Source organism: Coenobita brevimanus, chromosome 111, assembly GCF_032717465.1.
Source record: "Coenobita brevimanus isolate Jiangsu-jjx chromosome 111, ASM3271746v2, whole genome shotgun sequence".
NCBI lineage: Eukaryota > Metazoa > Arthropoda > Malacostraca > Decapoda > Coenobitidae > Coenobita > Coenobita brevimanus.
In genome coordinates this window covers 22,172,765-22,244,853 of record NC_137064.1, presented here as the reverse complement: position 1 = coordinate 22,244,853, position 72,089 = coordinate 22,172,765, and the positions used below count along the sequence as shown (strand labels likewise).

Genomic DNA, 72,089 nt, shown 5'->3' with positions numbered 1-72,089 from the left:
CACCTAGCGTTGTGAATTATTTCTTGGCTTACAGGAAACCATTAAGCTTGTCACTCCTGGTAAAGTCACCTGAAGTTGAAAGAGGAGTAATTAAAAGAGGCAGGATGGCAAGGAGTACAAAAGAGGACGACAGAAACAGAATAAGAGTGACAGAGGTGAGGAAGAAGTAGATAGTCCTTCATCATGTGGCTGATGATTGCCACCATCTACCACCAAGCTGTAGCAGTAGCAATGTTTATGTGTAGAAATGCATGAAAAGTGTCTACAAATACATAAATTGAAAGGCACAAAGATAAACAGCTAGGTAGGGAGATAGACATAATTTGGAGCGCGCGCGCGCGTGCGTGCGTGTGTGTGTGTGTGTGTGTGTGTGTGTGTGTGTGTGTGTAGGTTCTAGCACACTCAACTCCACCGTACATCTGGCAGCCGCAGTGTATTTCACTCAACACAATGGAACGCGTCAGCAACATTTAATCTTAATCTCTGCCTGTTGAAGTTTTAAGAGTTTTCTTCCCACCTCCTCTGTCTCCCTATTGTGTGCAGGCCCTGGCCTCATCACTTATATTTTATTTTTTTCAGAACTTAACATTTCATGTCATGACGCAATCTTTATCGCCCGCCTAGTAAGGCGAGAATGTAATCGCCTGTATGTGTGTGTGTGTGTGTGTGTGTGTGTGTGTGTGTTCCTAAAATATCTTAAAATCAAGTGGGCAAATTGTATCCAAAGTCTGTAGGCAGCATCGGAAGATATATGACTTGTCTGTTAATAATTTTGGCGAAGCTGTGATGACATGGTTCCAATTGCTATAGGATTTTGCAAGAAAAAAAATATCTCCTAACTTTTTCTTTAAGCCTGCATTATTCACCATTTTCAATATCTCAACGAAAAGAATGCCTGCAGAAATGGTAACTATTAGAAATTCTTCAAAGGTCTGTTATACTTTACCAATATAATACCTTTACTTCAGGCTTCTGAATGCTAGTATGATATTTAATTTGGTATTAGTAAACAGCAAAATCCTAAGATTTTTTTTTTTTTCATCGATTTTGGCGAAACTGCGATGATATTCCTCTGACTGCCAGAGGAAAATTGATCTAGTTTTTTATTGATGGCGGGCGATACGCATTCGTGGGCAAATGCTTTGGCTTTTACTATCTTTGTAAACACTTTACTTTCAGAATAGTATGTAATTAGATAATTGCATTAGGACTGTGATCAGAAAGCAAATTGTATGCATTATATGTCCCCCAGTTTATTCATTTAAATTATGATAATTATCCCACTTCCCATTCCTCTATAGAAATTAATATTTTTTTTATTTGGAATTATTTATCTCTGTGGTGATTATATATATATATATATATATATATATATATATATATATATATATATATATATATATATATATATATATATATATATATATATATATATATATATATGAGCCGTTTGAGTATCCACTGCAGGACCGGCCTATCCCGACCGAAGTCAGGACGTTACAGCCAATGTATCTCTACCAAGTGGCTTAGGCTGTCTAGTAGAGATTGTATGTAGGGTGAGAAGTGCTTGTGAGTGTAACTGTAGTGTTGGAGTGGCTTTGGATGAATGTGTAGTCTGTGAACCAAGTGTAATCGGCCCGCGCAAGCCGACTGGGTGCAAGCATAGTTTATAGTATGCGACACTGGTTCAACCGCAGCACCCCTTGTGTCCGCCAATGCAGTACGTGGCCGGATGAACACTCCCAAAGTTTATTACCCTGGCGGGGCGCGAACCCTGGTTCACCCGTGTACGAAACATACACTCTACCATTGTACCATAGAGGCTCCTATTTACTGTATTACCATAGAGGCTCCTATTTACTGTATATATATATATATATATATATATATATATATATATATATATATATATATATATATATATATATATATATAAAGTTCGTAGCATGAGAAATGAACATATCCTGAAAAATGCTTGCTGCCTGTAAAACGAAAGACAAAATAATTAGCAAAATAGAAAAGGTGAGGAGATTGAATATGGGAGCCGAAAGTGGAAAGGAAAATATAATACCGATAGAATGGAGAAGGAAAAGTGTGTGAGTAAAATTGAAATGGAAAATATTATGAAAAGGTTATCAGAATGAACGTCTAAAGAAACGTAAAAAGGGGGAAAATATAAAGTATAAGTATAATGTTTGTCGAGAAAGTCAAAGCAATTAGAACTGAAAGGAGATGAAATCGAACTGAAGAATGGAAGGCAAAACGGCTGATAAATGAATATTTTTAAGAACAAATAGTACACAGTGAAAGTAAATGAAATTGCACTGGAGCAGAGTGGATGAAGTAAGGAATAACAAATTTAAATAACCCCAAAAGAACAACAAAGTAACAACTATAAAGGATAGGTCATACCAACTGTCAGTAATATAAAATCCGACAAAACAGCAGAAGATAGAAATGACTAATGAAAAGTTAGGGAAAACAATATCATGAAAAAGTAAAACATATAAAAATAATAATGTGACAGAGAGAGGGGCGAGGGTGGGATCGGTAGCATCGTAAAAAAACAATGCATTGGGAATAAAAAAGATATAAGAATGTGAAGAAAGATTTTATACATGTGAGGAGAGAGAGAGAGAGAGAGAGAGAGAGAGAGAGAGAGAGAGAGAGAGAGAGAGAGAGAGAGGACAGCACCTAGGTACAGTGAGTCAGATTATCGAAATAAATTAAAAGGTAAGTGGAGTTTATAGATGAATCGTGGTTCATTCATAATTACAATATACCATTTATCACAGCACCCTTTTCTGATATTGTGTGCCTGTCGCTTTTAGATAATGAACTATATTATACAGTATTACCTTCATTTGCCTATCCATTGACCAGTCTAATCTGTCTGTTGCCTGACATCATATCCAAACATCTCCCTTGGATCGCAACAAAAACGGCCGTATTCTTGGTGGAACAGTAGACTTCACATTCCCCCTTTCTTTGCTGTTTATTTAGCTTACTACATAGTCATAATCTTCCTTATGTTATTTCGGTGGTTTATATATCGACATGGTTTGTGTTAGTCATATTGGATAGGATATACAAGTACATGCGTAGCTGGCAAACTAAGTCGCTAAAGAAGATGTGTTACGACATTTCCAAAATGACCTACAATACGGCAAAATCCTCACACCACCCCAACTCGACTCTACGCCCACCATTCCATAGTAGGCTACTTGTGCCTAATTTAACTCCTTCATTCTAAAAGCGTTGTTAACTCTTTCAGTTCGATGACAATCTTTAACATTGTGTTTTTGCTATCACAAGACGATTTTGTTAAACGTTGGACAGACATGTAGCAGAGAATGGGTTAATGAAGGTTATTCTTACTGCTCCAGTTCGAAAAGTATCTCCAGTGCACAATGGAATCGTATGGTATAGGCAATAACTGAACATCAACAACATCACTGGAGTGAAGGGGTTGACATTTCATTCTTGCTGCCACCAGAAAATACGTGCTGGGTATCATTGTGGTGATGCGAAATACCGTGTGAGGTAAAAGCCAATGTGTGGTACTGTGTGTGATGGTGCGAGGCCTACCAGGTGACCCAACTTTGTATTTTTTTCTTCAGGTACACTTAAGCCCGTGTTCCATATTCAAGTTCATCTTCGAGAACGGCCCCAATCACCACGATCTTACCCTCGGGGTATTATCTTGGTGAAATGCCACGATCATACCTCAAACAGTAGACCTAAACGGCCATTTCACGACAGTCACGTTAGTGCTAAGACACACAAAGACAATGATACGGGATCCCACGACACTCTACGGAAGCTTCACGTTATCCTGACGACACGCTACGGTCATCCCACAGTTAAAAAATAAAGGTCACTTTGACTCCACGTCACGCCGAAGTCAGCGCTACGACACGCTACGACAAGCCACGACAAGATACGACATGCTACGGAACCAGTCATATCGGAACGAGTTAAGCGAGAAATGACTTGGCACCATCGTACCTTCGCTCAGGAACAGATGAGACAATTCGGCTAATCAAACCATAAAATAATCAGAAAAGCCGTGTTTTGACATTAAACTAACCTATACCTAACCAGCTTAGGCCTTACCTAACCTTAACTTAGCATAATACCTTTGGGGGGATGAGGAAGGTGCAACGTTGCCGAGTATTTTCTCGAGGCACTCGATCTGATGTTGCCAACATGACTGGATCCTAGAATTAATAGTGTACACACACACACACACACACACACACACACACACACACACACACACACACACACGCACGCGCGCGCGCCCGGGGGGGGGGCGACGGGGGGCACATGCACCGATTGCAGGAACCATCAACACAACAGTCGGTTAAGTGGTACCTGTCCGCTGTTCAAGGGAAGGACTACATGTACAGGGTGGTCGGGAAATTGCCTTCTGTTTTGTTTGTTGCCAGGACTGCTTACTCTGTTGGTGTGAGAAGCTCTGGTAGATATTTTGGATGCTTCGTAAAATGGTCTACTGTCTGAAAGGATGCGAGTTCAGTCCCAGACTGGTCCAGCGAACAGCTTGATGACTTCAGTTTTCACTGAACTTACACAAGACCCATCTGGATGTTACAGAAATACACTTGCAAACATTACATGACTACAAAATAAGATAGCTTTTGCATGAATTTACCTGTGACAATGGGTATTACCGCCGAACTGGTAACATGTGAATGTATGTGCATGTAGGAGGATCGCTAGGCCTCATGGAACTGGCTGCCAAATCTATGCTTACAGTAGGACACAATAACATAAAAACTATAGAACACTGATATTATTCACACTTGTAAGTGCCCACGAATTTTAATACCAGTAAAGCGCATTTTGTGCGCGCGTGGTGAGCACCCGAGCATTTGTACATAAGCCTATCATCACAGTTTCATCTTGATGTAAACTTTCAACATTCCTAGTGAGGTAGTTGATCAATAGAAGAATGATTGAGCTAAAATATTTACTTTGTCATGTTTTTATTTTCTTGCACACACACACAAACACACACACAGAGGGATTCAATTTAGGCGGACGTGTGACACCGGCGCTCCGTACCAAATCATCACGGCCAGTGGCATTACCTAAATAGTATCTTTGTATGAGTCAAGCTCAGTACCAGGTTATACTAAATGATTGTTCATTATTAAAAGGAAAAAAATAATAAGTTTAAACAAGACTTGTACAGACAGGAAATAGATCCAAGACGAAAGAATACGCTGAGTCATCTCTGAGGTTTGTTTAGACTTCAACAACAGGGAGATTGTAAGTACATGTTTTGCACTTTAAGTATTGCAAAATGGATACATACTTCAGTAAAACAAATTTGGAAAAGAAAAGGGATAAAGGTAAAAAGCAAAATGATGATTTCTACCAAGAACTGGTTGAAGTAGAGACCCACAATAGACTGGTTGAACGTGTAAACAAACTAGAAATGGCTTTCAAAAATGAAATTGATGAAATAAAGAAGCAGATGCACTTGCAAAAGGAAGAAATAGAAAAACTAGGAAGGGAGGCCAATAAGAATGACATAACCATCAGTGAACTAACAGTGGAATTGAGTACACTTAGGAAGAAAATGAGTGAAATGGCAAGTACAGCAGTCAATCATGACAGTGTTATGGAAGAGTTCAAAAATGACAGAGACAATTAGGGAAGTTAGCAGTCTTATTGACCAGAGCAGTGATATTGAGGAGAAGATAACACAAGTGAATGAAGCTGTGCAAAGCTACAAAAATGATGTAGAAACCACGTATGCTGAAATGGTGAAAGTAAAGAAAGACTTAGAAACAAGGGTGGAGGAAAAAAGCATTAAAAAGGAGGTGAAAAGAATAATCCAAAACAATCCAAAGTTAGTCAGAGATTCAGTAGAGATAAACAAATCAATAGTAATCACTGGTATAGAAGAGGAAGAAGTTAAAAACAAGATCACAAGAGACAAAAAGGAGATGGCAAATGTAATGAGCTTACTGAAAGAAGTATCAGAGGAAATCTGTTGTAAAGACATAGAGGAACACAAAAGGTTAGGGAAATACGAGAAAAGCAAGACAAGACCTCTAAAGGTGACTTTCCAGAGTGTAAACACTGTGGAAGAGATACTAAAAAATGCAAAGAATCTTAAGGAAAAAGAGGAGTTTAAAAATGTATGGATAAAAAGATGCCTAACACAAGAGGAACTGGAATTACTGAAAGAGAAAAGGGAGGAAGCAAAAACAAAAAATGAGGGAAGATCAGAAGGGGAGAAGAAGAATTTTTTTTTTTTACAAAGTAATAGGATTGCAGATACGAAAGTGGTACACAAACAGGATGGAAGAAAAAGGAGGAAGGTAGTAGAACCATGTCATGACAAGTATATAAACAAGATGATAAAGTTGATGTACTCAAATGTGGATGGAATGGTATCTAAATTACGAGAGATGAATGATTATGTCAGAGAAGATGAACCACAAATAATATGCCTAACTGAAACAAAATTAATACCAAGGATATCAAATGACATACTAAACTTATAGGAATACAATATATGGAGAAGAGACAGATATTCTAAAAAAGGAGGAGGAATTATAATATTAACTAAGAAAAATCTAAAAGTCAAGGAAATAAAACTAGATATACCATCACAAGTAAAACTGATTGCAGTAGAGATCGACACATCTGAAGGTAAAGTAATTGTAGCCAATTTGTACATGCCACCCAGATCAAACACATGGGAAAGAGACGAATATGAGGACCTGGCAGAGAGTTCAATTCAGAGTGTAAGATCATTGCTACATAAAATGGAAGAGATATCGGAAAGAATTATACTAACTGGGGACTTCAATACAAATATAAATTGGAATACTCTAGATATAAATAGCCAAGGAAGCTGTTGGGACCAAAAGCTCCTGGATCTCGTACAAGAGTTTTTCTTAACGCAACATGTGAGGGAAACCACCAGAAAAAGAGGACTTGATGTACCTTCAGTGCTAGATCTAATATTTACAAGGCAAGAAAATGATATTGACAGTTTAATATATCACCCTCCACTCGGCAAAAGCGATCATGCAGTACTAAATTATAACTTCAGGATAGCATATGACATAGTAAACAGCAATGACAGTTAGAAAAAGAGCCTAAACTATAAAAAGGGAAATTATCAAGACCTAAAGAAGTATTTCTTAGAAGTTGATTGGGAAAATGAGCTTAGAGGACAAGATTTAAATGCTGTATATAAAAAAATTTGTGAATTTTATGAAATAGGAGTCCAGAAGTACATCCCAGCACAAAGAAGCAGATAAGAAAATACAGAAATGGTTCAATACAGAATGTAAAAAATCAAAAGAAAGAAGAGATTTGTTGTGGAATAGATACAGAAGACACAATAGTGAAAGGGCGTATAATAATTACAAACAGGCAAGAAACGACTATACAAGAATAAGAAGGGAAGCCCAAAAACAGTTTGAGGAGGATATAATAAATAAAAGTAGTGATCAACCAAAGCTGTTTTACAGCTATATCAGAAGCAAAACTAAAGTAAAAGATATAATACAATGCATTACGGACGAGGGAATCACTTATACACAAGAGAAAGATATTTGTGAAGCACTAAATAAGAATTTCCAATTAGTTTTTACAGAAGAAAAAAATTTTGAGAGGGACTATGTGGAACACGCATGTCCACACATACTACCAGATATACAAATAGCAGAAAAAGTAATACAGGAGGAGTTAAGAAGATTAGACAGAGGAAAAGCAAGTGGTCCTGATGAAATTTCATGTTGGGTATTACGAGAATGTGCAAAGGAGTTAAGTAAACCATTATTTTTAATTTTCAAGAAATCCTTGAGTCAAGGTAAACTACCTGATATTTGGAAAAAAGCAAATATTGTCCCCTTATTCAAGAAAGGAAATAGACAAAATCCACTCAACTACCGACCAGTATCACTGACCAGTGTTGTAAGCAAGGTATTAGAAAAACTTATAAGAAAAGCTTGGGTAAATCATCTAGAAGAACACAGTATGATAACAGAAAGACAGTTTGGTTTCAGAAAAGGAAAATTATGTGTTACTAATCTGTTGAGCTACTATGACAGAGTAACAAACACAATACAGGAAAGGGAAGGATGGATGGACAGTATCTATTTAGATTTCAAGAAAGCTTTTGACACAGTACCACACCAAAGACTTTTATGGAAACTGTACCATCAAGGTGGAATTCGAGGCAAACTGTTTTATTGGATGCAAGACTTTCTCATAAAAAGAGAAATGAGGACAGTACTAAGAGGAAACTACTCATCATGGAAAGAAGTGACTAGTGGAGTACCACAGGGTTCAGTTCTGGCACCAATCATGTTTTTAGTGTATATAAATGATATAAACAGTAACACTGGAAATGAGAGCTATCTGAATATTTTTGCAGATGATGCAAAAATACAAAGGAGAATTACTTGCACAGACTCTTGTAAAGAGCTACAAGAAGAATTAAATAAACTTCATGAATGGAGTAGTACATGGCAAATGGAATTCAATGTGGACAAGTGTCATGTAATCAAGTTTGGTAAAAGTGGAAAAAGACCTGATTGGGATTATAAGTTAGGAAATAAAACCCTATACACATCAGAAAGAGAGAAAGACCTAGGTGTGATTATCAATAACAGACTATCTCCGGCTGACCACATCAGCGAGAAGGTACGGAACATGTATACACTGCTTGCAAATATGAGAATAGCATTCACATACATAAATGAAGACATGCTAAGAAGGATAATAACATCATTCATTAGACCAACCCTGGAATATGCATCAGTAGTCTGGAGTCCTCATCTCAAAAAGCACATAGACAAGATTGAAAAAGTTCGAAGGGCCGCTACAAGATGGATACCAAGCTTAAGGGACCTAAGCTACGAAGAAAGACTAAATAAACTGAATCTACCAACACTACAGGAGAGAAGGAAAAGAGGTGACATGATAATGATATATAAATGCATATCAGGAAAGGAGAAAATAGACATAAATGATTACTTAACATATGGAGAAGCATCAGCAAGAGGACACTGCAAAAAATTGCATAAGAAGAGAGGTGATAAAGACGTAAGGAAATTCAGTTTCCCAAACAGAGCAATTGATCAATGGAATGCACTACCGAATGAAATAGTGTGTGCCAAAACAATTCACAAATTTAAGGATATGTACGATAAATATGGTTTAAGACACGGGACAGTACGAGCTTGACTCATTCCTGTAAAGATACAATTAGGTAAGAACATTTAGGTAAGAACACACACACACACACACACACACACACTCAGGAACATTTTTTTTTTTTAATGCGAGGAAGAAGGAACCAAAGGCCATGAGCCGGCAGTAACAGTTCCCTCCAAGAGAAAAGCAAAATACAATAGAGAGCCAAATTCAAGATCCGATCATTTTGAGATGCCTGGTCACACTGCGTTTGAAAGACTGGAGATCATAGGAAGCAGGAAATACAGACAGAGGGAGACAGTTCCAGAGCTGACCTGTTGCATAAATGAAAGACTGGGAGTAACGGTTAACTCTTGCATTAGAGAGTTGGACAGAAAAGGGATGAGAGTTTGCTGCCAGACGGGTGCTACGGAATGCAAGCAGACAGTTCAGAGGAGCAGTGACCATTAAAGTAGCGATAGAAAAGAGATAAAGATGCAACAGAGCGGCGAAGAGACAGAGGTTGAAGGGAGTCAGTAAGGGGAGGAGAGTTAATGAGACGAAAAGCCTTTGACTCCACCCTATTGAGAAGAGCTGTATGTGGGGAACCTCCCCACACATGAGAGTTGTACTCCACACAAGGGCGGATAAAACCCCTGTATAGAGTCAACAATTGTCCAGGGGTAAAGAAAGAGCGGAGTCGGCTTAGCACACCCAATCTCTTGGAAGCAGATTTTACAAGAGATGTAATATGATTTTTCCAAGATAAGTCCCGAGTAAATGAAACCCCAAGCATGTTCAAGGATGATGCAGGATTAAGCTGAATATTATTAAACATTAGTGGGTATACCTGTGGAGGATTTTGTCGGGTTGATAGGTGTAAGAACTGAGTCTTAGATGCATTAAAGACAACCATATTATTTTTACCCCAGTCAGAGATACGAGCCAAGTCAGACATTAGGTGTGCCATAGCCTCATCCCTTGTTTTTTGAAGTAACTGTTGAGATGGGCGTTGCGGGAAGCGAATGGAAAGGTGAAGGGTGGAGTCATCACCGTATGAGTGGATAGGGTTAGATGTTCAGCTTAGATCATTGATGAATAAAAGGAAGAGAGCTGGTGATAGGACAGAGCCCTGAGGAACACCACTGTTGATAGATCTAGGAGAAGAACGATGGTCGTCTACAACAGCGGCTATAGAACGACCAGAAAGGAAACTAGCCATGAAGGCACAGATAGAAGGATAGAAACCGTAGGAGGGCAGTTTGGAAATTAAAGATTTATGCCAGACTCGATCGAAAGCCTTTGAGATGTCAAGTGCAATGGCAAAGCTTTCGCCAAAGTCCCGACAGGAGAATGACCAGGAGTCTGAAAGGTAGGTGAGAAGATCGCCAGTGGAGCGTCCCTGACGGAACCCATACTGACGATCGGAAAGAAGGTTGTGATAGGAAAGATGCCTTAAAATTTTTCTATTAAGAATTGACTCGAAAACTTTTGAAATACAGGACGTTAAAGCAATTGGACGATAGTTGGATGGTTGGGAGTGGTCACCCTTCTTTGGAACTGGCTGAATGAGAGCAAACTTCCAGCAAGAAGGAAAGGTACAAGTTGACAGACAAAGGCGAAAGAGTTTGCCTAGGCAGGGTGTAAGCACAGAAGCACAGTTCTTGAGAACAACAGGAGGGACCCCATCAGGCCCATATGCCTTGTTAGTACTGAGGCCAGTGATGGCAGAAAATACATCAACTGAAGAAATTTTAATGTCAGCCATGAGGAAGTCAGAGGGGGGAAGTGATGGAGGAACTGCACCGGAATCGTCTAAGGTGGAATTGGAGGAGAAAGTCTGTGCGAAGAGATCTGTTTTATCAGTAGAAGAAATAGCTACAGAACCATCAGAGTAGAAAAGAGGAGGGAAGGATGATGAGGTAAAGTTGTTAGAAAGATTTTTGGCAAGGTGCCAGAATGAGCGGGAAGAATTCGAGTTGGAGAGTTGAGAGCATTTAGTATGGATGAAATTATTTTTAGTAGAGCGAAGAACAGACTTAGCACGATTCCGGGCAGAAACGTAAAGACGATGTGATTCAGGGGTGGGTTGGCTCCGGTACCTTTTGTAGGCCTTCTCCTTGTTGCGGACAGCATTAGAACAAGCATGATTAAACCAAGGCTTTCTTGTGTTAGTCAAAGGATATGAGAAAGGAATGTATGCTTCCATGCCCGAGAGAATAACCTCTGTAATGCGCAAGGCACACTCAGATGGCTCACGGCCATGGAAGCAATAATCATTCCAGGGAAAATCAAAGAAGTACTGCCTGAGAGCCTCCCAGTCCGTGGCTCCAAAATGCCACAGACGACGCTTCCCTGGAGGGTCCACAGGCCATACCGGAGTGATAGGACAGGTTAAGGTAATAAGGTTGTGATCGGAGGAGCCCAACGGAGAGAAAAGATTAACAGAGTAAGCAGAAGGATTAGTTGTGAGGAAGAGGTCAAGTATGTTGGAGCTCTCTCCAAGGCGGTCAGGGATACGGGTAGGGTGCTGTACAAGCTGCTCTAGGTCATTAAGGATAGAAAAGATGTAGGCTTGTTCACCAGGTGGATCCGTGAAAGGAGAGGAGAGCCAAAGGTGGTGGTGAACATTGAAATCTCCAAGAATGGAGATTTCAGAGAAAGGAGAAATGGACAGAATGTGTTCCATCGTAGAAGTAAGATAGTCGAAGAATTTTTGATAGTAGAATTAGGGGATAAGTAAACAGCACAGATATATTTAGTCAGAGAATGACAGGAAAGCCGAAGCCAGAGTGTGGAGAATTCAGAAGAATCAAGTTCAGGAACACGAGAGCAAGATAAGTCGTTGCGTATGTATACACAACAGCCACCTTTGGCTTTGAAATGAGTATAGAGAAAGTAGGAGGATACAGAAAAGGGTTTGCTGTCAGTTGCCTCAGACAGCTGAGTCTCCGTTAGAAAAAGAAGGTGAGGTTTAGAGGAGGAGAGGTGGTGCTCAACAGAGCGAAAGTTAGATGAAAGGCAGCGAATGTTGCAGAAATGAAGAAGAGAGTCAGACAGTGGTTCCAGGCACCTCGAGTCGTCACCGGGAGAGGGGCAGATGGCGGGGGCATTTATGGTCCCCCTCCCCTGGGGACTCCGAGGCTTGGTGAATCGACGCCATTATGGTGAATTTTGAATAGGAAGTGTAGTGTATACTGTGCATGTAGTTTGGTGAAGATAGTTAGAGAAATTTGTACTGGAGAGCATGCTGGTCTACTCTCTGTGTAATTGAGACACTGAAAAAGTTCAGCAAAGGGGGATGGTCAGGAACTAGTCCTGAGGGCTGATGAAACGGGAGCTCCAGCACTCCCTGTCATCAGCTTTCCATCCACCTCGGGAGTACTGCCCTGCTCGACTGGTGCACACGCGCATCAAATCAACACATAAATTATGAAAAAATAACTCATACTTCGCATGTGTCACTCTCATAGTGCTTAGTCTGGAGCATGGCAACTGAAGCCCTCGGCACATTCCCTTGGAAAGCTGGGATTCCAAGGGGTTTCTTTGGTCTCATGAGTAGATACTGTATATAGCTAAAAACAAAATTTATTGAATGTAGCCTATCTCCTACCTGCTGAAAGAAGCTCTTCTCTATCTCACACAGCAAAGTTATTAGCTTCTGAAATCATCGTGGTTGGGCCGTGTCATGTCAGGCTGGGCCGTGTTGGGCACACTGAGCTCTAATGTATGGAGAGGCTTTCCCATGGGTAGCACCGCGTAGTTTGTGTTCCTGCCGCCAGGGACTCGGGGCAGCGCTGATGTTGTTTATGCACTGCACTTAACGCCCGCGCCTTTTGAAATCAGCCAATGAATTCGGAAAATATAGTGCCACGGTCCACGGCGCAGATAAAATATAAAGCCATGGCCCACTGCTCAGCTTGTGTAAGCAACAGCGAAACAAACAGCAGGCTAAGAACAGTTTTCCAATTGTAGTACCATGGTCGAGGTGACGAGTGTGGGTGTTTCAATATGGCGGCCAAAGTCACACGCTCGCTGCGGATATAGCCTCTTCATACTAACAGAGCTCAGCGGTCGGGCAGCTTATTTCTCAGCTGGACTTAAACATCACTTCGCTACGCTTGCTCTCTTCGCTCGCTGCACTCGCTCGCTCGTAACTTAAGGAACAAGTACGAAGTTACTAGTTGCAGGAGCTTAAGCGCCTTTCAGTTAATAACCTTTGTGTGATGTGGCGTGGTTTGGTGTTGGTGATTTTTGTAAGGTGTGGTGTGTATGGTGCGCCATCACTATCGTCTATTTGATTGACCTGTACAGCTGAGATGTATGCGGTAAGTAGGGTGTGTTTGATACGCGGCTGCTGATTGGCCGCCGATGATGTCACTAAAGTAAATGCATTCGTGTATTGTAGTGCAACATGCGGACGTAGTGTATACCGCGGATGGATATTGTAGCGCAACATGCGGACGCAGGTGTACACCGTACGTTGATGTAGTGCAACATTCGGACGTAGATGTTCACCGTGGGTGGATAATTTATTTCAAACGTCACTCATCGTTTTATGAAACTTTATAATCAACTTTAATTTTCTTTGATAACAGTATACTTTTAAAGCTACTTTTGACCTCTTTAGCTTCGGAAATTATTCCATATTTAATCTGGCAGCTTGTACTGAAGGCAGTTAAAAATATATAAATATATATGTGTTAAAATAAGAAGAGGTGTAGATTTAAATAATCGGCGGCCAATCATCAAACACACGCTACTCGGCCCATGCCTCTCAGCTGCACAGGTCAATCAAATAGTAGAGTTAAGGGAGTGAAACATTTCACCACAGAAAATCGATAGTGAGAGGCGGACGGACAGGCATCTCGAAATGAACGGATCTAGAATTTGGCTCCCTTTTGTATTGTTTTTGCTTTTTTTTTTTTTTTGAAGGAATGGTTTGCAGGCTTCTGGCCTTTGGTTCCTTGTTCCTTGCATAAAGAAAAGCTGTTCCTAGAGATGCTTCCGCATCATAAAAATGTGAAGCATTACAAAACAGAGTATATCATAAAAAGATAAAATGTAGAACGTGGCCCTTGAGCCAGAGCAAAATTATGGAAATAAACTGAAGTGCATTAAACACATATCGTATTGTCAGTATATATACCGGTGCAAAAACTTGCCCATGAACACTGGCGCACCCTCCTTTACTCGGGGCCAAAGCAGTAGTGTTGGGTTTCTATGTACAGAACACAGGCAGCTGGTGAATATGAAGGAGAGTGTGGGGGTGTGGGAGGGTGAACGTGTATATTTGGATGTATGAGGAGGAGAGTGTACGTGTGGGTGTTGGAAGAGGAGAGTGTGTGGGGGGTGGGAGGGAGAGAGCGTACAGTATGTATGGCTGTTGGAGGGGAAGTGTGTCTAAGCGTGAGGAGGGGGAAAGTGTATGTGTGGGTGTGGGGAGAGGGGAATGTACTGCGGGGTTCTTGGGAGAGGGAGAGTGTATGTGTGGGTGTGGGAAGGGGAGAGTGCATGTGTGAATGTGTGAGGGGGAGAGTAGCTGTGTGCGTGCTGGAAGGGGAGTATGTACAGTATATGTGGTTGTAAGAGAGGGGAGGAGTATGGAAGTACTGAGAGTCCATGGGAGTGTTGTGTGTGTGTGTGTGTGTGTGTGTGTGTGTGTGTGTGTGTGTGTGTGTGTGTGTGTGTGTGTGTGTGTGTGTGTGCAAGAAAATATGTGAGATGTAGGGAGAAAATCATGTGCGAAATTTTTTTCTATTTGGAATGTGAGATGTGTGTGCTAGTGTGTAGGTGAAGGTGTGTGTGTGTGTGTGTGTGTGTGTGTGTGTGTGTGTGTGTGTGTGTGTGTGTGGAAGTTTAACCGGATGTGTGCGTGCAAGATGAAATTGTGGAAAGACATAATTGTGGGAGTGGGGGGAGCATCCAGCAAATATCACGTTCTCTACTATTTACATGAACCTGGTGCTTGTATCGATAGAAAAACGGCAATGCATATGTACAGAAGAATCCGTATACGACGTTGGTCATACTGAAAATAATGCCGTAGATATTCCTCAGTCTCATTTCTGTTCCAGTTAACTACACGAAAGTAACTGACCATGGAGACTTTATAAATTATTATCAAATTTCCGACGAAAGAGATCATGAAAATTTTACACTTTTTACTGCCAGACTGTTTTGTTTAGAGTGGGTTTTTGCCGCCTAAGCGTTGAAACCCTTCTTTCCTAAAACCTGAATGATTATGGTAGGTGGGGGCGCTCACCATCCACTCGCTCAATGTAGTGCTGCTCTCGGGTGTCTGCCCTGTCCCCTCCTCCATCCTTCTTTCCTTCCATCTTCTATCTTTCTTTACTTCATTCTTTCCTCGTCCTTCTGCCTACGGGTGACTTTACACTCCCTCTTCTGCCTTTCTTTCCTTCATTCTTTCCTCTTCCTTCTGCCTGTGGGTGACTCTACACTGAGTGACAAGCCAAATGGTTTCCTGTACACCAGGAAACCATTTACTACGCTGGGTGGTAACCATATAACCAAATTTTGGCACCTGGTGGTTTAGTGGGTAATTATTGTGCTCCAATCGGATTGAGCCGGTGAAGGTTTATATCCAAGGGGTGGCTGGGGTTTATTGCTCACGTAATGCCACTCAGGGATGAGTGAGGTTGGTCACTCTCATATTAAATGTCAGGACCAACTGCCTAGCCCCGGGCTCCTACGCTCCTCATGGGGCAAGGTAGGATTGGATGATGGATGGATGGATGGATGAATGAATTACTCTGTGACCTATGCCATTGGGTGCAGTTCATAATTTCTCCAGGCTTTGCATTTTCTTTCCCTATTTATAAATCCACATCAATGAAAATTCTGTTTCGATGAGTTAATAATAATGACGACGACGATGAGGGTGACGACGATGACAACAAAGTTGTTGATTCCAGTATAACTGATTAACCAAGGCAATAGTGTATGTTGTATTGCAACAACCAGCTGTTTCGCGCAATTACTGTAGACAACCGTCCTCATTTACGCAGAGACCATAGAAACATAACAGTAATACTCAGTTTTTTTTTTTCTTGTTTATTGATTAGCAGTGATTTCATAATACAACTCCATCCATTTTACTGTGGTATTATTTAGAGTATGCCCTGGTGGGTGATGTTCCCACCAGCTCGTTTTGGAGTGGTTTAAAGTGGCTTTGGAGTTTCGCAACACATCTTTCCTTATTAGTTCTTTGGTACCTTACACATTACTCTATTATCTGTGTCAATAATACAAGCTCTGTCAGCACTAAAACTATATAAATATATTGCAAGAAAATGTTAAGGTGTAAAAAAGTGAAATTAGTATCGATGGAAAAACAAAAAAGTGTTACTAAGCCTGCTATACAATGGTGTTGTTGACACACCACTCTCCTGGCTGACTTAACAAACTGATCGATCTTCCTCTCTTTACTGTGATTCTAGGAGAGTTCACTGTGGAATTTTTACAAACACTTATTCACTTCTCTGTAAAGTACTGTGAACATCTGTGTCTAATGATCAATATATATCTATATATATATCTATATATCTATATATATATATATATATTTATATATATATATATATATATATATATATATATATATATTTGTGTGTGTGTGTGTGTGTGTGTGTGTGTGTGTGTGTGTGTGTGTGAGAATTAGAAGTAAAAGCTGAATGCCAGCAAAATCTGTCCTTGCAAAGGAAGGTTTGCAAAATAAAGCCAAAACAAGTTCCGTCCATTTTGCGATTCTCAGACTTACTGCGTTTAACCGACTGGAGGCCATAGGCAGTGGCGAAGACAGACAGTGGGAAACAATTCCAGAGCTGAACAGTTGTGGAACTGTGATAGAAGGGAGTCTAGGAGCCTGAGAAGTATTAGTCTGCTCAGTGTGTGAGGAAAAGAATATAACTAAAATGTGGTCAACAGGGTGAGAGAGTTTGGAGGGAGGCAGCAAAGTACAATGAAAATACAACAATGGAAGATGGTTTATAAATGAGAATTCATCCTTGAGAAAATGGTTCACCGTTACATAATGAGGAATATTATACTGAATGCATGATTGCTGATCAGAAAGGCATACTGTAGGACACAATGGTAAGAGCAGAGAGACATATTTTCAGTGAGATATGAATTTGAAAAGAGGATGTGTGCTGTCTCGTTTGCTGTTCGGTGTGCATGTGGACGAAGCAATTAGGGAACTGTGGAAGGTGATGGTAAGGAGAAACAGAAATTTAGGGAAGCAATTATTTCCTAATGCTATGCTGCCTTGGAATCAGTGAAAGTTGGAAACACAGAACGTATGGATACAAATAAGAAATGTAGAAATGAAAAAAAATGATAGAATAATAAATGGAAAACCAAAAGTGAGATGGAATGAGAAAGGCAATGATGGTGGGAGATGGTGGAGATGCAGTATCAATGGTGGGTCATTTACGTGATAAGTTCCGATCTTTCCTCAGTTCCAAATGAGGCCTGGAAATTGTCATGAGAAATTTAATTTTCCGTATTATATATGTATGTGCATATATGTATATAACTGTAACTATAACTATGTATATATATATATATATATATATATATATATATATATATATATATATATATATATATATATATTTATATTTATATATATATTTATATATAGATATATAGTGAGAGAGAGAGAGAGAGAGAGTGTGTAATATATATATATATATATATATATATATATATATTTATATATATATATATATATATATATATATATATAGTAAGAGAGAGAGAGAGAGAGAGAGAGAGAGAGAGAGAGAGAGAGTGTAATATATATTTTTATATTTATATATATATATATATATATATATATATATATATATAGTGAGAGAGAGAGAGAGAGAGAGAGAGAGAGAGTGTAATATATATATATAATATATATATATATATATATATATGCATGTATATATATATATATATATATATATATATATATATATATATATATATATATATATATATATATATATATATATATATATATATATATATATATATATATCAGTTATGCTATGGTCTTATATACTATATAATCGATTACGATTACAGTACTATTTCAAAGGTCTGTCATTGATTTCGATTACAAAGTACATTATCGGAGGGAAGCTGTGCATTATTATCTTACCAAGCAAAGTTTTATTGGGTGAAATGTGACTACGAATGTTATGGATAATAAGAAGTAAAAGTTAGTAGGCCTATGCTACAAACCTGTGAAAGCAGCAAATGACATGGAAGAACATATACCTCACTCATTATCTACCTCCACGCCTGGCGGTCTCTTCATACCAGCTTCTGACAACAGCTCTTTTCATTCTAAAATATATTGACAAGGTGGTAATTTGTTTTCATAAATCGGTAAATTCTCTTTAACTAGAAAGAAAAGAGAACTTCCCTTGATATCTTGAAAATAATGCCCAAAACTAGAAGACTATAGCTACATTTAATATAATGGTGTGGTAGAAAGAAAGGGCAATTTCTTAAAACCTACAGTATCTCATTGGCAAGCTGCCAAGTCCAGCAGCACTACTGAACGTGATCAGTTCTCAGTCGCATTCTCATGTCGCTTGGTAACATCTGACCAGTGCAACACTTGGATTAACTCGTTCACTTTCCTTAGGTGTTCTTGTAGTCCTGCCCCTGCTCTAGAGACCCGTATACATCTTCTCAGGAAGAGATTTTGACTAGTGTTTTGAGTAAGGGATACCGCCAGCTTCAAAACAGTGTTAGGTGGAATTGCTAGAATCATGCATAAGTGAGAAAATGGTGGTTTTCAAATTGGCCGCCACCGGGGCCTTTCAGGACTACAAAGGCTTATAATTTCTTAATAGAAAAGTTGTATGTGGAAGACTCATATGGGGTTTTTAGGTACAACCGACACAATGGTGCTTATAGGAAATAAATATGACCTTGCATAGTACCCAAAATCCAAGATGACCGCCATTTGGACCCTCCCGAAACAAGAAATTCATGTATCTTTTGAAAGAAACATCGTGGCTACCTAATTTTTATGTTAATTTTGAAGTTTTCAGGCACTGCCGACAGGATAGTACCTTTACTGGTTCGATAACACCACATTTGATAACCAAAATTTAGAATGGCCACAAATAAGGAATGAAAACATAAGAGTTGAAAAGTATTTATTCAAGAACATTTCCTATTCATACCGGTATCACATTATGTAAAGCTCATTTCGTGGACATATGACTTAATCATGACTGAACGATGGCATTTTCACTTATTTTGACAAGCCGACTCTTGCTTATGACAAAAACTTACACAACTGACACCCGACTTGCTGCACAAACATAGCACTGAGCCACACTTTCCCGTGCACTTACAAAAGACTATCATTCTTTGTGGGAATGGATTCAGGTATTTTTCAGGCAGTAGGGTACCATTGTCTTTCACCCATCCTTATTTGGTAGGGTCTGTGGCAGGGTGGGTAACATCAAAAAGGCATAGAACTTTACTGACAGAGTAAAATGCTCTCCTGATGTGGCCATGAATTGCACTTGAAGTTGGTGGCAGGGCTTCCAGTGACTTTGGTGTCGGAGCTCGCAGCTGGACTTCCACTCGGAGCTGGTCGAACTTTCGCGATTCGGTTTTGCTCTTCACTCAGCCCACACCTGAACGAGATACTCCTCGGTTTTCATCAAGATCTCGTCAGTGAGAGTGTCAGACTCTGCAAAACCAGCCAAGTAATGCTCTGGATCACATGATAGACGTGTGTTTGGTACCTATCTTACTCAGTGCGTTATCTCCAGTCAGTATATGCGCCTTCATGATGACTTTAGACATTCCTTCTCCCAGCTTATCTGCAAGAGTGTGTAGTGGTATACTATGCCATCGCTCACCCGTGCCGAACTCTACCCACAATTCTTGGAAGCCTCTCTTATGAATATGTTGAACATAATGAACTAGACGAGCTACTGTGTCTATGTCAATGGAGACTACTAGCAGCCGGCTACTTCCTCGATCCACTTCAAATGCACAGTGCATCACTATGCGATCATCGGCTTCTACATCACATGTCAATGCCTCAATAGGTTCTGTAGTTTCAGAAGCTGGTTGAGCGACGGCCTTCCAGAGTGTAGAAACTCTGCTGGCACAACACCAACATCTGTAATGCATCCATCAAGTACAACATCCAACTTCACCAGCCCAGGAGTCGAGGCATGATCACGAACGACACGCTGTAGCAAAGTTTTGTTGACCAATGAGTTTCAGAACTTCTTCATTTGTTGGGGTACTGGGACACCTGCATTAAGCTCAGCGAGGTCAATGGATTCAATTCCACCAGTGCGATGTAGCCTTTCTTCTCCCTTAACAGATGACTGAGTAGCTGTTAAACATGATATGGAGGCTGGACCTGGAACAGACAGAGAGGCCTGATGATAACACACAATGGATTGCACTTCTTAATGTTCCAAATGAAACCAAATTTGGAAAGGATCGTATTTTTGACATGAAGTCCAGTTAACGTATGCATCTCCAGCAGGAGAGCAGGACTTATTGCCTGTTAAGCTCTTCTCCAGTTCTGCAATGAGTGAACTTTTGTCGGGCTTCGTAGGAGGATCTTCAAATAAAGATGAAACAGGCAGGATATCATGAGCACAGATAGATTCACGTTCCATGCCTCGCTCTTTCACAATTTCGATGTCGCACTGAGCCGCTGCTATCATTCTCTGTGTAACAGCAGCTGTTGCACTTTCATCAGTGGATGGTCTGCTGTCAAATTGAGGCAATTTCCTCTTCAATATAGTGGTGGAGAGTTTTTTTTTTTTTTTTTTTTGTCTTTCTAACAAACCTCTCTCTCCGGAAGTCTCTTATCAGTTGATCGCCATTCACCTGCATTTGGAGCAGCCGGACTGCCACCTCATCCAATGCCAGTTGCTTGGTGATTAGATTGTGAAGTTCGATGGCAGGAGCCTTGATGATGTGCAGATTATCCCTGTCTCACACAAAGTCCAAGAACTTTGAGACATTTTCACTCAGCTGATGAGCTTTGCTTCCAGTAAGTTCATGATGAGCCCTCGACAATTCACTACGTTTCATCGACGTGTCATTTACAATACCCCTAAAGTTATTTGAGATGAGGAGAATTTCGTGGAAAATGAGTTGCCACTCGACCATTGCCCTCAGACTTCTTGTTTGGCCAACAATGCCACCAGCACTTTTTGATGCCCTGTGAATGGATTGTTCTAGTTTCATATCCGGTGTAATGGCACTGAAGTAATCATCAACTTGATCATTCACGACAAACTGACCATGCATGAATCGCTGAAAAACATCCGGATGAGTTGCTTCTAAGGCTTTCGTGGATTCAAGGTAGAACATGCCACAGCGAAAGTAATTGATGCAGTCACTCTCTTGGAAGACTGGCAGAGAAGCTTCCACGGCAGCTGTGTGTAGAGGGAAATTCTCTTCTCGATCTGAGGCAACAGCATGGTTGATGGTAGCAGCCATCCGTTGAAACACTTGCAAGTACTGTAACTCCTATAACAGGAATAGGTATTATGTTATTCGACCACTGCATCAGGTCCAAGCAATCTCAACATTATGTGAACTTCATCACTCATCAAAGCTGTTACTTCACGGACATGCTTCCTGCCTATTACACCCCCATAGAGTTTTTCGGAGGTCTTGCCTTTTTGTTGGCAAATGATGCACCTGTCTGATTGAAAGGCTGGAGCTGGCAGGGAAATACATAAGTTAATTCCTGTATCTTCGTCCATACTGTAGGCTTAACCACAGAATTCCCAAGAAGTACGATTCCGTTGCCTTAGAAGACAGAGATGTGGACGTTAGTGACTATACCATTTACAAGTCAGTTTGGAGAAAATGAACGTCAGTTCGGAGAAACAGAATCTAAATTTGAAACAAATGATAGTCAATTTGGAGAAATTGAACGTCGATTTGAAACTACAGAATCTCAGTTTGGAGAAAGTAAATCTTGATTTGGAAACCTGGAAACTGAATTTGGCGCATCAGGTTTCCAAATCGAGATTCACTTTTTCCAAATTGAGATCATTCTGTTAATCCAAATCGACGTCACTTTTTCCAAACTGATTTTCACTTGTTCCAAATTGAAGGTCAGTTGTTCCAAATTCAGATACTGTTGCTGTAAATTGATGTTCATTTTCTCCAAATTGACTTGTAAATGGTAAAGAATAGAGTACCTAGTATAATTATGGAACAAATATAAGGACTTTCAAGGTCTTCTTAACATCACGCTGCCAAGCAGATATTTACAAAAACAGAAATAGTAATATCCAGAGAGGACTGCTTTATTCCAGTTATATCGAAAATTACTGTAGACAACTTTCTTGTTTGCAACGGATTTTGGAGGCGCTTCATCTTGAATTTCGGGTATTAAGCGTGGTGATATCCATCAATAAAGTACTATCGTTTCGGCAGAGCCTGGAAACCTCATAATTAATAAAAAAATTATCCTGTCACGATGTTTCTTTCATAAGATACATGAATTTCTTGTTTGGGGAGGGTCTGAATGGTGGCCATCTTTGAGTTTGGGTACTATGCAAGTTCATATTTATTTCCTATAAGCACCATCATGTCGGCCGTACCTGAAAACCCCATAAAAGTCTTCCAGGTACAACATTTCTACTAGAAATTGTAAGCCTTTATAATCCTGAAAGGCCCCGGTGGTGGCCATTTTGAAAACCACTATTTTCTCACTTATGCTATGATTCAAGCAATTCCATCTAACACTGTTTTGAAGCTGGCGGTATCCCTTATTCAAATAACCAGTCCATTTCTCTTCCTAAGAAGATGTATATGGATCTCTAGAGCAGGGACTGGATTATTGATAGTGTACCGATACCTATAATCTATACAGCAGTGTCACACTAAAGCCCATGTCACACATATGCGACTCAAGGCCTGACCGTGGCAGGACTCAAGGTCATGTCCTAGTTGGCTCCCACGCCTCCCGATTGGCCCCGAATCTAATCTGCTCATGACTGCCTCACGACTGGTCGTGACGTCCTCAAGAACGCGACCAGATCACAAGGCGACCACAAGGCGACTGCAAGGCGACTACGAGGCGACAGAGCAACAAATCTTCAGGTTTGAAATTTTAACGGATTTTTGTCAGCCACGACCGCCCAAAAATGCAACACGACTACATAACGCGTTCGGGGAATGCATGATGACCCCCCCCAAACCTCCCCGACCCCCCGCCGACCCCCCCACGATGGCAAGCACGGGCCTCTCACGCTTTATACGCCGCTCGTTCGCCAGCACGCAGTTGCCATGTGTGACCGGTGTTGCCAGATTGCCGACCGCACCCGGTTTCCCGCCAAGACTCTTGGCGCACTCTTTGCGTGGTCTGGGATCGGTCCTAGCCCAGTCGTTGTGTGGTCTGGTTGTGGTCTGCTTGCAGTTGTCACGTGGTCGTGAGCCATGATTCCGAATCGCCGACTGGACTGTCAAAATGCGTTGCATGGTCAGCTCGGGGTCTGGTTGCGGTCTGATCGTGGTCTGGTTGTGGTCAGCGACTCGTTACGCAGTCATAACGTTTTTCTTGTCGGTGACTGCACGCTGACACACAATGAACGTATCATGATGGATCCAATTTTTTTTTTTTTTTTATGTCTCTGACTCTGGGCAAAGGCTTCAGATCCTATATCTCGGGGACAGTAGCCTATCCCAAGGCCCAGTAGTCCTCCTACATGTCACCACTTCGGCGCTGACACCCACCATCCATATTGAATACATGCTAGGGCTGTCTCATACAGGACTGGTGTATTGGTATTAGCGGGGGTATTTTTACGACATGTCGGCAGGTCTTTTGGTAGATCAGGAAAGTCTGCTTTTATGAAATTCAAGTCCTTAAGCTGTTCCCTGCCCCAGCCGGGATTTGAACCTGGGTCCATCAGGACTGCAGGCCGCCTCTCAACTGATTCAGCTACTGGAGCTTCAGGACTGACCTACGACACACCCAACTACGCTGTAACTGTGACCCGACTTTTGGCAAGTCTTGAGGCGGCCACGATTTTTTAAAGCGCGCGTTAAAAATTCGTGAGGCTCGAGGAGTCGTCCCAGTGGCTCACGACCGCCTTCCAGAGTCCGGGCTTCGTCGGGGAATCAAGGGACGACCGATGACAAAAGCCATTATGACCTTGAGTTGCGCCGTGGTCGGGCCTTGAGTCACGTATGTGTGACAGCGGCTTAAAATGTTAGTATAATTCTAGTCCCTCACCCAACCCATGTTTTTCCCCAAATTTGCTATTTTCTCTTCAAAGCATAACCCTGAGCTTTACAACTAGCAAGTAATAAGAATGGAATCATGATTACGATTACATTTTAAGGGGAATCGATTACGACTACGTTTACAGAACAATATTAATCATGATAAACAACCAATTATTATACTTCCTAATTACAATTACATCATCTCTGACACACACACACACACACACACACACACACACACACACACACACACACACACACACACACACACACAATTTATAAACTGTATACCTATATCCATCAGTCTATCTATCTATCTATACGTATATATATACAATATATATATATCTATATCTATATATATATCTATATCTATCTATCTATCTATCTATCTATATCTACATATATCTATATCTATATCTATCTATCTATCTATATATATGGAGCCCCTGTGGTACAGTGGTAAAGTGTGCGTTGTCGTACATTGAAGAACGAGGGTTCACGCTCCGCCAGGGTAATAAACTTTGGGAGCGTTCTTCTGGCCACGTACTGCATTGGCGAACATCAGGGGTGCTGTGGTTGAACCAGTGTCGCATACTATATAGTATGCTTGCACCCAGTCGGCTTGCGCGGCCCGATTACACTTGGTTCACAGATTACACACACATCCAAAGCCACTCCAACACTACAGTACACATACAAGCACTTCTCACCCTACTGTACATACAATCTCTACAAGACAGCCTAAGCCACTTGGTAGAGATACATTGGCTTCGGTTGGGATAGGCCGGTCCTGCAGTGGACACTCAAACGGGCGATGAGATTATATATATATATATATATATATATATATATATATATATATATATATATATATATATATATATATATATATATATATATATATATATATATTACGCGTCCGACTTTGGGCAAAGGCTTCAAGACCCCCCAAGTCCCAGTAGTCCTCCTACATCTCCACTTGTCACCACTTCGGCTCTAACACCCACCGTCCATATTGAATACATGCTAGGGCTGTCTCATACAGGACTGGTATACTGGCATTAATGGGGGTACTTTCATGACATGTCGGCGGGTCATCTGGTAGATCAGAAAAATCTACTTTTTATGAAATTCAAATCCTTAAACTGTTCCCTGCCCCAGCCGGGATTCGAACCTGGGTCCATTAGGACTGCAGGCCGACTCTCAACCTATCCTGGCACCGCCTGCCCAAACACACACACACACACACACACACACACACACACACACACACACACACACACACACACACACACACATAGTTTGTGCTTACTAATAACAGTTGACTTAGCATGAGTAGAAAATGACTCACGCTTCCCTGCCGTTTGAAGTGGAAGGGTAGGGTTATGCATCATAATCTGTATAGCAATTAGCACGTTAGTGAAAGATAATGACACGACACAAGGTAGTGACAGAAGCACACAGTGTGTGTGTGTGTGTGTGTGTGTGTGTGTGTGTGATATCAATGTCTCATGTTATTTTGAGCAATGTTTTGTGTTAAGAATGCTTCACGTCCATAGCATGGGCTAGTGCGCTTAGGCCTACGTTTATGGTAACGTTAACCATAAACAGCCAATACATATGTTACCAATGTAGATTGTTTGTAGTCTGATGTGTATAAAGGTACGGGTATATAGATATATTCAACTAACACATCCTCTCAGCAGAGAAATTATTTCATTTTGCGTTGCACCCAGTCCCAGCATACACATGCGCCTCGCAACTCCCTCCCTTCCTCCCGTTCTCAAGGAATGTTTCGAATCCAGCTCGCAGTTAAAAGCTCAGGGTTGACATTACAAGGAATTCAAGGACTGGTGGCGCTAACGAACAACCGTAGAAGTGGAACCAACAGTACAGTCTGAGACAAAAATTCTCCTGCTGTTACACTGCACTTTACACTAAGGAATGTCTGCTACGTTCATCGTTGATGTATCGTATAAAAAAGCATGAGATATAGTAAGAGGTATATACCAAGATCCTCCCAGCATGAGGATATTAGCCAAGAGAGGACACTGACAGGTTGATGAAGGAAATATTAGGCGAAATAGTATACCAGCCGTAAACACATACATACATATGTAATGAACTGTACACCATACATAGTATGTAAAATCGTACATCTTAATAAAAAAAAAACGCAAAAAACGCATCTAAACATACATATCAGCCTACCATATATGTCCGTAAGTAATGCCGAAATCAAAAGGATAAATACATACCCTGGAATCATCATCCATATAACCAAGTAGTTTATTGTCTCTCTCTCTCATATATATATATATATATATATATATATATATATAGATATATATATATATATATATATATGAGAGAGAGAGAGAGAGAGAGAGAGAGTTGCATAAATACTTACCATAAAATTGTATATAGGAAGGTATTGGGCACTTGCAGTCGATGGTGGTCTGCTGGGCGAGGTTCTTCACTTTTTGTATAAATTATGTAAATACATTATACCATCTTGCTTAAGTTATTCTAATTAGGGCCGACAGCTGACGTATATGGAAATGTTCCTGACTCGTCTGGTTCCCTTTCATGTATTGATGTCCCCTGTATTAGGTTGTGCCTCGACTGACAGTCACCAGGTGATGAATGCTGTACGTAATGTAGAAAGGCATTACATATCTGCAGTCGATGGTGTTCTTTTGGTCGAGGCTTTTTTACCATTAGTGTAGGTCTTGTTATTTGTCTCTTAGGACTTAGTATAGGTTAGCGATTTGGCTGTTAGGTGGTTAGTTTTAGGGTCTTTAGATTAGGCATTTTTGTTTATAAGTAATATAAGGTTAAAAATATAAAAAATTACCAAAAAAATTATAAAAATAAAAATACAAAAAAATAATAAAATAAAAATTATATATATATATATATATATATATATATATATATATATATATATATATATATATATATATATATATATATACAATATGTACGTGTGCATGAAAGTGTGTACAGTATGTTCATATGCATGGATGTGTGTATGTATGTATGTATGTATGTATGTATGTATGTATATATATATATATATATATATATATATATATATATATATATGTTCTTATATATATATGTATATATATGTCAATGTATATATATATATATATAATTTTGCCTTAATGACCAGGGGCTCCGGCCTCCATGGTCGATAGGCAACAACAACAAAAAAAAAGTATTCATATAAACTTGCATACATAAATTCAGCTACACACACACACACACACACACACACACACACACACACACACACACACACACACACATGATCCCATTTTTCCTATTACTGGAATATTCTATTCAAGTTTTAAAAGTAATTTACTGTAATTGTTTTGATCGCTACAGCGGCTGATCACTGTTGTGCAAAAGCTTCTCCATACTTGACTGGTTGCTTAGTAGGTGGGTGAGAGCTTCATTAAAATATTTCCGTTGGTCGTCCACTGGTCTGGCTACTTCTCTCTGTTCCATGACGGGGCGCTTTGAAGTTTGGTCAACAGTATGAATGCCTTCACCCAGAGTCCCACTGTTCCTCATTATGTAACAGTAAATATTGTCCAGGCTCAAATCACAACAAACACTTTGACCAGGCCACGGTTTGTGCCAAGTTCTTATTGCACTCTTACTGGCGACTGAATGATGATTTAACACTAAACTTAACAATTAGTGAAGATATAACCAGGAGTTATTAAGACAAACCTGCACAAGAAGCAAAGAGACTAATGATTCAGGGACCCACGTCATACACTTTTTTAACCACTTCACTTCAGTGACCTTTTTCATTTCATTCTTGCTACTTTCGGGCGACTTCGATCAGCACTGGTGTGACTTTTTCTATCTGGATGTTGATGATGATGATGATGATGATGATGATGATGATGATGATGATGATGATTAATATTATTTTGATAATGAATGGAGGAAGGAAAAACAAAGGAAACAAAATAAGTTCTTGTGTCTAAAGGCATCCTCCATTCATAAAATACTTATAACAATTGGATTTAAATTCGAGTGGATTAATTGTATGTGGGAAGCAACTCCCAGGAAGTGAATTCCAGAGAGTAGTAGTTCTGGGGATAAATGAATTTTGAAAAGCAGAGGTTCTGCATTGCGGGGGAGAGAGTGTGAGTTCATGGGCACTCCCAGCTACCCGAGTATTTCGGGAGAATATGTGAAGGTGAGGCACAATTGAAGCCAGTTCGTCAGAGCACTTACGGTAAAAATATCGATAAAATAATGCTAAAGAAGCAACATCTCTATGTACTGATAATGGAGGAAGGTCCCGCATAATGGCAGGATTATTGATTAATCTAATGGCTTTATTTTGAATTTTGTCCAACTGCCTCAATGCAACCGCTCCACATCCACTCCACGGTGGTGAACAGTATTCGATCTGAGAACGCACATGACTTTTGTATATTGTGGCCATCTGCTCGTCAGTGAAGAACTCACGAACTCCGTACATAAGTCCCAGTTTTATGGAAGCATTTATAGCAAGGGATTTAACATAAGCTGTCCAGCTTAGGTTGGGGTTTAGAGTAACACCTAGGATATCAACTATAGTAGATATGGGAATATTGACATCATTTAAAATTATGTGAGAGTCTGAGGCATTCTTTCTGTTGGAGAAATTAATGTATTTAGTTTTCTGAGCATTAAATGAGACTAGATTTTTTTGTCTCCATTGACTGATTCTAGAAAGGTCCTGGTTCAAAGAAATTGCTGTGTTTATTTGGGAATTTATAATATCAAATTGTGTAAGGGAGGTGCTAAATGTGAAAGAACTATGAAGGGTCGAGTCATCAGCATAGGAGTGTATTGGGTTGTGCATGACATATAAGAGGTCGTTAATATGAATGAGAAAGAGGGTTGGAGCCAAAACTGATCCCTGAGGTATGCCAGCGTTTATGGAATGAAACTGAGAATAAATTCCATCTACCATGACCCGTATTTTTCTATTATGAAGGTAAGAAGAAATTAGAGGAACCAATGATGCAAGGCCATAGTGTGACATCTTAGACAGGTTTTATGAAAGGTTAGGATTACGGCAGCCGTAATACACATACACTCACGGACTTAGATTACGGCACTTACAGAGCTTTTATACATACAGTGAATGCAAGAGTTGTTAGGTTAAGTTAGGTTAGGTTAATACCGCTACAATTTAGCCTAAACTGCGAAAATTTAGTGGGTTTGGTGGTTCGGTTAGGTTAGAAATAAGTTAGGTTAGGTGAGGTTAGGTTAACACCGCTACAGTTCAGCTTATACCGCTAGAATTTACCTGCTGTAATCCTAACCACAGCCTTTATTAAACTGTTAAATAGGGGAGATTTTTCTAAGTTGATTGTAATGGTCCAGAGGTAACAAAAAACAATAAAGTACGTCACCGGATTCAAGGGGTTCAGCTGCATATAACAGTTTGTTCATGATTACTTCTTCGTCTGTACGTCCTGCTACCGAACACTTCATAACCAGAGTAAATTGACTGTTAAGTTTTAAAATGTTATGCTGCTACAGACATGTTACCTGACTGGGAGCATTGGATAATTTTTCTTCTTACCCAGAACGACCCAAAGTCTTTGAACACCAAATGTTTCATGTATGCACATTTTCACACATTGTGCAGTTGTGGATCACTTCACAACGATAAACGACGTGACAGTAAGTGATGGCTTCGAAACGCAATGATGCCAATTTCGGAGGCAAACATATGGTCCGGAATAATCTGTAATAATTTCATAATTTTTCGATAGAAAAGTGGAACGACCTTACTAAAACAGTGTACATTAATAGTGCAGAACAACTAAACTTACACCTCATGCACAGTATAATGCAGCCATGGAAAAAGTTTTCGACACCTTTACTTTCTGAGGCAATGGGAGGTGTTACATGAACATTGTTCTGTGTGATATCAGTATGAAACGACAAAGATTATGAAACAGAACGATAACGCTCTTTTGTTTGGGACGGAATGATAAACATGTGATGCTGGACACAATGTTGGCAGATGCTTGTCGACGAACCTTTTCTCATGGCTGTACACAAGCCTGAGCATCCATTTCACTATAGCTCCTACAAAAACACTCCTCCTCACACCACCTGAACGCGACTCAAACAAGCAGCAGACATACAACGAAGAAGGAGGGATTAAGAATAATGCATATACAGTAGACTACACCAAGGTCATTAAGACGGACCATGTATCTTTGCTGTCACAATCTTTCCCTTGAGTATGACACAAAAACTGAATCTACATCCAGATCCCCAGTTGTATTGTGGGTTGAACAGGATGCAGGGAAAAGACTCTACCTAAAAGTCTGACAGGCCCGGAATCGAACTCGGCTTGCTTCAGTTGCGGACTGGAAATGCTAACTTCCTCACCAAAAATCTCTCTAAGTTGATTCAAATTCGCTGACTTTTGACTAAATCCCTCTCGTAACACGTGTTCTGTTTTGCGGAAGTAACAAGAACCATGATTCGCCAGTGTACCAGTCCTTCTTGCAGTAACATGTCATGTTTACCAGTGAGATGATCATAAGTTTGCATGTGCATTCGGTCCTGAGTAACCTGATCTGTTGGTATCAAGAAAAACATATACAAAACGTTATTGGCAACAAAGTACCGTTATTGTGCAGCGTCACTTTAACCTTATTGTTATCAGCACGACTGTGATGGCGTTTACTCGTATGAACGAGGAGTAACAGTGGCCATATTCACTAAAAGGCTTGCGAACCATTTCCTCCCGTTACTCAGATTTTGATTTACAGGATGAACAGGGGACACAGGGAGTTTTGAACTCTCTTGTAATTCAAATAATTCTCCCTTTGTAACTAATGTGTTTTGCACAAAGAAAAACCACTTCGAAATTATTCTAATTTTTTACCCATTACCTCCCCCAAAATATCTGAGTTACAAAGCCGAACCCATCATAAAAATATTATCCATTCCTTTATTGACCCATCGGGAACGTGGGGACCCGAGGTTAATCTACTTGGTCCTGACGTATTTGGTGAGCGACAAATCGCCCTTCCTTAAGGGATATTAAGTGAGCATAAAGCTCTAATCATCCCTCGATTGTAAAGCCGTATGCGACACATCCAGTCTGAGCACTTAACTTACAAGACCACCAGGCGTCCATCTGATCGTAAATATGCCTGAGAATCCAGGTCAAGCACCACACGCCATTGGTTCTGAACACTAAATGCGCAACATCATAATAGCTGTGATAATCTGGCTCATAATCGCTGTGATAATCTGGCTGACTATGTGACACAGGGGAGCTGTACTGACTATTTTTGTCGATCAACATCACTCTAGTATAAACTCTTGATTTACTGATCACATTTTTTCGTCACCCCTGGCAACTGCATTCCTCTTCATGACGTTTGTACAATATTAATGGCTGTATCAATAAAACTGAGTGATATGATGTAAGCCTGATTTTTGATAATCCGTTAATTATGATCTATGCTATAGTCTGACAAATCTAAACGTAGGGTTTTGGTGGAGTCACCCCCTCCCTGCACTGTTGCCACGTTTCCGAGCTGACCTCTCCATCAGCGATGACCTTGACACTGTTTCCCTCTTGTGATCTCCGTTTTTCTAATACCCCCTATACCCCTGCCACCAACACCCCCTATACCCCTACCCCGAACAGCACCCCCATCAACAACACCCGCTATACCTCCACCACCAACACCTCCTATAAATATAGACCCCCACCATCAACACCTGTATAATAATTAGCCGTTGATAATTGCTATACTTTTATTGAGAGCATACATTCTACCCTATTGCTCAAACTCCCTAATCTTACAATCCCATCTGTCTTAATCCTTCCCACTGCCTTCGTTCCTAAATCCCTTAATTGATCTATTTTTAACCTAAGTGTCCCCACACCTTTTAAACCATTCACCTCTCTGTCACTATTCTCCACCATATGTATCAACTTGTATTATATTGTGTATAGAACTTTCATACTGTATGCTGTACTACTGTATAATGTATAAGAATACCCACTGTTTAGTGGAAATAAAGTTTTATTATTATTATTATTATTATTATTTCTCTCTCTCTCTCTCTCTCTCTCTCTCTCTCTCTCTCTCTCTCTCTCGCTAGATTTTGTTATGTGTCATCCATGGTTTTTTACTTCCATTTTTATGTATGGATTATAATTTTGACTTTATTTCCGCACCACCCTTGAGGTAAAAGTCACGGCGCGTTTTTTTTTATAGAGGTTTCCCCAATAGGCCTAAATCCTGTAGGGGGTTGGTGACCTCCCATAGCGTACACACAAACACGTGTCGCGTGAGTGCTGCCACCCCAGAGCTGTTTGATATATTTATTTTAATTATGAAAGGATCGCCTCTTCCCACTTTTATCCCTTCAAATTTTCTTGCAATTATACTTGCTAAATTAGTTAGCAATGTTAGAAGTGTTGGGGAAGTAAATAATAATTAGAATATTTTTAGAGCAACACTGCCAAATTTTTTGCCACGTTTCTCTATTATCGTATAATATAGTATGCAGAATAGTTTTATTCTTCCTTGATACATGTCAGCACTTTCATTACAGTTATATTAGTATGAGTTATGTTTATGTATCATTCCTACTACACAAACCACAGGCGTTATACATCGTAGGGTTAGGACACATGGCAATAGTGTAGGGAGGGGGTGACTCCACCCAAACCCTATGTTTAGATTTGTCAGACTATAGCCCATAATATTTCAAGGTCATTCATGGGACACCTGTAATTGTTTGATGTGATGAGCCTGCATCCCATATTACTGAATGTAGCCAGCCACGATAGAGAAAAGTTGTATACGTTTTATAATCACCACATGGTATACAAATTGGGACTTACCAATATTTTTTTTTTTTTTTTTTTTTTTTTTTTTAAAGATCCATCCCTCAGCCTTCCGGTTCATGACATCTCCTTCACTGCAGCTCTGCATACATTCCCAGTCAAGGCCAGAATATTTCATTTTTCATATGAATTTCTGAGTAATGTACTGCTATAGGATTTACTGATATTTTAAATGTCTGTCTAATATAAATTATTTATTTAAACATAAACTTTTGCGGCAATGGGGCAACTTGCAGTCACAAAGATGAACTTCTGAAGTGCAACAGAAATGACATTATCGTTATAGATAATACTCTCGGAAACACAGATGAGACAATGGCACTTACCTTATAAATTACTTTATGAGGGAGGTCTTTACTAAACTTTATGAAATTATTTGGAGGCAGCAAATAAAAACAAATAATTGTTCGAATATCATCGCACACTTGATGTTGAGTATCAGATGCTGGACGGCCGTACTGTGACAGGTAAAGATGGCGATGATTTGAGGTAATCCATCTGATAGTGTCTTAGGCTATCTGAATTTTATAAACAGCTTGACTACGGTACTGTAAAGCACAATCAGGAAAGGGAGGGGAATTTTACCACAGAGACGGAATTTTGGTAGTCACAAGACTAAAACTGTTTTAATAAACCTCGTCCGTGTTATGAAAATAATTAGATACTACTTGATACATTCCAAAATTCACGATTTGGTCCAGTGAAACACATTCATACAGTCCAGAAATTAATAATAATAAAAGTAGGAAACAGAACAAAACAACATCCAGAATTCATAATGTTTTACTGCAAAAATAAACTCGTATATAAAATTCGTAGAAATGACTAGTAACACATATAGCAACGGGGGAGGGAGGCATATGACACCATAGTAATGGAGGAGGGGGAAGGGTTACAAGGAGCAGAAAGTGAGTGACCGGAGGATATGCGACGAAAGAGAGAGAGAGGAGAGCATGGATACGGTATAAAATGAGGATGACGAGGATGAAGGACTAAGAGAGGGGAAAGGGAATATGAAGAAGGGGAGACGAAGGTGAGGAAGAGAGGGGATACAGAGTGATGGAGGGGAGGACAAAAGGGGGAGAGGGGAGAGGAGGCTGGACGAGATGGGAAGAAGGGACGAGGGAAGAAAGTAGAGCAGTACAGGATGAGGGAGAATATGAAGGTGGGAGGGCGGGAGTACTGGAGAATGCGCAAGGGAAGGACAGGACGCCGGGAGGAGGAAATACTGGGTCAGTGCAAGGTAAGGTAAGGGGAGTACTGAACAATGAAGGGAGTATTTTGGGGTGATAGTGAATAACGTGCAATTCAAGGGGGAAAAAGGGGGAGGCAGGAGGGTACAGTGAAGGGGAAAAGATCGTGAGGCATGATAAGGGAGGAGAAAGGGAAAGGGGAATGTTGGGTGAAGGAAGGGAACGGGGGTATTGGATGTGAAGGAGAGGAGATTAGTGGGCAAAGTGGGGGAGAAAGGGTAGGGGGTAATGTTGGTAGGAGAGGTGTTAAAACAGGGTGAAAGAGATAGTGAATCTCGTATTCTGGGTGACTGTGATTTGTAACAACCCTTTCTACAACTATTTATTAGTCACATTACACCACATCTCTCAGTTTATAACAGATACCAGCTCGATGTTAAAATGATGTAACTAACATGCAACCAAATATTAACGTGTAAAGTGCTATGTTAATCACTGGTAAAGGGATGCTACTAAGTCTTCTACCCCTAAGAGAATATGGCTGAGTCCTATCCTCAGTAACTGCACAATCACTATAGTAGGACTCGCGCGCGCTCGCGGCCGTGGCGCGGCTCGCACCTGTGTACAGTGTTGCCACGTTTTCTATACCGTTATCTCTCTCTCTCTCTCTCTCTCTCTCTCTCTCTCTCCTGGCGGGAAATGTGAGCCACCTTGAGTACTTTTGATTCTTTTATAAGTTATTTATAATTGTGCTTTCATTTGTTAATTTGGTTTTGTCATATTTAGTAGTAGATGGAGTGTCAAAGTTACTGTCTGCTGAGAGGTTTGTTACGTTACTGATTCATACACCCCGACGTAGTGGTCCAGGGGGGAGGGGAAGTGTGAAGGGGGATTTGACCTGAGACACCCAGGAGGGATTAAGAAGGGAGGAGAGGGGAAGGGGGGGCTGGATTCACCTACCACGTGGTCAGTATTAGAAGAGAGAGAGAGAGAGAGAGAGAGAGAGAGAGAGAGAGAGAGAGAGAGAGAGAAATTACGTGTATAGATATATGTGCATCAATAGGAACAATGTATATCAGTGTGTGCAGTATGTACAAAGGAACAAATGAATACAAAGGCAGTGACAGACCTCTCTCTCTCTCTCCCCCCTCCCCCCCTCTCTCTCTCTCTCTCTCTCTCTCCTGGCGGGAAATGTGAGCCACCCTGAGTACTTTTGATTCTTTTATAAGTTATTTATAATTGTGCTTTCATTTGTTAATTTGGTTTTGTTATATTAAGTGATGCCGACAATGCATTCAATGCATGCCTCTCTCTCTCTCTCTCCCTCTCCCTCTCTCTCTCTCTCTCTCTCTCTCTCTCTCTCTCTTGGGACATTGAATCTCCTCATTCTCCCTTGGGACATTTATTTTAGGCCAGATGGATGTGTAAGTATTGCCACTCACAAGAATTACATGAATTATTTCTTTTACTTTGGATATTGGCATATTTCTTCTTTTTTCAGGCTCATTATCTTATATCCATAACTGTGATATTATTACCCACCCAAAAACTACGCTAAAAACCAATAAAAGTGACTACAATATCTTTTAGCAACACTGTACAATATGTGTGCCATGTTTCTGTGTTACTGTATAAATATTTTATGCATAATAAGATTACTGTTGATTCATCCATCAAAATACACAAGTGTAAGTTTTATTCATCTGAATTTATCGAATTTGTGATGCCTTGTACATAAATAGCTTCCGTTTCACATCGCAAGTTGGGGAAACGTGGCACCATTGCCCACAGGTGCTGGCCACACCCCCGCCGCAAACAGGCGGGAATCCGACTATAGTGTGTGGATGGGATATTTTTAGTAGGATGAGGCAGATTACTGCAAGGATGTGGCTGAGATTAGTATTACAATGGTGTGGTTGAACTCTTAGTTTGAAAATATTGCTAAGGTGGCTGGGGATAATACTCTAGGGTTTGGATGGGAGTTATACTAAAAGGTAAAGTTGGGATATTATTAGCGGGTGACTGGGAATAATACTAATGAGTCTGGGAATTACTTAGGTGTATAGGAGTTGTAATAAAGAGTGTATCTGAGAATTTTGCAAGGGAATGAGGGAGAATATCACGAGCGGAACTAGCACTTGAGACTTTACAATAAGATGTAGTTGGGAATTCCTAATGACGGCTGAGAAAATTTTTATAGGCTGAGGCTGGGAATATCACTAGGGTACGGTTGAGGGGATAAATTACAATGTTAAAATCTCTCTCAGTAATTATTATGACAGGGAATAACAAGAACAGAAACAAACATCATTCGTTCACTTATTAAATGGCCCTCTTTCAGTACCTGGTAGACACAAACACACAACATGCTCACAAATACCATGCTATTCATAAACAAATAGTAAGAAATGTAGAGTTCACTGTTTGAATGATATGCACACTGAACTCGTCCCATCGCTATTCACACAGTACCGCGTACTCGAATGTTCACGATGCACAGCACATTACAGTTTATTAAATAGATCACTTTTCAAGTTTATATATATATATATATATATATATATATATGTATATACGCGACTGTTACAACCAGTAACAAAATTATTACTATTTTCGACGATGACTGAGTACAGGGAATAGGTGTTGATTTGACATTGCCCGTTATTTAAATGTAAGAATTATACCCGCGCGCGTGTGTGTGTGTGTGTGTGTGTGTGTGTGTGTGTGTGTGTGTGAGAGAAGATACAAAATCCTCCGCCAGAACTAGACCCTCTTTTGATCTGAATACGGTATCTTTGCTGAGCCGAAACTGTTGTTAATCCACATCAGTTTCAGAATAGGGGTACATTTTCCCCATAAATACATTACACTCTTGTCACTGTTATGAAAGTCCAAATTTAGCTAAAACTTGTCGACGCACCCCAATTTCAGTATGTGCGAATGGTTCATCCATCACAGTAGATACGTTACCATTTTATCACTGATACAACTGCTAGTGCGTATTTCTGCATGGTGGCTGGCCAGGGCACTCAACATGCACTTTATTATCATCATAACGTGGAAGGCTACTAAAGGCGAGGAATCCGTCGGAGGAGGTAGCCTGTGCATATGGCTCATATGTGTGCTCCGAGTCGGCATCACAAGGCTCCCGTAGAGGTCTCCCCTAACCATATTATCATATTGGCCTGGAGTATGTCCCGGGCGCCGTCCCTTGCTGCCATGGCTGCCCCAGGTCAAGTTCTGGTGGTGGTGAGGTTGGCGGAGGAGGCAGGATGGTAGCCCAGTTGACCTGCACCCCAACAGACTGATCATTTACGTGGCAGCAGGACGTGTGTGGTGGTGATGGGGCCAGTAGGGCCGTGGTGGCGTATGGTTCGGTAGTGTGATTGGGCCGCAGCACCCTTGGCTCTGCGTATTCATTAACCATCTGACCTGGCTTGAGTAGTCGTGAGGAGGATAAGCTGGAATCCTTATCACTGTCAGACGGCCGCCATACCTTGTAGTCACTGTACATATTGATGGAAGGGTCCTGGTACAGTGGAGGTGCATGAGGTGGGCTGGCTGGTGGTGCCTTGTGCCGTACCTTCCACAAATACCACGCTATACCAAGCACCAGTAACAGCACCAGCGGAATCAGCAAGTACGCCAACCATACTGCCTGTGGTGAGGCGTGAAGCACCTCCCCGGCCGCCGCTGCCCTAGCCAACCCCTGTCCCTCCACCACTACAGGAGCGCTTAAAGGTCCTGCTCCAGCACTTGTCAGCGCCGCCACACGCACAGTATAAATGTGTCCGGGAATTAAATCACGAGTTTCCAGGTAAGGTGTATTAACTGTCTTGGTAACCTGACTACCGTTGTGGCTGAGTGTGACCATGTATCCTATCACCTCCCCCTGCGCCTCCTTATTACTAACCCTCGACCACTCGATCAGCACTGGACCATCCTCTTGCCTTGTTACTACCACATTACTTGGCGCAGTCAGTGGCACTGGAAAGACAGGAGTGAACATTTGGTTTAAATTAAGGTTAGGTTGTAACAGTAATACTCTAAGTACTATCTATTTTTCAGTCTATCACTATCAGTTTATCTATCTATCCCAATCAGTTTGTTTATATATATCTGTCTATATGTTTCTCAATCTATCTATCTGAGTCCTTACTTGTACCTATCTCTTTAACATTTATATTAAATGCTTCTGTACATATGATTCTGACTGAACCAAGGACACATCGTTTAGTCTATGACCACTGGCATATAGCCCAAACACAGATTTTCCAGTGCTTGGTGTAAGCATTTCTATACTTAGCCTCAAACAACATTAGTAGATGATGTTATCATACAATATCTAACAGCCCACGTGTCTTTGATATACAAATTACTGCCAAGGATGCATTATTTAGTTTTATTCCTACTACCTCCAAAATATTTTATTCAACTTAGGAAGCATCCTTCTATTGAAAAGGGTCAGTGAGGGCTACGCCTACCCCCTCCAATTCTACAAGCCTTTCCCAAACCGAAAACAGTCGTCAAAACGTTGCCATCATCATCACTGCGATTTTTTTCCTAGCTAAGGACAGAGTAATGCAGGATCCAGAAGCAAGAAGACAGGAAGCAGAGAACTGGTAGCAAACCAGAGAAAATAATCATACTGATTTTTCTTTCCTGAAATGCGGAAGCTGGAAGAAACCTAGGGTTATATTAGGCTACACTAGGCACTGGAAACTTTAAACTGTTAGCACCTTTTTCTTAGTGATTTGTTGTTCAAATTACACCCTGATACTCTCCATTATTTAATTTACATAATATTAGTGTCGATACTGTTTAATTTAGAAACGTAATAAGAGGATGAAAATGTGTAATGTGCAAAACTTACCGTCCTCGGGTGTGGTGAGGTGGTACGAGTTGGATGGCGTGACCTCGATGGTGTGCCAGAAGGGTACGACGAAGAAGGTGTAGGGCGTGTTGGGATGAAGGTTGTGGAGGTGATAGGTGGATGAGGTGCCCAGGACGGTAGTCACCTTGACACTGCCACCCTCCGCCAACCAGTACACTAGCACCCCATCAACCAAGTCCTCCATTGGCTCCAGGAAGCTCCAGTTCAGTCTAACACTGTTTGCTGCTGTGGCCGTGGCCTTGGTTAGAGTTACCAGAGGACGTGCCAGACGATGCTGGACCTGACGCACCTGAGGGAGGCACAGAGTGGTTCATATAATAGGCTGGTCAGTTCTTAAGTGTTGCAGGTATGCCTCAGTCGCGTTACAGGTCTATACCATGCATCATTTTCTACTTTCCATAACCTTTTTCATGCTTTATACTATCATTTTTTTATGTCCAGTGATTAGAAGATTTATAAGTAATGTCATGATGCAGCCAAAATATCTTCATGCCTCATAAAAACAGACTGGGCCGTCCCTAGCAACACATACGACTGGGGATGGCAATTTACCGACCACCCGGTATTTATGAAGGGGTCTAACCGTTCTTTACCTACAGAGGTCTCGTAAGATATATATTATTACTTTTTTTTTGTTTTAGCATTTTCGTCACTAATAATCACTTATAAGGATGTGCTCAGTATTTATATGAGCAAAAACATTCTCTTATACAAGGAATCTTTTCACAACATAACTTAGAATTTATACACACCGTACCTGGTCTGCAGTGAGCGTGGGGTGTGGGCTGACTCTGGTAGTGACAGGATCAGACCAAGGGCTGGGGAACGATGCTCCATGACTGTTGACAGCCCGCACCAGAAAAGTGTAGGTGTTGCCTAGGGACAGATGACTGACAACACATGATTCTTCTGTGATGACAGCATCAGCCACCCGCCACTCAGACCATCCCTGGCGCCAGTACTCCACAGCATACCACTGGTGGCCAGTCTTGCTGCCCTGGGAGTTGGGCAGCCAACTTAGATGCACTGCAGTTTGGTTCCAACCCAGTATACGGGGCTTGCTGGGTGGTGGTGGCAATACTGGTAAATCCTTTGGCTCTGTGTCCTCCACTACATTAAGCACCGCCTCCTGCTGTATACTGCCTGTTGCTGCCGTTACATGACAGCTGTATATCCCAGCGTCTTCAAGCCGCACGTCTTTGATGATGAGGGCACCATTCTCCAGCTGTGAGAACCGTGACTGGTGAGGGAGCTGGCTCAGCTGATGTGATGGCAGGTGCGTGGCGGACCGGTACCACCAGGTGACACTTGCTTCTGCTGCTTCACTCACCACCTCACACGAGAACCTGGCCACTCCTCCGGGAGCCACTGTCAGGTCCTTAGGTCCCACACCCACTACTGGTGGAGGCAGTGCTGTTACCACCACCACTTCTGTTTGCACACTTACTGCTCCACCACTGTTAATGCCCCAACAATAGTAAACACCGGTGTCCTGTGTGGTTGGGTGATGCAGCTGGAGAATACTGCCATCATCTGACACTGAAGCATGGCCAATGCTGTGACCAGGGGGCAAAACAGCCGCCCTGTCGGGAGTGGGGAGGCGCCACAGCACGAGGGGTTGAGGCTGACCCTCCACACGGCACCTCAGTTGTGCCTCATTGCCATGGATCACCTGAAGATGCTGAGGCCGCTGGATCAGCACTGGAGCATCTAGCACAATAAGCGTAGCCCTGGCAGTGGCCACACCCGCCTCACTCTCCGCCTTACACTCATACACACCTGAGTCCGCCACCGTCACTCGCTGCAGAACTAATCGGTGGCCCTCGATAGTGGCTCCTCCCACTGGCATCCCTCCATCCACCCGCCTCCAAGTGACTGTCGGGATGGGAAAGCCCCTCACCCGGCAACTCAACTCCACACCAGCACCTGACACCACTGACGTGTTGGATGGCTGCTCCTCAAACCACGGCGGTGCTGGGGGAATTAATATTTTCTTGACAGTACATTTGTGTATCAAAGTTATTATACTATCATATCCTCTTAATGACAATGCAGCATGAACTATATGGCAAATCAGTAACGATGCAAACAAGGGGCCCTTTTCTTATGAAATTAGGATTATTTTTAAAAAAATATCTGGTAATATCAGTTGGCCTAAAAGGGACAATCTCAGCATGCAGTTCACTGGGTTCACATACAGATGAGCCTGGGGAGCTAACAACAACGGTCTAACAATCCATTTATGCATTTAACACATTTATATTCTGTACCACTAATTAAACATAATAATAGCACGGTGCTTGAGAGAGTCACTTTTGCATGGTGGCACTGACATTACTGAGCAGCTCTGCTGTCTGGTTATACAAACGTTCTCCACTTCCTTCGCTCTCCCCTAGAAGGAAAATAGTGGACTGAAACAGAAAGGGAATGAAGCTGCAGTTCACGTTCTGATGAGCCTTGGGTTACTGCTGCTACTAATCCAACTGCAACTACTACTACTACCACTACTTCTAGTAATAATAATAATAATAATAATAATAATAATAATAATAATAATAATGGACGTGCTGCTTCTCACCCTGCCCTAGGGTGGGAAAGGAGGTCCAGATGATGATGATGATGGTATAAATGGAAATAACAACAACAACAACAACAACAACAATAATAATAATAATAATAATAATAATAATAATAATAATAATTACATGAACATGATAAATTTGTCCAAGGACAATTTTGATAAAGAAAAACTTCCAACAGCCATTGTCTACTTGAAACCGAGCTATAAAAGGACGTGAGATGAAAGTCACTGATTTGGTGCATGTGACCTTAGGACAACACAGTTTGAGTCCACTAAGTCTGGTGGCTCTAGCTTTAAATGTCCATGGAGAATTAGGTGACATCTGGAAAATCAGGAAAAGTCCTTTTTTTTTTTTTTTTTTTTTTTTTACTCCAGGCGAGGTCAGTGGCACTGATCTTGTGTATGTCACCTTAGGTCATCAGAGCCTAGAAGTCCACTAAGTTTGGTGGCTCTAGCTTAAATCCTTCAGGGAAAATTGTGATATCCAGAATATCTGGGAAAGTCCCAGTTTTTATCCCCAGGCATTTTCAGGGAATAATCAACCAACTGGAATCATACTCCGTTCCGGCATGCGTCCGCCTCAAGGCTATTTTGTAGTAAAATTTCAGCTTCCTAACTTAGGTGATTCTTGAGATACCGTGGCTGACTCTCTTTTTTCTAATGCAGATAATATCCAAAGATCTAGTTGACTGATTGCTACCATGTTTGGGCAAAAGAAGTGGACAGTTGTCCGACTGAGCTGACGAAGTGTGAAGGCTCTACACCAAATAGCCTTTGAAATATCACAGTTTTTAAATAATAATAATAATAATAATAATAATAATAATAATAATGACAAAAACAAGAAGATTTCTCACCTGGATGTGGGCAGTTTTATGGTAATAATACTAATACTAATAATAATAATAAGAAGAAGAAAATCTCACAGGAATGTGGAAGTTTTAATAATTACGAGCAAGCAAGCGTAGCAAGGCAATGTTTACTCTATATTCAGCTGAGAAATGAGAGCCCCTACACAACCCGGCCCGGCCTGACACGACATGGCCCCACCGAGATGGTTTTCAGTGGCTGATAATTTTTTTACTGTGTGAAATAGAGAAGAAATTCTTTCAGCAGGTATGGTAGTAGATACATTCAATAAATGTTTTTAATTATACATTTACTTATGAGACTAAAGATATCCCATGGAACCCGAGCTTTCCAAGGGAATGTACCGAGGGCTTCAGTTGACATGCTCCACTATGAAATCGATTTAAAGCACTATGAAAGTGACACGTGCGAAGTATGAGTTGTTTTTCACATTCATATGTTGAGTGCACGTGTGTGTGTGTGTGTGTGTGTGTGTGTGTGTGTGTGTGTGTGTGTGTGTGTGTGTGTGTGTGTGTGTGTGTGTGTGTGTGTGTGTGTGTGTGTGTGTGTGTGAGAGAGAGAGAGAGAGAGAGAGAGAGAGAGAGAGAGAGAGAGAGAGAGTGTAAATATTTTAACTCAATTATTCTTCTCCTTGCTCAACTACCCCACCAAAAATGTTGAATGTTTATACCAAGATGAAATTATGATGACAGGAGTATATACAAAAGTTCGCTCGCTCGCCACTCGCTCACAAAGCTCACTTTACTAGTAATAATAATGCCAACAACAACAACAACGACAAAAATAATAATAATAATAATAATAATAATAATAATAATAATAATAATAACAGTGCCATATAAGCCATAAAATATTTTGGCATAGTAATTCCAAACACATTGGTAAAAAAATGTTAGGGAGCCAACTAACCCACAGTAATATGAACCACTGGCAATCATAAACACACTCTGCCATCAGCCCACTGAAACCCATGATGCATTTTTTTTTCTTACTGTATAACCACAAGGTGAGTGTACACAACTTAAGCCATCTTGTGTCGAAGGGGTTAATGAAGGCTGCACCTAATCCCACTAGTTTGAAAAGTCTTCCCATAGCGGATGAAAACAGCCCAGACACAACAAGAACATAAAAAATAAATTGTTTTCGTAATTAGGGATTTCATTTATTCATGAGGGCTAGGTGAGATGGAGATTCCTCACGACAGCCAGCAGAGTTGCAGTGAAGACACATATTGGGGATTTTGAAATATGACATACCTATTTTTGGTCTAGCACATATTACCTTTTAATTATGGTGGAAGAGTAATCATTAGCACATAAACATATAGCTTACTCATGACGGTGAGGTCAGATGGCTGTGCCTGACGGGCGCCAGCAGCATTGTGGGCACGACATAAGTACTGGGCTGAGTCCTGCTCAACGGCCCAGGTGATGATCAGGTCACCATCCTGGCTGACACTGATGCGGCTGGAGTTGGTGACCTGGTGTCCGTCCCTGAGCCAGGTCACATCGGGGGGTGGAGTGCCCTTGGGAGGCCGGCAGGGCAAGGTGATGGATTCCCCTACCAGCACTTTTATAGAGGAGTCTGCCTGCTGCTGGAAGTCATAGGCCAATGTGGCCACAATGAGTGTGGCATTTTTTGAACGTGTGGTGCCATAGCTGTTTGAGGCCACACACCAATATGTTCCCGCATCACCGTCCCTTCTGGTGGCTGTGACCCGCAGGAAGAACAGTGACCCAGAGGGCAAAAGCACCCGGTGTGAACGCTGATCTTGTGATGACGTGACCACTTCCTCTCCATCCCGGAACCATTGGATTCTGGAGCTGCCTGAGGCGGCGCAGTTCAGAGTGGCGGGGTCATTGCGCCGTGCCACCACGTTGCTCGGGTGTTCCTTGATCACTGGAGGCGCACCTGTATAGGAGACATCATTACTGTCATCATGACTTTCTCTTTCTACTGAAGGATAGGATAAGGTATGACCATCAAAGTAAGGAAAAATGGAAGCACGTATTGTTCAGGAAGATTTTTTACTACCATGAGACCACTAGTATAAGGCCTATATAAAATCTAACAATATGTTCACTGCCTACTTAAGGTCTGCAATTATCGTCTGTGAGATTTGGTAAAGGAACGTGGGTGTCTCCATTATAGTTTTGATACGATCAAGGAAAAAAAAAAGTTTTCTCCCAACACTCCAAATGTAGGAACGAAAGAAATTATAACAAGCATCTTCTGAACCCATGCTTTGCATTTTCGTATGAAAGCTGATAGATGCTGAGAATATGACAAGAATAGAACTGAGGAAGGCTCTCTCCGTCGTTTCGTTTCGTCGTTTCATTTTTAAAGGCTCCAACATGCTTGTATGCATCGGTCTTGGTCACCTAATGGCGACTTTCCACGCTGCACAATCCATTGCAGCCTCCCTGTTCAGTCCTTTAACCCTGAGGTCACACTTAATGACCTCGTCCCATGTCTTTCTCGGTCTACCCCTCATAACCCTACCCCCAATATTAACACTTCTCACCTTCCTCACCCAATTACCATCCCCCATCCTCTCCACACGTCCAAACCATCTCAATTTACCTCTCCTCATCACAACACCAATACACTTCAGTCCCGTCCTACCTCTCACCTCTTCCATCGTAAACCCAGCCCCCCCAGACCTTGCACGCAGGGACGCACTACACATCCACCTAATCCTAGTCATTTCTGTACGTCTGAGCCGGCAAATATCCTCCTCCTTTACTGCCCAGGTCTCACTACCATACAGCATTACACTCCTAACACATGCTGCATACAAAGACCCCTTAGCACGTAGGGAGAGCCCTCTCAATGTCAGAAGAGGCAAGAGCTCCCTGAACTTCTTCCAACCACTTCTCACCCTAGCCACAGAGCTAGCTCCAGCCCCACCTCCAGCACACAACATGTCTCCCAAATAACAAACCTCTTCCACACACTCAAGAGATTCACCAGCAAGTTCAATCCTTTCATGCCTGACAATCTCCACCTGCTCCCCCGACACATAGTACACATAAAATCAGCATTATCTCGCAGTCTACCTCTGATACCACTACATCTCTTGTGCACCCATTTATCACAAACACCGCACAAGATAGAATTACTTCCCATGCCCTTGTGGCAAACTGCTCATGGCCACTCTCCCTCGTCTTTGACAGTACTGCCACTAACCCTAGATATCATCACCTTCGTTTTATCTGCATTTACCCTTTAGCCCTTGTGCCCCATACCATTTCTCCACTTCCTAAACCTTTCCTCCGCCTCCCTTTCGTTCTCTGCAATCAACACCAAATCATCAGCATACAACATCTCCCACGGGAGTCCGTTTCTGAAGTCACGTGAGAGGGCTTCAAGTACCATGATAAACAACATGGGACTCAAAACTGACCCCTGGTGCACACCAACGTTCACGGAAAACTCATCACTCAAATCTCCATTCACTCTTACCAGGGTGCGAGCACCCACATACATAGCCATAACCACCCTAACCAGCCACTCCTCCAAGCCAAGCTTTCTCATTGCCCACTTCACCACCTCTCTAGGGACTCTGTCATACACCAAAATCTAAAAACAGAGAAAACATATTTGTAATACGTTTATTTTATGCTGACAAAACCTCCAACAACTTTCGCTTCATCTAAGGGTTAAGACTGTGCCAACCAGTCAGACTGAATGGTAAGTTTGACTAGTACCCAAAAGCACTCATTCCTCCCATGTAACTAATGTTCATCAAATTTCATACAGCCTCGACTTACTACTAAAGCAGTGAGCAACCCACTTCCGTCATGTGAAAACAAACCTACTTGTGGAACACCACAACCCCCAGTCTTGAATATACTGTACCTTTGCTGAGATGCTTCCTTCACTCCGAGGAGGTATTTTTGAAATTTATTCTTGTGAGTTTCAATTTTTTCAACTCTCATTTTAAACAGGTTAATGAAGGCGGTTTCTAACCTCAGCAGTTTGAAAGATCTCTCCACAGAGCATTATAATGGTCAAAAACAGGAAAAATATAACAAAAAGTATATCATCACACTAAAGAGGTTACTGCACGTATAGGTTAACATAGGGTTGATTGTGACTATTTTCATGAGTCGTTCAGTTTAGTGCTATTTTTCACTTAAACATGCACTCTACTATGACTGTGAAAGTTTCTTATACGGAAGAAGTTTCTCCAGTTATCCCAGCCTCACTCCAGCCTCCCCCATTGTCCCTAAAATCCCTTATGTCAGGCTTCTTTCATTCCATCTTCTCCCATCATCCGTAATATCCATTCTGTTTAGCTTCTTTCACCCCATCTTCTCCCATTACCTCTTAAATCCCTCATGTCAGCTCTCTTTCTCCCATTTCTGTTTAACAATCCATAAAATCTCTTTCGCCAGCCTTCATTTATGTCATCGTCTCTTGTAACCGATATAATCTATTATGGCAGCAATCTTTCTCTTTATAGTCTCTTCCATTGCTTCTCATTCGCCCCATCTACATCCCTAAAATTCTTTGTATTATGCTAACCTCCTTTTTCTCACGTATTACGTTTCACTCATTTTATCCACATTCCACATTCCTAATAATATCATCATCCATACATCTTTTTCCACCTAAGGATGGGATGAGATAGGGTCCATAGATTAGGACAATATCTAGTGGAAGGAAAACTATTAGAAATTCGCCCAGCTGAATGGTTCACGCTTTCATTCACTCATCACTGAAGCCCATGGAATCCTAACTTCAACCCTACAAGCATAAACATCCTTATTCACGTGCTTCGCGTTACCTATAATATCTAAAAACCCTCTTTGAACCTAAAATCTGTCACAGGCCCCCTTGTTTAGCGCAGCCACATCCAGACATGGGGTAAGAGTAATATGTAATAGTAACAGACTATTACAAGCTTTTCAGAGTAATAGTAATAGTAAGATTAAAAATCATGGCTGTAACAGTAATAGTAATAGAAGGCAAAGTTATAGATAATAGCATATTATTTTCCTGTTACAGACACTTATTTAAATAATGCAGCATTGTATATAAAAAAAAAAAAACACTTGAACTAAGCAGAAGTTTAATTTGTTACATAGGAATTTGTGTTTCCAAGAACTTGAAAGTTAAATGTGGCAAATTATTCTTTCAATATAATGAACTACGGTACCTCACTGGCCAATGGCTATATACGGTCCTTGAAATTGTACTGATCTACTTGAAACAATTATCAATTCTGGTTACCCTTTGTCATTTAAAATAACATTCTCAACTTAGACCTTAGTTATCTTTTGACTGCTCTACATGATGCAGGTACACCACAGGAGACCGTGCAGAATGGAGAGTGAACTACTAGCCATCAAATGACCAAGACATTCTTGTGCTTTACGAGGGACAGCCTCCCAGCAATAATGAAAATGATAACCATTTTCAATTACTACCGTTATTGCTAATAATATATTAATAGTAATAGATGACCAAGTATTAGTAATAGTAATATAATAGATAACCACTAAAGTAATAGTAATAGTTATAGAAACCCAGTAATAGACCCCATATCTGGCCACATCCCTACAATCCCTTACATAACCCTCCTTCACCCCAAAGTCTCTCACCTTGTCCCTCACTCATTCTGTTCTGTCTCACCAAAGGAAGTTACTGTTACCCGTTGCCTACCCACTCCATCTTGTCTAGCCACCTCACAGCACTAACCTCTGTTATTCCACACCCATTGACTTCATATAGCCCCATCTCCCTCAACACACACACACACACACACACACACACACACACACACACACACACACATACACATGGAAACATATAATATATTAGTAGCGAAAGTGAATAAACTGGAGAAAACTTTTCAAATGGAAATAGATGAAACTAAGGAGGAGCTATGCATGAAGAGGGAAGAAAATGAAAAAAGTAGTAATTGAATTAAAAAAGACAACAGTATATGAGCTGTCAGTTTACGTAGTTTCACTTAGAAGGAAGACTAGTGAAATGGCGAGTATGATACAGAGACAATTAGGCAAGCAAGCAGTCTGATAGACCGAAGCAGTGATACTGAAGAGAAGATAACCCAGGTGAATGAAGTCATGAGAAATTGCAAAGATGAAGTACAAACTACGTATGCTAAAATGGTAAAAGTAAGGCAAGACTTAGAAATAAATGTCAAAGAAAAAATAATTAGAAAGGAAGTGAAATAAATCATTAAAAACAACCCAAGACTGGTCAAAGAATCAGCAGATATTGACAGAATTTCTAATAATCACAGATATAAATGAAGAAGAAATAAAAAACAAAATCTTGAGAGACAAAAAGGAGATGGTAAATATAATGAACATATTGAGGAGATATCTGATAAAGAAATAGAGGAACACAAAAATCTAGGGAAATATGAGAGAAATGAGTGGGGGCCCCTGAAAGTAACTTTCCAAAGTGTGAACACTGTAGAGGAAATATTAAAAAATGCTAATAAACTCATAGGAAAAGAGGAATTTAAAAGAGTATTGATAAAAAGATGCTTAACTCAGAGGAATGGGGATCACTAAAGGAAAAGAGGGAAGAAGCAGAAACAAAGAATGTGGAAAGATCAGAGGAAGAATGGAGCATTTTTTTTTTTTTTTTTTTACAAAGTAGAGGGAGTACAAGTAAGAAAATGGTACATAAACAACAGGGCCTAAGAAAAAGGAAGGATGTAGACTCAAATGTCAAATATGTAAACAACATGACTAAGCTGATGTACTCAAATGTAGACGGAATGGCATCCAAATTACTAGAGATATAAGACTATACCAAAGAAAGGGAACCTCATATTGTTTTCCTAACTGAAACAAAATTAATCCCAAGGATATCAAACGACCCCCTAAGCTTTGAGGATTACAGTATATGGAGAAGAGACAGAAATCTGAAAAAAAGGATGAGTTCTGGTATCAACAGAGAAAAATCTACAAGTCAAAGAGATACAACTAGATATACCATCACAAGTAGAACTGATTGCATTAGAGACTGACGCATCTGAAAGGAAAATAATTGTGGCAAATTTATACATGCCACCCAAAACAAACACCTGGGGATGAGGCGAATCTGAAGACCTGGCAGAAAGTACAACTCAGAGTTTATGAGCCCTTCTACAAAGAATGGAAGAGAAATATGTAAGAATTATATTATCTGGAGATTTCATTACAAATATAAATTAGAGTAGCTACTCTAGATGTAAGATGCCATGAAAGCTGTAGGGATCAAAATGCTCCTAGCTCTTGTACAGTTTTTCTTAATGTAACAAATAAAGGAAAACTCCAGAAAAAGGGGACTTGATGATCCATCATTACTACAGCTAATATTTACCAGGCAAGATAATGATATTGACAACATAATGTATCACCCTCCAATCGGCAAATGCAACCATGTCGTATTAAATCCCAACTTCAGGACTGCATATGATATAGTTAGCAGTAATAAAAGTTACAATAAGAGCCAAAACTACGAAAAGGGCAACTACCATGACCTAAAGAAGTACTTCATAGATACAGATTGGGAAAAGGAACTTAGAGGACAAGACATAAGTGTAATACATAAAAAATTCTGTGAATAATATGAAGCAGGAGTCCAAAATTTTATCCCTCAGCACAAAGAAACAGATATAAGGATAAAGAAGTGGTTTCACACAGAATGTAAAAGCTCAAAAGAGAAGAGAGACTTGCTGTGGAATAGATACAGATGACACAATAGTGAGAGGGCATATAACAACTATAAACAATCAAAGAAATGATTATACAATTGTAAGGAAGAAACTCAAAGGCAGTTTGAGGAAGACATTATAAATAAAGTAATGATCAACCGAAGCTTTCTCAGATACATCCAAAGCAAATCCAAAGTTAAGGATAAAATACAGTCCATCATGGATGAGGGGATAACCTATATCCATGAAAAAGATATTTGCAAAATTCTTAACACAAGTTTCCAATCAGTTATTACAGAAAAAAATAATTTTGAGAGAGATGATAAGGACCATGCATGCCTCCAAATATTACCAGATGTACGATTATCGGAACGAGGTATAGGAAGAGTTGAGACAAAGGAAAGCAAATGGTCCTGACAAAATTTCGGGTTGGGTGCTACATGAATGTACAGAAGAGTTAAGCAGACCAATATATTTAATATTCAAGGAATCCTTAAGTCAAGGTAAACTACCAAATATTTGAAATAAAGCGAACATTGTTCCCCTGTTCAAGAAAAGAAACAGACAGAATCCACTCAGTTATAAGCCAGTATCCCTGACCAGTGTTGTAAGCATGGTACGGTACTGGAAAATTTAATGTTAAAAAATGGGGTAAACCATTTGGAAAAATACTATATGATAACACAAAGACAGTTCTGTTTTAGAAAAGGAAAATAATGTGTTACAAATCTATTAAGCTTATATGATAGAGTTGCAGAAACACTACAGAAATGAGAGATATTGGTGGACATAATTTATTTAGATTTTAAAAAAGCATTTGACAGAGCACCACACCAAAGACTTTAATGGAAACTGTGTCATCAAGGAGGAATCCAAGGTAATCTGTTCTGCTGGATGCAGGATTTTTTCAGAAAAGGGGAAATGAGAATAGTACTATGGGAATTACTCATCATGGAGGGAAGTGAGTAACAGAGTTCTACAGGGCTCAGTCCTGGCATCACTTAAGTTTTTAGTATACTGTATATAAATGATACAGACACAAACACTGGAAATGGAAGCTATCTATTTGCTGATAATGCAAAAATACAAAAGAGAATAATTACAAACCCATACTTTTGCAGAGAGCTACAAGAAGATTTAAATAAGCATCATGAATGGAGCAATAGATGGCAAATGGAATTCACTGAGGACAAATGCCATGTAATTAGATTGGAATAATAAGCTAGGAAGTTCAACCCCACACATACCAGAAAAGGAGAAGGACCTAGGAGTTATTATCAGTAACCAACTATCCCTGGCTGACCGCATAAATGAAATGGTACGAAACATGCACACACTGTTTGGTATATAATATGAGACTAGCATTCACATATAAATGAAGACATGCTGAGAAAGATAATAACGTCATTCATCAGGCCAACCCTGGAATATACATCAGTGGTCTGGAATCCTCATCCAAAAAACACAGATAAGACTGAAAAAGTACAAAGGGCTGCAACAAGATGGGTACCAAGCTTAAAGGATCTAAGCTATGAAGAAAGATTAGAAAACCTGAACCCACGAACATTACAAGAGAGAAGGAAAAGAGACGTGGTTACACTATGAAAATGCTTCTCAGGGAAAGAGAAAATAGACATCAATGAGTATTTAACCTACGGGGATGCATCAGCACGAGGACACTGCAAAAAAATGCATAAAAAGAGAGGTGACAATGACGTACAGAAATTGTTTCCCAAATAGGGCAATTGATCAGTGGAATGCATTACCAAATGAAATAGTGTGTGCCAAAACTATTCGTAAATCTAAGGATATGTATGATAAAAATGGTTTAGTACACGGAACAGTACGAGCTTGACTTATTCCTGTAAAGATCTATCTATCTATCTATCTATCTATATACCTAGTATAGGCTGCTTCCCCCAAGGAAAGAGAGGTAGCTGAGACCGGACGACACACTCCCAATTTACTCATCCACTCAAACATTCATTCGCATCTTAGCCCCAAGGGGAGAAGGGACAGATCCTCACTGCACCACACCACACGAGGGTCAACTGCGCAGTGCAATCAGTGACATCCGTAGCAGGGCCCGACAGCAGAGCTGGTTTACCCATGCCAGATCATAATAGACCCATCCCCTTATCTGCACTTGACCTGATCAGCTGATCAGACCAAATGCGGGAGAATATCCCCTCAGGGCGGCGTCATCATTTATTCATTCACAATTTCTCTCCGTTTATTTCTATCACGCACAGCCACTCTTCCTTGCTCAACAGACATCCCTCTCGCATCCAATGCTCATTTCACACTATCCATCCATATTCGTGGTCTTTCTCTCAACCTTACACCCCTCACATCAGATCTAGTTATCTTTTGCATCAGTCGCTCATTATCCATTCTCTCCATATGCCCAAACCATTGCAACACCCTCTGCTCAACTCTATCAGCCATCTCCCGAACAACTCCAGTTCTCCTTCGCACTTCATTTCTCACTCGATCTATATGCATCACTCCACACATACTCCTCAGACACCTCATCTCCATTACATTCAAACTTTTCCTCTCTACTACACCCATATTCCATGCTTCAGCCCCATATAACGCAGTCAGTACCACAACACCCTCATACAGCCTTCTCTTTACATCCATTCTAAGCGAACGACATCTAAACACTTTTTTCATTCCTCCCAGCACCTTACCTACTTCATTCATTCTAAACTTCACGTCTGCATCTATTCTTCCATCCACAGCAACATGTGACCCTAAATATTTAAAACTACCTCCTCAAGCAACTCACCATTCAAAACTATATTCATCCTCCTACTATCTACTGACCTCGTATACTTCATCACTTTACTCTTATTCTCATTTACTTTCAATTTCCTCCTTTCACACACCCTTCCAAACCCCTCTACCAACTGTCTCAATCTCTCCTCTGAATCTGCCACCAGTGCAGTATCACCTGCAAACAGCAGCTGCTTCAGATTCCACTCTCTTCCATCATCATTCACCAGACTCAGACCTCCACCTAAAACGCTTGCATTCACCTCCCTTACAACACCATCCATATAAATATTAAACAACTAAGGCAACATCACACATCCCTGCTGCAGCCCCACTCTCACTGGAAACCAATCACTCGCAGTATTTCCCACTCTTACACACGCTCTACTACTTACATAAAAATTTTTCACCCCTTTTAGTAACCTACCATCAAGTCCATACAATCTTAAAACAGTCCACAAAACCTCCCTATCAATTCTATCATACACTTTCTCTAAACCCATGAACGCCCAAAACACATCCTTGCCTTTCACTAAATACTTTTCACACACCTGTCTCACAGCAAACACCTGGTCCACACATCCCCTCGCTCTCCTAAAGCCACACAGCTCATCACCAATCACTCCCTCTGTACCCTCTCTAACTCTCTTGATTAACACTCTCCCATACACCTTACCTACAACACTCAACAGACTTATACCCCTAAAGCTAGAACATTCATACTTATCACCCTTGCCTTTATACAAAGGGACCACACAAGCACTTGCCCAGTCAACTGGGACAATACCTTTCACAAAGCACACATTCAACAATTTTACTAACCAGTCAACAATAGTCACTCCACCACCCTTCAGGCATTCCACAGCACACCCATCCATACCTGCAGCTTTCCCTGTTTTCATATCCTTTACTGCCTCCTGCACTTCCTCCTTCGTGATCAAAGAATCATTCAACTCTCCCAACACATTTATTCCTTGCACCCTTTCATCCGCCACAATCTCAGCCTCCATTTCCTCCTCTACATTTAACAATCTTTCAAAATACTCTGCCCATCTCTTCCTTACTGCATCCATCTCAATTAACATCCTTCCATCCTCTGCTTTTACTCGTTCTTCCTTCCCAGACTCTCCCTTTCGCTCCTTTTTCACCTCCTTCCAAAACATTTTGTTATTCTGTTGAAATTTCTCAGTCAACCGCCTACCCCACCTCTCATCTGCTGCCACTTTACCATCACACCCAGCCCTTCTCGCCCTATTCTTCTTTTCCTTATACCTCTTATATTGACACCTCACCCTTCCTCTACAGCCCCACTTCATAACCACGTGTCTTCTCAGCCACAGCCATACTTACTTCCTCGCACCACCATTCACTTCCTTTTCTTAAACCACCACTCACTCGTCTCACACCACACACCTCTTCTGCATGCCCCACCACAGCACTCTTAAACAACTGCCATTCCTCCTCCACACTGCCATTTTCCTGATGTTTCACTGCATTCCACTCATCTTTCATTTTCTCCCGATACTCTATCATTTTCTCTCTTTTATCCAACTCACTCGCTTTCAAAACCTCCCTGCCACACCAAACTCTCCTAGCTCTCACCCATCTCTTACCTACTCTTAACTTTCCCTCCACCAGGTAGTGGTCAGACATACCTCCACCCTCCCCTCTCAAAACTCTCACATCCAACAATCTTCCTATTACATTCCTAGACACAACCACATAGTCCATTAATGCTCTGTCAACTACCCTTCCACCCTCCTGTCTCACCCATGTATACTTATAAATATCTTTCTTCTCAAACAAGGTATTTCCAATCATCATCTCTCGCTCAACGCACAACCCTATCATTCGTTCCCCATTTTCATTCTTTCCAGGCACACCATGCAAACCAACTACACCTTCAACTGCTACATTTCCCACTCTAGCATTCAGATCTCTCATCATTACCACATTCACATTCGCTTCAGAAAGACTCCCTCTCTTCTTCATCCCTTTCACTACCAGGCCCATATGCACTCACAAATACCCACAACTCACATTTAGATTTCGCTTTCTCCTACATCAGTCTCGATGACACCTCCTTCCATTCAATCACACACTGCTGTACTTCCGGACTCACTAACAAGGCCACACCTTCTCTTGCCCTTCCTCTATCAACACCTGACAATCTTCCATTCACACTTCCAAACATAGACTCACCCTTCCCTTTCACCTTCGTTTTTCTCAAAGCTAACACATCCAACTTTCTTCTCACAAACATTCTCCCAATCTTCTCCCTGTAAAGATACAATTTGGTAAAAACAATTAGGTAAGAACACACACACACACACACACACACACACACACACACACACACACACACACACACCTCCCCTCCCTCCTCCTCTCACCTGTGATCCTCCACACCACCCTCACCTCAGTCTCGTCATTCCTCTTTTCTCTCTGCTCTTTCTCGGATCGGTCAGAGCTTTGGCCAAAGTTTATTTCCTCGTTAGCAACGTTCGTCAAGGATTAGCCTACATCTGGGGACCTGGATGTATATTTTAGTGTTATGCATCATATTTCAGGTGAAGACTACAGCTCAATAAAAATTTCTTATCTGCTGAAATGGCGTTTGTTCAGTGGATAGGTTTTAATCCAAAGTGATTTTTTTCCCCTCCTTTCTCTCCACTCTTGACTATAATCACGAGGTTAGTTCGTATGTTCTGTACAGTGCATCCATAAAAAAAAAAAAAAAAAAAATACAATATGTGATGCTGACTTGCAATGTGAAATGGAGCATGGATTCCTAATGTGTGAATGATGTTGAATGACATGTGTGTACCTTTCACTAGGTACCGGGTATTCCTTTGTATGCTTCTCTTACTTTGTCTCTGGATCCCACCTCACACTAGCTTTTAGGTGGGAATTAGGGTTCTCATCAAGTAATTAACACTAAATAAACTGATAGCCTATGTCGGAAAGATGCCTCCATGAGGTGGCGCCAACATACTTCGGTAATACCATTGCCTGATTATAAAAATGTCCCACAACTCACTCTCTGCCCCTGCAATAGGAAGATGGTGAACTGGAAGATGAGAATAACGTAAGTCTGCAGCCCACTGCGTTCATATTCAAATATGCCTGGGGAAACAACAACAAAAGTTATTTACCGGTCCATTGATCCTATCCCTATTGCAAGTTGAATTTTTAAATGAAATTGGCGATGGCAAACACATTGTAATCAATTTATCTGTCGTCCACATAAAAAAAAAAAAAAAAAAGGGTAATAACATTTGAAGACCAAAACATCTGTTATTGCGATGCAAAAGTTAAATAAGCCATCAGAGTGAAAGGACTGCACTCAGAAATCTGACATAAGGAGGAATTAAGCAAAACAAAGGCATTTTTTTTAGATAGCCGCTTTCATCCATCCATATCCTACATCCCATCACATTCAAAAAAGGTGTTCGTTTGTCTTTAGACACACCTCTCTGATACACTCCAGACTCACGTTCAATGCAGTGATATGAATCGATCACTGCAACTTGCCAGACTTCATCCTGCAAAACGTAGCTACAGTGACTCTGACAGTGAGTAACAATCTGGGAAACACTGGATTTGTCCATCCTTGTTGGTACGGCAAAAAATGAACAAATGAATTAATAAATAAAGACATCATGGCAGTGAATGGGCATTAAGTAGAATTATTCCAAGCCACCAATAATATACTAATGAAATCAGAATTTTCACTGCAGGAAGAAAAAGTTGTTACATCGAGTGCAAATGTTAAACAAGTGGTACCAGGAACAACAAAACCTCGCCCGACAGCAGTTATTTTACATCTGTTAAATTCTGAATCGGTACTGCCATTTCAATATGTTGACAATAGTAAATATCTTTATTTGAGGGAGGCAATGGCTCAATCAGTACAGAGGTGGCCTGCAGTCCTAATGGACCCCGGTTTAAATCCCCACTGGGGCAGAGAATAGTTTATAAATTTGAATTTCACAAAAAGCAGGCTTTACTGATCTATCGAAAGACCCCCCGACATGTCATACAAAACCCCGCTAATACCAATACACCAGTCCTGTATGAGAACGTCCTAGCATGTATTCAATATGGATGGTGGGTGTTCACGTGGAAGAGGTGACATTTGGAGGTATAGGAGGACTACTGGGCCTTGGGGATGTGCCCTGGGGATAGGCCCTGAAGCCTTTGCCCAGTCAGACAAAAAAAAAAAAAAAAAATCGAGTTATAGCTCTCTGAAAATCCATGATCTTGCCTTTGACCTTTCAAGCTCACTCAAGGCCAAAGATCATGATGCCATATGAAATCCCATATGAAACTTCCTATATCCTGATAACAGTAAATTTCTCTGTATTCAACCAGTTCTGAGTTGTAGGCCCCTGAATACCTGTGACCTTGAATTTGACCTTTCAGGGTCACTTAAGGTTAAATGTCATGGGAGCGACTGAAAACCCATATGGGACTTCCTGTATGCTGATAGTAGTACATATCTCTATCTTTAACCAATTTCAAGTTATAGCCTTCGGAATATCCATGACCTTGAGCTTGACCTTTCAATGTTACTCAAAGTCAAAGGTCTTGGTGTCAAATGAAAGCCCATATGGGTGTTCCTGTATGATGATAACAGCAAATATCTCTATTTTCCACTGGTTTCGAGTTATAGCCCTCTGAAAATCCGTTACCTTGATTTTGAATTCAGGTCCACTCAGTTACCTCCAAAATTTATTCACTTCCTTTTGGGATCAGTGCCGACATATCCCGAAAGTTTCATAAAATTTCATTCAGCCGTTTTCCTGTAATGTTGCTAATAAACAAAAAAGTGTTGCCAGGCACAACATACGTCACCCAACAACCAGTTTTGAGTTACAGCCCCCTGAATATCCGTGTCCTTTAGTCTGATCTTTCAAGGTCACTTAAGGTCAAAGGTCTTGGTACCAATTAAAAGCCCATAAGGGACTTCCTGTACGTTGATAATAGTTATATAATATCTATCTGCAACCAGTTTCAAGTTAAAGCCCCCTGAATATCCATGACCTTGAGTTTGACCTTTCAAGATCACTTAAGGTCAAAGGTCTTGGTGCCAAATGAAAGCCAGTGTGGGAGTTCCTGTATGTTGATGATAGTAAACATCTCCATCTTCAACTGGTTTCAAGTTATAGCCCTCTGAATATCTGTGACCTTGATTTTGACCTTTCAAGATCACTCGATTACCTCCAAAATTTAAGCACTTCCTTTTTTGGACTAGTGCCCATATATCCTAAGAGTTTCATATAATTTCATTTAGCCGTTTCTCTGTAGTGTTGCAGTTCAATGCTGCAAGGGACAACACACGCATACAGAGCTCCTGCATATCATTTAATTTTTTCATCTACTCTAGGACCTAACTGTGCAATATAAGTGTCACCAAAGCAGCGTGAAATTGCCTTGAAGTAGACAAGTGCATCGCCGATAAAATAACTTTCGTTACTACGATTATGCAGTATTAGGCAAAACAGTGCATTTGAGGTAGTTGTGACAATTCGCCGCCAGGGGGTGTATGGTAGAACAGTGACATTCGTTTGTGCAAAGTTGGCTGTGCAGAAACATAAAACTGAACCTTAGTGAAACTCTAAACTGTGAATATGCCCCTGAGTAACAAACTTGTGCTGGCTCATGAGGTGCAACAAAAAGCTTATCGGGGAAAACTACAAATGATGCAATCGAATTTTAATTTAAAAATCAGACAACTCGAGGAGAAAAACGTAGAACTCACTGTCTCTCTCCAGTTTACACAAAGAGAAGTGGGTGATATAAAGAAACAGTGTAACAAACAAAAGGAAGAGATGGAGTTGATGAAGAGAGAATCAGTTGTTATGAAAAATAAGAAACTGGAGGTTGAGATAGAAAAAGTTAACCGACATATGGACTACCAAGAGGATTATTCCAAAAGCAACAATCTATGCATCAATGAGTACCGAAAAACCGTGGTGAGACGTGGGGGAAGAGTCAGGAGAAGGTGGAGAAACTAGTGCGAGAGAAGCTGAACCTTTCTGGAGTGAAGCTTGAACGAACACATGTTTAGGACCTGCACCTCTGGTCAACCCCCAAAGCCTCACAATATCCTGGCTCGTTTCACTACTTACAAAGACAGGCAGAAGGTACTTAGAAACTCAGCGAGATTGAAAAATACAAATGTATACTTGGACGAAGATTTGTGTGAAGCCTCAGTGCAAGCACGCAGGGAGAAGTTGCCTGAACTGAAAAAAGCTCGTAGCGACATCAAACTAATCATAAAGGAAAGGATTGGTGCTAGGCTGCAGTGTGGAACTGGTGGGGCCTCCACTGTTGTCCCCCCTAATTCAGCTGCTCCCAACTCTGTGCCTACTGACATCGGTGAGAGCCAGTCTGATCACATCTTGGATTCTGTATCTTCGGGTGTTGATGAGAGGCCACCTGACTTGGTACCTGTGGGTGCCGATGAGCACCACCCCCAGCCCCAACCCCTGCTCTTGTATCATCTACGCCTGTTGCCTCCACCCTGTTGGTCCCTCCAACACTGTTAGTCACATTTCATGCACTGTTGGCAGCTCAGTGTGCTACGGTAATACTGGGGAATTCCGGGAGGGACGTGAATCAAGCAGCAAACAAAGCAGTATGAAGAAGTAAACTAGATTTGATCTTTTTTTTCATTGTTTTGCATTTTTACATTACTTAGTTTTCTTCAAGATTCAACTTCACTTGTTCCAATATATTACCATTTTCTCATCTTAGTGATAAATAATTTATTGACTTATTTAGAACAAATTATGCTAACAACCTTTTGTCATATGATAAATATGGCCAACTAGAGTATAACTCTCATAAACCTAGTGCCATACTTGTCGACGGGGACCAGTGTGGTCCTGATGACAGAGATCTGGCTGCTTTACGTACAGTATTGGACACTCAGTATTATCAAAATGACCTTGAGAATATCATAAGTACGAATAGCTACTACAGACTTAAAAATATTACCCTATAATGTTAGAAGTATCCCCAGAAATTTATTTAAAAAGGTTATCATCTGTCATTTGATATTAAGCATACAGGTAAGCCCTTAATGGGGTGCTTTGGAGCCGCCATTGAAGCGGTCGAGCCTGCCACTGACAGTGAACAGTCGCACTCTCATGAATCATTAATAATATATCTTTGTGTGGACTTATGATTCAAATTAATGTTTGTAATGTGTAGAGGAATTATTTTTTTTCTCAAATAATTGAGAAGAATGAAGCCAAACTACTTAATTATTTTCATAGTAATACGTAAAAAATATTTATCCAGCTAGACTAGCATCAAATGAACTCCAAGATCCTCATTTATTTTGCATTACTAGTCTTTTATTGTACTGAAAGAGGTGGAGTTACATTACTCACTATTGGTTGGAACGAAATACTTTGTAATTGCCCTCTTCAAGTCGATTACTAGCCAATATAAGTAAAAAATCGGTACGACGCTCGTAACATCCCAAATATCCAAGTGGCGCATGCGCATTGAAGGTACAGTCCCAGGGACAAGATAGACCCTGCTTTTGTTTACTAATATTGCGGCACCCAAGATTTTGTAATATTCACATTTGAGGACATCAAGATAATTTCAGAAAGGCTGTCTTAGATAAATATTTTTACAGATCAGCTTCTACCTAACTGCTCTATGCTGCAAGATATTACCAAATTCTTCTGTTACTGTGCTTTCATTTCACCAAAGATTTTGTGTGCATGTGGGACAAGGGGGATGTTGTTGATAGTGAGATGTGAGTTATGACTGTGTTCTACCATAAAAGAGGCCATTCTGAGTCTTTTTGTAGTACACCAGTCATGAAGTGTGTGTGGGAGTGTTAAGTCATCTGGGTAGGAAGCAGTGTGTACTTTGTGAGTGAAAGTGAAAAGCACATATTTTTATACATATATTTTTTTCTATATATACTTATTATAGAGATTATATTCTATTTTGGATTGATTAGCCACTTTGAGAAATATATACATACTGTATATGACACTATATTATCCAAATTGTTTATTTTGTAATTTCATCATTCATAATCTGAGGAAATTGATGGCCACCCCTATTAATGCACAGGGGAACGCAACAGTACGATCCTGACATCTCAGATTCTCAGCGTGCGTCCTCTCGACTTCAGTCCAGCCTTCCGACCTCTCTCAGAGCAGGCAAAAAATGACTGTTGCCCGTTCCTGGATTTGGGACGGTTTGTCGAAATCGTTGACTGAAGGCGACTTTAGGCACTAATAAATTTAAGTTAGTAAATCGTCTCAGAGGAGGAAAATATGACTTTCCTCATTGAAACCATATATTAAGAGATACAAATCTACTCATTTCTAAAGAATTAACGTAGAAAACATTAAATTATAAGGGATGAATGAGCTGACTAGTTGCTAGACTTGCCAGATTAGAATATCTTTACCTTTTTGTATGACTCATACAATTGAATAAGCTCTTGTTGTGTGTATTCATTGGAGAGTGTAAGTGGTTTTGTAAGTAGGAATGACATTAATCCTATCACAAGTGCACACAAACAAATGCAGCATATGATTCATGAGCATGCGTGTCCTACGACATCTGTGGCAGGCTCGACCATGACGATTGTCAATTGTCTTCCACTCCATAAAGTACCCCATTCACGCGAACTTTTTTCACGCGATTTCGGTTATCCACGAATTTTTCGTACAATAATTAAAACATAAAATTGTAGTATTCAAATAAATAATTTTAATATACAAGAGAAATAAATAAAATATAAAAATGCCTACCTGCTGCCTGTGTGCATACATTGTGTGTGTGTGTGTGTGTGTGGAAGGTCGGTCGGACCACATAGTCAGTTTGAATCCTACAGTCGAACCATGCATGACTCGCGAATCGTTATTTGTGGCTTATTTTTCTGCCTTCCAGTGATTGCTTGCCCTGTCTGCCAACCTGGGGCCTAAGCCTAGTGCTAGTGATGCATGTGGTAACACACCAAAACGGACTTGTAAAGTGATGTTGCTGACAGAGAAAGTTAAGGTGTTGGACAAACTTAAGGGAGGAATGTCGGCGACAATTCCCCGTCAGGACGATTACCTGTCATTTATTTACATACCAGTTTATTTAGCAAGTACAGTACACTAGTTTTTTATTTATATGAGATATAAAATCTACCTGAAAATTAGTTATTAAAGTATTAATTAATCAATAATAAGTATAATTATAGAATGACGGAATTGTCCATGTTTTGATGGTGAATTGACTTTATGGTGAATTGTCTCTGAACCATGTGTTTGGGGTGAGTCAACTGTTCCTACAATAAAGAAGACAGAATGTAGCATACAGGAGGCAGTGAGGGCTAGTGCACCAGACTGTGCTAAAGTGTCTTCACCTACGCCTGTGAACTGGCTTGGAACCGTATGTTTGGGGTGAATGAGTCAACTGTTTGGACAATAAAGAAGGCAGAATGTAGCATATGGGAGGCAGTGAGGGTTTGTGCACCAGACTGCTGAAGTGTCTCCACCTACGCTTGTGTTTGTCAGGTTTCAGTGTTAAATTTCTTACATTTTTGTTGTTTTTCATACTTTATGCTAGTTTATATGGTGTATGTAATGCATAAACAGTATTATTCAGATGTAATATACTTAGTAGACATGCGTAATTATGTGCACACAAGGGCAGAATGTATACGGGAATTTACCACATACGCGAAGGGTCTGGGAACGTAACCCTCGCGTGAATTAAGGGCTTACCTGTATACATTTTATGGGCTGCTGTAAAACAAGGTTATCTAATGATATACAGTAGATCACATGTACAATACTGATGGTTTTACCTAATTTGCTAAACACGAAAATTATTATGGAGGAGGGGTAGCCTAGCTTTGTATGCCAGAAATGATAAATGTACGGTAATTGAAAATACTAGCATTAAAAATGATCATTATGAATCGATATTTGTAGAAAATAAGGCTAACAAATCTTATGTCACTGGTGCTATTTATAAGCAGCTCAATTCTGAAATAAGCATTTTTAATGACTTCTTAGAAGACTTGATGGATAAAGTAACGTTAACTAGAAAAGACTGCTATATTTTTGGAGATTTTAATATAAAATTTATTTAAATATGACTCCAATAAATATATACAAGATTTCTGTAACATTCTTTATGGACATAGCTACATTTCTCTTGCATTAACTCGCTGTGTGCCGGCCATTTTTAGCCCTATGGGTCACCCCAGTGCCGGCCATTTTTCGACCTTTTTTTTTTTTTTTTTTTTTTTTTTTTTTTGCTAAAACGCTCACCGAGGCTCGGAAACGGGTTTTATTGAGTCCTGCATACCCATGTACTGGTATAGTTGCTCTCTCGCGCTCACCACTTACGTGAGAGAAAGCCGTTTTCTATGTACGGACAGTAAAGTATACTCAGGTATTTATGCTGGGAAGGTATAGCAATGTTCAGTACACTTTTCTGATTACTTAATACTTTAGCATCTATCACATTTTGCGTGTCTTTCTCACTGTGAATGCATTATCTTACCCTTACTTGAAGATGGGTACAACCTGACTTCATTATGTACAGTCCTGGCACTTACAAGAAGGTATTTACAACTTGACTTCACAATATAGTCCCTACACTTACAAGAAAATATATACAACTTACACTTACATGAAAGTATTTACAAAATGCCTTCACTATCACAGCACTGGGTGAGGCACACAGGCAGAGTGAGGCAGAGCAAGTGTGAGGGGGAAAGCGAGTGAGTGTTTGGCCTTGACAACCTGGGGGATGGTGGAGGAACAGTTACCTTACATCCCCGCCAATTTTTACCAGTGAATCTTGAAAAATGAGGCCACAGTGAAGTTTTTTATTTTAAACCATTTTAAAACAGCACTGGCACTGGCCACCGAAGTATGTCAGACTGTTTTAAAACGGCACTGGCATGCGGTGGGTTAATAAACCAACTAGAGTGGGGACACAGTGCGCTTCTCTTATTGATCATAGCTGGACCAACGATTTTAATAGTCTGATGAATTGTGGAATTTTAATTATTGATGTCAATGATCACTTTTCACCGTTCATAATGTGCTCTAAAGAATTAAAAAATGCTCAAACTCACAAAAATATCATTCAGAGATTACAAAAACCTTAGTACTGTACAATCGATCTGTGTGCCAATCTGGAAGAATTGTTTTGTCATAATCAGTTGGAAAATGATGTAAATCAAAGTTATAAACATTTTATGAACTGTGTTATGCAAGCAATCGAGAAGCATCTTCCTCTGATGACTCTCCGAATTCCAGTGAAAAGATTCTGCAAACCTTGGGCATATTCTTTATAAGAAGTATATCGTACAAATAAACCTATAACCTATGGAGAACAATATAGAAAATACAGAAATATGATTAACAATGAACTTAACAATGCAAAACAGAACTACTGCAAAACTAAATTGCAATAGCCTTTGGTACAACAGAACCAAATCTCAAAATAAAACATCTAATACTGAAAAATTAATGATTGGCGACCAGTTGGAATCTGACACTTATAAAGAATGCAATTATTAAAACACCTATTTTTCTACAGTTGGTAAAAAGTTAGAAAACGGTCTACCACCTTCTAATACTGGTACATCACCCATGCAGTATCTGAATGGTAACTACCCTAACTTTCAGTTATCCCCAACAACACCAGAGGAAGTAGCTGATATAGTTACCGGTATGACGAAATACATATTAAATTCATAAAGCAAGCAATTTCTGTCCTGGCTCGTGTGATATCAGAGTTGATCAATCCCTCTTTTCATAATGGAACATTTCCGAACGATGCGAAAGTGGCTAAAATAATACCAATACACAAAGATGGCGATATTCTTCAAGCTTCAAATTACGTCCAATATCAATACTTTCATACTTTCAACGATAAGTAAAATAATAGAAAAAGCAATGTATGATCGACTGTTGGTGTTTCTAGAGGCTACTGATGTATTGACCAAATGCCAATTTGGCTTTGGAGAGAATTATTCCCCACAAACAACAATTATAAAATTATTTAATAATATCATGCTAAATTACGACCAAGGAAAATTTACAATGGGTGTTTTCCTAGATTTAAAAAAGGCTTTTGACACTATTAATAGTGACATCTTGATTCGTAAATTGGAACATTATGGGGTAAGAAATAGAGAATCGCCTTGGTTTCGTAGCTATTTATCTGAGAGACAACAGTCCACTAAAGTTAATGGAGTCAGATCCAGTAATGTAATTGTATCCACTGCTGTACCTCAGGGCTCAACCTTGGGGCCTTTACTCTTTCTTATATATATTAATGACTTCGTCAATTCATCTAGCAATTTGAAGCTTATTTTACTTGCTGACGACACTAATGTTATTCATTCAGATTTAGATTTAGTAACTCGAACGTACTATGAATATAGAGCTGAATAATATTTCTATTTGGCTCTTAGCAAATAGACTACCTCTTGATGCTACGAAAACCCATTACAGAATATAATATTTGCAGGAAATAAGCACTATAACCAAAACATCAACATCATAACAGGAAATAATGTACTTGAAAGATGTATCTACATGAAACTCCTCGGTGTTACTATTGATGGAAAGTTATCTTGGAAAGATCACATGCTGGTACATATCATTAGTGGTAAATTAGCCAGATCAATTGGAATAATTTATAAGATTAAAAACAACTAAACTAAAGATGTATTGAACTTTGTATTACAGTCTAAATTGCCCTTATTTACAATATTGCAACGTTGCCAGGGGCTCAGCAGTAAAGTCCTCCATGCAGCAACTTCTCTTATATCAGAAAAAAAATTGTCTGAATAATTTCAGGAGTAAGTTACAGAGAACATATCAATACCCTCTTTATGCATTTGGAGATACTAAAAATACAAGTTATATACACGGTAGAGACACTAAAATTTGTATATAATCAATTACGCCATTCCAGTGCCATTAATTTTCAGATATGTTGTCTTCATCCTCTCAATTTACGAAATAGTAGATCTATCTCACGACTCCCTAAACCACGGACTGAAAAAATTTTAATGACTTGTTGCTTATTGTGGTTGTCTAGATGAATTAAAAATTATTACCACCCATGTAACCTTCAAGATAAAAACTAAAAAATATTTTGCAAACCGATACTGATGCAATTTATATAAATTATGTCACTTCCATTTTAAGTATAGGTATACATATCATACAAATATCAAATAAGTACCTGTAGTTTTCTTTCAATTACTCGATGTAAAATGATATAGTAAGCTTTCATTCTGTTTTGTGCGGTGTTTTCCCTCAACACATAATGAACTATTTATTGAGCTCATAAAAAGTATTTAATTTCATGAGCTCAGCCTTCTAAATTATGTAGGCTATACTTATTTTAATACTGTACTCTGTACTGTACTCGATGGCCACCTACCGACTACCCAGTTCCTGCTTCCGATGTAACACCTTGCTTGAGTTACATGACTCGTATGTGTTGGCAGACACAGTGGGATGGTGTTGCTCGTAACAAGCTAAAAGAAATTTTTCAGAGAGTGTCTGTGCCGAGGGTTCTCCCCTCCATGCCCCGGCTATTGGAAGTGGCTCTTACCAGGCTCTGCATTGGGCACTGTCGGCTTACGCATGGGTTCTTGATGTGTGGTGGGATGCAACCGTACTGTGGTTATTGCCTTGTTCCCCTTACTACCCGTCACTTGCTGGTCAAGTGTCCAAGTCTGGGGGACCTACGGCAGAGATTCCTTCATAGGCATAAGGGGGCAGATGGTGCCTATTGTCTGTCCTTGATGCATGGTGGAACCTTTAGCGATTTTACTGATGTTTTTAGTTTTCCCTAGGAGGCGGGCCTCCTTCCACATTTATAAGTAATTAGTATTTTATAAACTTCTTTTATTTTCCGTGTTTTATTTCTTATAATGGGTATTAACTTTATTTTGAATAGCCACTATTTATTTGTGGCGTCCTTTACCTAGTTGTCTGGCGGCATATGACCCAGGCAGTTGCACCGCCAGATTTTAATTATATTCAATCAATCAACTACACAGCTGCGAGATAAGATCACTAAATCTTTTGCTATTTTCTGTCTCAAGGGCAAAACAACATTCACTAATTTTCCATTTATTATGCAGCACCATACTTGTCCTGGACAAAGTGGGTGTGCCATACCCTGTAGGGGGAGCTATGGAGTGTTTTTCCAGTGACCGACCAGCTCTGCCTTTTTAACAACTCCTAATTGGCTATGAGTTAGGGTATGTTAACTTGTAATTGACAGCAAAAGCCCCCTTTGTGTATATATAATAAGCTATAGACCATGGTTAAGACAGTACATTGGCCTGTTATGTCAAGAAGGTGCAGTAAAGCAACTATTTAAGCATGAGGAGCTAGCGAGAGACACAGTTTAACACAGTTTTACACATTTTTTTTTTTTTCACGTTTTTCACTAGACACATTCGGGATGCATTTTCCACTAACCACAGTTTATCACTAGACATATTTATTCAGTCACACTTGTTCACTTTCATTACAAAACACAGACTGAGCACGATTTCCTCTTTTTGGTTTACATCCTTCATATAATACTGGTGTGGATTATAATATCACCAACGAGTTCTAGTTTCTCAAGCTGTGAGTATGTAGCTTCCACTTATTGTGATTTGGTTAGGTAAGAGAAATAATATTTGTATTTGTACTGAAAGCCTATATGGACCCCATTTTGTAAACGAATCTGGTTTGTTTCTGTTTATTGCAGTGTAAAGTTAGTTTTCTTGTAAACCTTATACCTTACCCCGTTTTGTGATTGATTAAAGGTTAAGAGTGCACTGTAATGTGTACTCATAAGTCTATCTATCTATTTATCTGTACACACATATCTATATCTATCTATTATCTATCTATCTATCTATTATCTGTCTATCTATCTATCTATCTATATACAGTATGTATTTCTTATTTTCCATCCCTGCATCGTAAATTTTTTTATTAATTTTTGTTTTCTTGTTTAAACATACTCTAAGCACAGGTGGTTCTTTAAATTTTGTTCCTTCTAACAAGGGACTAAGTAGCTATCTTGAACCTAATGTTGGCATTAAAGTGGCTTAGGAAATTCTAAACGTGTGTTCCTTAGCGGTTTATTTTGTGTATTGCATTCTCTTGTATACTATATATATATATATATATATATATATATATATATATATATATATATATATATATATATATATATATATGTATATATATATATTCTCGCCATAAACACGATCAGCAACACAAAGTAAGACATTAATAGTAATGTGTAGAATAAACTGCTTTTTTTTTTTTTTAATGCGAGGAAGAAGGAACCAAAGGCCATGAGCCCGCAGTAACAGTTCCTCCAAGAGAAAAACATAATACAATAGAGAGCCAAATTCAAGATCCGATCATTTTGAGATGCCTGGACAAACTGCGTTTGAAAGACTGGAGATCATAGGCAGCAGGAAATACAGACAGAGGGAGACAGTTCCAGAGCTGACCTGTTGCATAAATGAAAGACTGGGAGTAACGGTTAACTCTTGCATTAGAGAGTTGGACAGAAAAGGGATGAGAGTTTGCTGCCAGACGGGTGCTACGCGCCCGTCGTAGAGGTGGAGGAATGCAAGCAGACAGTTCAGAGGAGCAGTGACCATTAAAGTAGCGATAGAAAAGAGATAAAGATGCAACAGTGCGGCGAAGAGACAGAGGTTGAAGGGAGTCAGTAAGAGGAGGAGAGTTAATGAGACGAAAAGCCTTTGACTCCACCCTATTGAGAAGAGCTGTATGTGGGGAGCCTCCCCACACATGAGAGTTGTACTCCACACAGGGGCGGATAAAACCCCTGTATAGAGTCAACAACTGTGCAACGGTAAAGAAAGAGCGGAGTCGGCTTAGCACACCCAATCTCTCGGAAGCAGATTTTACAAGAGATGTAATATGATCTTTCCAAGATAAGTCCCGAGTAAATGAAACCCCAAGCATGTTCAAGGATGATGCAGGATTAAGCTGAATATTATTAAACATTAGTGGGTATACCCGTGGAAGATTTTGTCGGGTTGATAGGTGTAAGAACTGAGTCTTAGTTGCATTAAAAACAACAATATTATTTTTACCCCAGTCAGAGATACGAGCCAAGTCAGACATTAGGTGTGCCATAGCCTCATCCCTTGTTTGTTGAAGTAACTGTTGAGATGGGCGTTGCGGGAACCGAATGGAAAGGTGAAGGGTGGAGTCATCAGCGTATGAGTGGATAGGGTTAGATGTACAGCTTAGAAGATCATTGATGAATAAAAGGAAGAGAGTTGGTGATAGGACAGAGCCCTGAGGAACACCACTGTTGATAGATCTAGGAGAAGAACGATGGCCGTCTACAACAGCGGCTATAGAACGACCAGAAAGGAAACTAGCGATGAAGGCACAGATAGAAGGATAGAAACCGTAGGAGGGCAGTTTGGAAATTAAAGATTTATGCCAGACTCGATCGAAAGCCTTTGAGATGTCAAGTGCAATGGCAAAGCTTTCGCCAAAGTCCCGAAAGGAGGATGACCAGGAGTCTGAAAGGTAAGTGAGAAGATTGCCAGTGGAGCGTCCCTGACGGAACCCGTACTGACGATCGGAAAGAAGGTTATGATAGGAAAGATGCCTTAAAATTTTTCTATTGAGAATTGACTCGAAAACTTTTGAAATACAGGACGTTAAAGCAATTGGACGATAGTTGGAGTGTTGGGAGTGGTCACCCTTCTTTGGGACTGGCTGAATGAGAGCAAACTTCCAGCAAGAAGGAAAGGTACAAGTTGACAGACAAAGGCGAAAGAGTTTGCCTAGGCAGGGTGTAAGCACAGAAGCACAGTTCTTGAGAACAACAGGAGGGACCCCATCAGGCCCATATGCCTTGTTAGTACTGAGGCCAGTGATAGTAGAAAATACATCAACTGAAGAAATTTTAATGTCAGCCATGAGGAAGTCAGAGAGGGGAAGTGATGGAGGAACAGCACCGGAATCGTCTAAGGTGGAATTGGAGGAGAAAGTCTGTGCGAAGAGATCTGCTTTATCAGTAGAAGTAATAGCTACAGAACCATCAGAATAGAAAAGAGGAGGGAAGGATGATGAGGCAAAGTTGTTAGAAAGATTTTTGGCCAGGTGCCAGAAGGAGCGGGAAGAATTCGAGTTGTAGAGTTGAGAGCATTTAGTATGGATGAAATTATTTTTAGTAGAGCGAAGAACAGACTTAGCACGATTCCGGGCAGAAACGTAAAGATGATGTGATTCAGGGGTGGGTTGGCTCCGGTACCTTTTGTAGGCCCTCTCCTTGTTGCGGACAGCATTAGAACAAGCGTGATTAAACCAAGGCTTTCTTGCGTTAGTCAAAGGATATGAGAAAGGAATGTATGCTTCCATGCCCGAGAGAATAACCTCCGTAATGCGCAAGGCACACTCAGATGGCTCCCGGCCATGGAAGCAATAATCATTCCAGGGAAAATCAAAGAAGTACTGCCTGAGGGCCTCCCAGTCCACGGCTCCAAAATGCCACAGACGATGTTTCCCTGGAGGGTCCACAGGCCGTACCGGAGTGATAGGACAGGTTAAGGTAATAAGGTTGTGATCGGAGGAGCCCAACGGAGAGAAAAGATTAACTGAGTAACAGAAGGATTAGTTGTGAGGAAGAGGTCAAGTATGTTGGAGCTCTCTCCAAGGCGGTCAGGGATACGGGTAGGGTGCTGTACAAGCTGCTCTAGGTCATTAAGGATAGAAAAGACGTAGGCTTGTTCACCAGGTGGATCCGTGAAAGGAGAGGAGAGCCAAAGGTGGTGGTGAACATTGAAATCTCCTAGAATGGAGATTTCAGAGAAAGGAGAAATGGATAGAATGTGTTCCATCGTAGAAGTAAGATAGTCGAAGAATTTTTGATAGTCAGTAGAATTAGGGGATAAGTAAACAGCACAGATATATTTAGTCAGAGAATGACAGGAAAGCCGAAGCCAGAGTGTAGAGAATTCAAAAGAATCGAGTTCAGGAACATGAGAGCAAAATAAGTCGTTGCGTATATATACACAACAGCCACCTTTGGCTTTGAAATGAGTATAGAGAAAGTAGGAGGATACAGAAAAGGGTTTGCTGTCAGTTGCTTCAGACAGCTGAGTCTCCGTTAGAAAAGGAAGGTGAGGTTTAGAGGAGGAGAGGTGGTGCTCAACAGAGCGAAAGTTAGAGGAAAAGCCGCGAATGTTGCAGAAATGAAGAAGAAGAGAGGCAGACAGTGGTTCCAGGCATCTTGCTGAGCAAGATATGCTACGAAATCTTCAGTCACATATGATAAGACCCTAAGTCCGCTAATGCTGTGTGACATCTGTGTTTACCTACGAACTTTTTGCTATTGACAAGCCATAGACTCTGCTCTCAATTCTAGGCATGACTCATTTGTCATATTTTCAGACTCGAAATCAGCCCTTCAGGCCACTGCTTCTTGTACTACGGACTCTCACGAGATCCAGGGCCGCATCGTTAATAAGTTGCATTCATGCAACAAGTCATTCACGCTGATCTGGGTGCCTGGTCATTGTCGTATCTACGGCAATGAGCAGGCTGACTTACTTGCAAAGTCGGCTGTAGAGCTCGAGGAGACTTGGGATCTACGGTCGAGTCTCTCTCTCGGAAAGAAATCAATAAATCTTCTGTGGCAAG

At 40.5% G+C, this 72,089-nt stretch overlaps 1 protein-coding gene across 1 annotated transcript; it reads right to left on the bottom strand.

The window, feature by feature from the left end:
• Nucleotides 1-37,738: 37,738 nt before the first annotated feature.
• LOC145417838 (roundabout homolog 1-like) lies at nt 37,739-48,533 on the bottom strand. Its single transcript, XM_080286459.1, has 5 exons — nt 48,518-48,533; nt 44,241-44,819; nt 40,215-41,431; nt 39,437-39,746; nt 37,739-38,550 (listed from the first exon to the last, which is right to left on the bottom strand). Exons 1-5 carry the CDS (start codon nt 48,531-48,533, stop codon nt 37,739-37,741), a joined length of 2,934 nt encoding a protein of 977 aa, XP_080142585.1.
• Nucleotides 48,534-72,089: the final 23,556 nt, after the last annotated feature.

What these genes read in the sequence shown, in the direction of transcription:
- LOC145417838 (XM_080286459.1), bottom strand. An exon ending in CCACGCTCACTGCAGACCAG is followed by an intron (nt 39,747 to 40,214) that starts GTACGGTGTGTA and finishes TGCCTCCCTCAG; the next exon opens with GTGCGTCAGGTCCAGCATCG. An exon ending in CCTCACCACACCCGAGGACG is followed by an intron (nt 38,551 to 39,436) that starts GTAAGTTTTGCA and finishes CTGTCTTTCCAG; the next exon opens with TGCCACTGACTGCGCCAAGT.